Source organism: Cornus florida, unplaced genomic scaffold (assembly GCF_030987335.1).
Source record: "Cornus florida cultivar Cherokee Brave unplaced genomic scaffold, ASM3098733v1 CherokeeBrave_3.0.0_Hap2_Chr05, whole genome shotgun sequence".
Classification (NCBI taxonomy): domain Eukaryota; kingdom Viridiplantae; phylum Streptophyta; class Magnoliopsida; order Cornales; family Cornaceae; genus Cornus; species Cornus florida.
Genome location: NW_026775575.1, coordinates 78351472 through 78423560, shown reverse-complemented (window position 1 = coordinate 78423560; position 72089 = coordinate 78351472). Strand labels below are relative to the sequence as shown.

The 72089-nt window shown below is 35.5% G+C and overlaps 5 protein-coding genes and 1 pseudogene across 6 annotated transcripts; 4 read left to right on the top strand and 2 right to left on the bottom strand.

The window, feature by feature from the left end:
• Positions 1-20674: 20674 nt before the first annotated feature.
• LOC132306994 (E3 ubiquitin-protein ligase RSL1-like) lies at positions 20675-26645 on the top strand. The gene is made up of 3 exons (XM_059804630.1): positions 20675-21724; positions 24272-25041; positions 26286-26645. The coding sequence occupies exons 1-3, from the start codon at positions 21005-21007 to the stop codon at positions 26386-26388; spliced, it is 1593 nt and encodes a 530-aa protein (XP_059660613.1). The 5' UTR covers positions 20675-21004; the 3' UTR covers positions 26389-26645.
• Positions 26646-29549: 2904 nt separating this feature from the next.
• Positions 29550-36131, top strand: LOC132306993 (ATP synthase subunit d, mitochondrial). Its single transcript, XM_059804629.1, has 5 exons — positions 29550-29839; positions 32022-32103; positions 34223-34287; positions 35356-35442; positions 35517-36131. Exons 1-5 carry the CDS (start codon positions 29669-29671, stop codon positions 35616-35618), a joined length of 507 nt encoding a protein of 168 aa, XP_059660612.1. The 5' UTR covers positions 29550-29668; the 3' UTR covers positions 35619-36131.
• Positions 36132-36675: 544 nt separating this feature from the next.
• LOC132306992 (exonuclease V, chloroplastic-like) lies at positions 36676-42808 on the bottom strand. Of its 2 annotated transcripts, none has more exons than XM_059804628.1 (7): positions 42301-42808; positions 40161-40265; positions 39742-39850; positions 38874-38958; positions 38607-38760; positions 37764-37840; positions 36676-37248 (listed from the first exon to the last, which is right to left on the bottom strand). In XM_059804628.1, exons 1-7 carry the CDS (start codon positions 42682-42684, stop codon positions 37035-37037), a joined length of 1128 nt encoding a protein of 375 aa, XP_059660611.1. In that variant the 5' UTR covers positions 42685-42808; the 3' UTR covers positions 36676-37034. The 2 variants fall into 2 exon arrangements, with proteins under 2 accessions (XP_059660611.1, XP_059660610.1); XM_059804627.1 differs by having other exon boundaries at positions 38874-39023; positions 39729-39850; positions 42301-42806.
• A 1044-nt stretch (positions 42809-43852) lies between these two features.
• LOC132309522 (exonuclease V, chloroplastic-like) lies at positions 43853-53534 on the bottom strand (annotated as a pseudogene).
• A 531-nt stretch (positions 53535-54065) lies between these two features.
• LOC132310244 (vicilin-like seed storage protein At2g28490) lies at positions 54066-57267 on the top strand. The gene is made up of 5 exons (XM_059808440.1): positions 54066-54665; positions 55209-55390; positions 55530-55610; positions 55916-56314; positions 56632-57267. The coding sequence occupies exons 1-5, from the start codon at positions 54332-54334 to the stop codon at positions 57130-57132; spliced, it is 1497 nt and encodes a 498-aa protein (XP_059664423.1). The 5' UTR covers positions 54066-54331; the 3' UTR covers positions 57133-57267.
• A 3129-nt stretch (positions 57268-60396) lies between these two features.
• LOC132310243 (vicilin-like seed storage protein At2g28490) lies at positions 60397-63954 on the top strand. The gene is made up of 6 exons (XM_059808439.1): positions 60397-61184; positions 61600-61781; positions 61893-61973; positions 62350-62748; positions 63035-63151; positions 63203-63954. The coding sequence occupies exons 1-6, from the start codon at positions 60866-60868 to the stop codon at positions 63536-63538; spliced, it is 1434 nt and encodes a 477-aa protein (XP_059664422.1). The 5' UTR covers positions 60397-60865; the 3' UTR covers positions 63539-63954.
• Positions 63955-72089: the final 8135 nt, after the last annotated feature.

The following is a 72089-nucleotide window of genomic DNA, read 5'->3' as shown; positions in this document are numbered from 1 at the left end:
TAGCACATTGCATTAGGGAAAAGGTTGGACCTCGGCCCACTTCACTTTTGCATGTTTAATCATAATCTCTTAAAATTTACTACGTAAGACACAATCCCTCTAGTTGGGCCTACTTAGCATCATGTTATTCATGTTTTCTACTCCAATGTTGGCGCGTGCTTCCACTCCCATGAAAAACGCGAGATGGCACATTTGTCCCATGGTACCTATTTTTTTTTTTTTTACGAGGCAGGAAGGGTTTGAAGTTAGATTAGTAGGTGCAAAGAGTCGAAACCGGACACTCTAAAATTCACCGAAGACACTAAACACTGAGCTAGCGAGGCATCTGCTCCCGTGGTACCTATATGTTATCCAAAATCTATAGCTGTGGCATTACCAATCATAATAAAATTGGAGGAAAGAAAATAATTCCGTACTGGGTTTTCAACTATGTGGTGCCTTCATTCTCAATCTTGAATTCTTCCTTTGGTTTTGCAGCTCAAACACGGACAACCATTAGAGACACCTAAACTGTTTCGGCTTACCGGCTATGAACGCACTACGCCTCTGCATAGGCAAAACATTCCAACCACAATTATTCATGGCAGGACCAAGGCCATCAACACTTGACTTGTTCTTGGTGTCACTGCGCCAGCAGAATCCGGCGACATAACCGTCTTACTTCAGACTAGGTAGGTTGGTTCTCTTCACTTCCAATTCCATTATATTTCTATGATTCTCATATGCATGCTTTATTAGAAAGAATGATACAATAATATCAATATTACAATAATATCAATGTTTGACCAGCTTAACAGTGCAGTATTTCTCTTTGTGTACTGGATTGCCAACTTTGTGGTGCCGGATATCATCTCCAAGGATCTCCAGTTCGACAAGACCATCGAAGACCAGAGAGCTAATGTTGATAATCTTACAGAGGATAAGAAATGAAGCGTCCAGGTATGGAGGCCTCCAAACAGCACCAAGAGGCAGCTCAGAATCTTCTTCCGCTCTGTATACGCATTGTTGTTGTCGTTGTCATCTTTGTCCAAATTTCTTAAAAACTATATTGAAATTTAAGAACGATGTCACCACCTTAATGAAAGGTATTTGTGTGACATGCAATTTCACTGGATTAATGAATTCAGCAATTAGAATGCAATTCATGGAGATCAAAAAAGGCCTTTCCATTTCTTCATTCTTTTGTAATCAAACGAGATACAATTCCAAACTAGGCAGTTCCTTTAGCTGGTTATTCAAAATAATCTACAATTGCCTGTGAAATCAATTAAATTTTGGGACAACTGTCCAATCATATTCAACCGGACAGCTAGGTTTTTCTATTGGGGATGCAACGTCGGGTTTGGGAGGCTTTTTTTGAAAAAATCGATGAGAATGATGGGCGTATCGAGTTTTCTTCTGAGTTGTTTTGGTTTCTTGATGCTTGTTTTCCTGAGTAACCATGTATGATGTTGCATCCCCAATAAAAGTGGGGTATAATTAAGCAAGGTTAATTTCAAAGAAAAAAAGGAAGAAAAAATCAATCAAAAGTGGAGTGTAATTAAGCAAGGTTAATTTTTGTTGTAACAAGTTGCTCCATTACGATGTGAAGTTACGGATTTGAAATTGAGACAATCACATTATACAAAAATGTATATCTGATTCTGAAAAATAGTCACTCTATGCGAAGATATGCAAAAACAAAACTACGTATATCTAATTCTCTCCAAACCCTACAATGCAATGGATTTAAAATTGCAATAGTCAGTTCATACGAAGATAAGAGTGCATGTATCTAATTTTCTCCAAACCTTACAATATTGCTACGGGTTTAAAATTCAAACATATATCTCAACCACTCCAAACCCTACAATGACAGACTATGGACTAATCTTTAATGATTATTGACAGAAGGGTACACTAGTGGTAAATTGTTGAGATTCTCTGCACTAACACAACAGTCTATCTAGTCAATGATTTATGAGCATCAAATCTATAGCAAAGAAAGTGAAAATTAGTGGATCACTTTTTCTCTCTCTCTCTCTATCATAATAATAATAGATGGGCTGAGAAAAAGTAGTTTTGGGGCAAAGTGGGAGGGCTTCCTCACTTTTCTATGAAAAAAAAACGAGATGGATAGCTGCCAAATGAGAATGACAGAATCCAAGTCTTTTATATTATTGCACTTCATATATATATGTGTGTGCGCGCGCGCGCGCGCCAGATTTTCCATGAAAATGATGTGAGTAACCTTTGTTGCTTTTCCATAAAGTGCCGTTTGGTCAATTACTTTCATAAAAGGAAAAAATAATTACATTAGAATATAAGAGATCATTGTAACTGTTGGCTTGGATTTATTTACCTTTTTCTTGGTTCGAATAAGAAATAAGAATTTATTGGGTGATTGTTGTGGTATGATCTTGAAGATGGTGATCTTTTTCCAATTTTTTTATGGATATCATGTATTCATTAGTATTTGGAGAGGAAAACCATTATAAATCAAATATACACAAAGTAAAATGTTTCTGATTGCCGTTACTGTTATTTATACCAATATCTAAACAAGGCCTTATGTTTGCATTGTTGTTGCAGATGTGGAAATGAATTCTGCTATACTTGTGGAGCAGATCGAGTGGAAGAAGAAGAAAGCAACTTGTAATTGTCCAATCTGGGATGAGCGCAACATTATACGCAATTGACGAGCGTGATCGGGCTAGGTGTGCATAGAAGATTAGAAGGTGATGATGAACACCGTGAAGGTTCAGATTAACATGTTTTGCTGGTATATAGGACATTAACTCCATATGCCCCCACCCCTTCTCCCTTTTTTATCTTCTCTAGAACAATGTTTATATATGCTGGAAGGATCAAATTAATCAGATGCTTATTGAGGGTGACAGTAGCCTTTTTCTGTCATTTTAAATGTGTGCTGGCTTTATTTTCCACTCCCACCTCTATTTTTGGTTAATTTTCTGGTTGTTGAGGAATGCTAAAAGGATTATTTATTTATTTATTGTTGAAGAACTCTATTTTATAATTCCCTATTATTATTCTTCTTCTTATTATTTTATTATTATTATTATTGTAGTATTATTATTTTTTTCAAACGTGAGGAGAGGCTAATGTCACAGTCTCTCTTCCTTTCTTCTTTTTCTCATTTAACCAATGTTAGGGTGACAGTTGTCATGAATTCTCTTTTATTTCTATTTTTTTTTAGTAATTATACAAACTTTTATAGCAGTTCTGTACTTCTGTGTCTTTTGACTTCATTGACCAAATCAAATTATCATTTTGATTGTTTTGTAAAATTTTATTTATATTATTTTTAGCTGATTTTTTTCTTTTCTTTTCACAGTTTACATGACAATGTAATATGTGCATTATTTATTTATTTATTTATTGCCCAAAATGTACTATAATTAGGAAAATGATATTTATTTGATTCCATAAAATAGGTCAATTTTTCTTTTCTTATCTTTTCAGTTTTAGTTTTTCATAACACCTTTCCTTATCTTTTCAATTTTACATAACTGTATTATCTTCTTTTTTTTCTTTTCACAATATCGTATTCAAATATAAGAATTTGATTGGTACAAAATGTAGAACAAAAATTGCAATATTATTCAATTTTTCAATGCTTTTGCAATTTTTTTTAAAAATATCTCTCTTTGTTTTTGTTTTTGGAGTCACATAGATTATTATAGGATGAACATATGTCTATCTAATTATATAGAAGAGATATAATCTTTAAATATCTATGTGTCAGAGAGATGCAATGTGATGTATAAAACACATATACAATTTGATGTACATAGTGATTGAAACTTTAATTCTCAAAAAAAATATTATATTAAGATTAAACCTAGAAAATGGACACGACTTTCTAAATAGTTAATTAAAGAAAATTTTGAGAGGTATTTTCTTACTTTTGTCCGCCTCACTTTATTGAATATTCGGTATATGGTTCCTATTCTTGGTTGGTGACACACATAAAATGGAAATCACTTTATATTGAAAATTGACACATTTATATCAAAGTTGTTACATACTTCGTAATCTCCATGTAATAAATCTGGAAACTTCGATTGTGCGAATACTAAGGTGGTGTTTGGGTAAGCTTTTTAACATCAAAAGTCCTTCGATGAATAAGGACTTTTATAAGGAATTTTGCTAAAAGGAATTTATAAGAAAAAAGTTGTTTGGTTAGTGCATTTTTTAAAAGCCGTTTAACTATTAAATTATATTTTATATGACAATAGTACCCATATCTTTGTACCGCATTTTCATTTAAACCCATCTTCTATGACCACCCTTTCCATAAAACTTTTGACTCATTTGTTACTGTTTACAACATGAAAATTAGAATGAAGTAAATAAAAACTACAGCAACAAAGAACATCATTCAATGGCCTATTGCTGACAGAAAATTTTCAATTTTTCATCCACATTTCAATTCTTGACATAATTTTTCTTCCTAGTTAGTTGACAGAAATTTATAGACCCATTTTCAATTTTTCATCCACATTTCAATTCTAAAAGGACCATCAATATTAGTTGTATCCTCAATTTTATCACTAAAATCTCTGCAAATACATCCACATGTCTCTTTAAAAATTTATGAAAATTCAACTTTGAAGCCTCTTTCCTCTCTCTCCTCTTTCCATTTTCAATCAATTAGAGAATAGATCACTACATACATGGTGGCTGTTTTGAGGACCTTGGAGATAAATGACTACAAATGGCCTGTTACTGATGAGTTGGATCTCTGTTTGGGGGTGGGGAAGTGCAGGGCCGGCCCTGAGATTGACAAATTCTTAAGAGACCCTAGGCGAACTTAAATTTGAGGCCTTTTAATTACTGAAATACACATTAACATAAAGTAGTAAAGGGCCATATTCAATTTCGAATTTAATCACCAAGTTTTTAAAGGCTCTAATTTTAAATGGGCTGTGAATTTGTTTAATCGAAGGGCCTAAAGTTTTTATTTTTTTTTATTTTTTTATTTGGCCCTATCACTCATGGAAAGGGGGCTTAAGTTTTTTCTTTTTATTTGGGCCAATCACTCATGGTAAGGGGCCTAAATTTTATTTTATTTATTTATTTTTTTTTTTATTTTTTTTTATTTATTTATTTTTTAACCTATCACTAATGGGCCCAAAATTTTGAGGCCCTCTAAATGTTGAGGCCCTAGGCGACTGCCTTGGTCTCCTTGGGCCAGGGCCGGCCCTGTGGAAGTGGCGACGCTAGCGACGAGGCGGCAAAGGAAGAGTGGTAGCAATGGATGCGAAATTAATGGTGGTACACGGCAGTATAAAAGGAGGAAGGTGGGTTGCTTGTGGATAGTTTGTTACAGCTGTCATTGGTCGAAGCCATGGTGGAGTCGTATAGGAGATAAATCTGGGGAGACAAACAGTTAAAAAGAGAAAAATTGATATGAGAAAAAGAAGGCTAAGATGGTATTTTACAATAACAATGCCTGACGTTGCGGAACGTGGATTTTAAAAGCAACTAATAGTTGCTTTTGCAAAACGGACTTCCAACCCGTCGAGTTTTTATCAAAGCCCGTTTGAAATTTTTACCAAACAATTACACTTTTGGTGAAACGGGCTGTGTGGGTTTAAAAGCCCGTTTTGGGGCTGTAGGAAGCCCAACCAAACAGGGAAGTGGGAAACAACTTCTTAAAGTGTTCATACCGTATTGGTAGATCAAAAATTATTAAACTTAAGCAACCTTCCAATTCTGCATTTGATTTCGATATGGTAACTTGAGAACAGGATTTCAAGGACTTCAAAATTCTCGCATGTTCTTTATATTGACTTGCCTTATTCTTCATAATATATTCAAGATTTTTAAGCAGTCTTTATTTCTTTCGTCTTCCTCAATTGGACAGCTTTTCCTTCCTTCTTTGCTTGTCCTCTCACTCCATATATTGGACTTAGAAGCGCATCTATCCGAATCGACCAAGAAGCATCACAATCAAGAATTGTCTAATTCTCCTGATTAGTACAATACATTTTTGTCCTCTTTCTCATCCGGTACTCTCCATATCTTTCTTGAAGATCGAGCCTTGAAACACAACAATGTCGGATGAAACCGGAGTTTTCAGAATTCGAGGCGATCCGCATTATGTCTGTCGACAATGCAGAGCACTAGTTGCCTCACGAACTAGCATGACGTCAATATGCAAAGTAATATGTTTTTTTCTATCTCTAGATTTTTTTTTTTTTTACAAGGCAAGTGTTAGAAGTTAGATTAATGGATGTAAATAGTCGAAGTCTGGCACTCCAAAGACTGGGATACGTTGTTTGGTTTTCAGGGACCAAACCAATCTTACTAAATTGGCTGCCCATTGTCATTGCCCTGTATACCGCAGTTAGCCCAAGAGGTGCTGAAGTAGCACGAACTCAATTACGTACAAAGGCCTCAAATTCCTACTATAGGGGTTATGTCTTATCATGGCTCAGGCGTTGTCTTCTCCCCCTATAATGATTGTTGGAGACAAATGCAAAAGATCTATGTCACTGAACTCTTAAGTGCTAAACGCGTGCAGTCATTCAAGAGAAAAAGTAATGGTGGCAGTGGATGCAAAATTAATGGTGGTACACGGCAGTATAAAAGGAGGAAGGTGGGTTGCTTGTGGGTAGTTTGTTCCAGCTATCATTGGTGGAAGCCACAATGGATTCATATAGGAGATAAATTTGGAAAGACACATAGTTAAAAAGAGAAAAACTGATATGAGAAAAAAAAAAAAAAAAAAAAGGCTAAGATGGTATTTTACAATAACAATGCCTGACGTTGCGGAACGTGGATTTTAAAAGCAACTAATAGTTACTTTTGCAAAACAGACTTCCAACCTGTCGAGTTTTTATCAAAGCCCGTTTGAAATTTTTACCAAACAATTACACTTTTGGTGAAACAGGCTTTGTGGGTTTAAAAGCCCGTTTTGGGGCTGTAAGAAGCCCAGCCAAACAAGGAAGTGGGAAACAACTGCCTAAAGTGTTCATACCTTATTAATAGATCAAAAATTATTAAACTTAAGCAACCTTCCAATTCTTCATTCGATCTTGATATGGTAACTTGAGAACAGGATTTCAAGGACTTCAAAATTCTCGCATGTTCTTTATATTGACTTGCCTGATTCTTCTAAATATATTCAAGATTTTTAAGCAGTCTTTATTTCTTTCGTCTTCCTCAATTGGACAGCTTTTCCTTCCTTCTCTGCTTATCATCTCACTCCATATATTGGACTTAGAAGCGCATCTATCTGAATCGACCAAGAAGCATCACAATCAAGAATTGTCTAATTCTCCTGATTAGTACAATACATTCTTGTCCTCTCTCTCATTCGGTACTCTCCATATCTTTCTTGAAAATCGAGCCTTGAAACACAATAATGTCGGATGAAACCAGAATTTTCAGAGTTCGAGGCGATCCGCATTATGTCTGTCGACAATGCAGAATACCAGTTGCCTTACAAACTAGCATGACGTCAATACGCAAAGTAATATGTTTTTTTTTCTATCTTTAGGTTTTTTTGTTACAAGGCAAGTGTTGGAAGTTAGATTAGTAGATGCAAATAGTCGAAGTCTGGCACTCCAAAGACTGGGATACGTTGTTTGGTTTTTAGGGACCAAACCAATCTTACTAAATTGGCTGCCCATTGTCATTACCCTGCATACCGCAGTTAGCCCAAGAGGTGCTGAAGCAACACGAACTCAACTACGCACAAAGGCCTCAAATTCCTACTATAGGGGTTATGTCTTATCATGGCTCAGGCGTTGTTTTCTCCCCTTATAATGATTACTGGAGACAAATGCGAAAGATCTGTGTCACTGAACTTTTAAGTGTTAAATGCGTGCAGTCATTCAAATCCATTAGAGAAGAAGTACAGAATCTTGCTGACACACTATTTTGATGGGTTGATCTCTTTTAATAAGAAATCTCAACAATCTTGGGCCAAAAACAGTAAGGAAGGGAAAGTAGCAAAATAGCTATCATCATCATCCTTTACCATCTTACGTAGAATTTCGATTTTAACAACCTTGATATAGATGTATTTATTGTTGTGGTTTTGTAATTAGGTAATTGGTTTTTAGAAAGATTTAATTATATGGAAACTTCAAGAGTACTGAATTTTAGGGAAAATTCAATTTCCTGATCTGCTTTAGCTTCCTTATTGGTTTAGGGAAAGTTCAGTTTCCTGATATACTTTAACTTCCACTACAAGAAAAGTGGGGTTTTACGACATTTTACTTACGGGGTTTCTTTATTTTGCCTCATGGAAACTATTTTTGACGGGGATTATGAGAGGATCCTCGTGATTGTTACATAAAGGGATATGTTTTCACGGGGATTTAGCAAGATCCTCGTTGACATTTTTTTTTTTACGGCGTTTTAAAGTCCTCGTGGATATTTAAATATATTAAAGGCATTCTTGTTCAACTATAACGGGAGAAATAACCCTTGTGTTAAAATTTGACATTTAAGGGACATTTTTTGTCCCTTAAATGAGTAAAAAGAGTTTTCTCCTTTTTTTTAACCCTCCCACTAAATTGGGCACAATAAAAATTACACTAAAATTTTTTTTACGGCATTTTAAAGTCCTCATGGATATTTAAATATATTTAAGGGATATTTTTTGTCCCGTGAATAAGTAAAAAGACTTCCCTCCAAATTTTATTGGTTTATGGAAAATTCAATTTCCTGATCTGATTTAACTTCCTTATTAGTTTTAGATTCTACAAAAGGTAAATTCTTATAGGACAAGTTTGGGACTCTATAAATATCAACTCTAATAAGATTTTAGAGTGTGTGAAAATTAGAGAAAAATTTGTGTCAATACAAGAGAGAGCTGTTAATCTTGAATCTAAGGCTTTTGATGATCATAATTCATTAATGATGTTCTATGTTCACTAATGTCTTCTTGAGTGAAATTACAGATCAAAGCTTTCATCAAACAAGACATTACAATAGAAGAGCAAAACTGAAGATGCAACCCAAGGCATGAGAAAAGGACTAAGGAATCAAGAGTCAAAGACAAGTCTTCAACATCTCATCAAAATGGGGTTAGCTAGGATGGTGAGCGTTTTAGGAAACCTTGTTGAAGTACATATGAACATCTTGAAGCTCAAATTTTCCAAAATCATGCATATCAATTCATTCACAGTGTCCAAGGAATAAAGGACCAAAGTGTAAAACATCATCTAAACATGTTCCTGAAAATGAAGGTCCATCTCGGTCTACCGAAATGAAAGGGCTTAATGAATTGGTCTACCAAAACAAAGATACTGAGAATGATGACCAATCTCAAAACCATTTCGGTCGACCGGAATAACTGTGAGTTTTACTTCGTTCTACTGAAACAAAGATACTGAGAATGATGAAACCATTTCGGTCGACCGAAACAGAAAAGGGTTTTACTTCGGTTTACCGAACAAAGAGTACTGAGGATGATGACCAATCTTAAAACCATTTCGGACGACCAAAACACAAGTGTGTTTCATTTCGGTCGACCGAAACTGCGTATTTCAAAATTCAAATGGGCATTTTTTTTTTAAGTGCGTGTCCAACAACTATAACTCTTATCAGACATGTCTGGAAGTCTATATAAAGACTTATGAACTTTATTAAATAATAAGCATTCATTAAGATATACATCTCTGCAATCATATAACATTTATTCATCATCATACACATACTATATATCATCAAAGAGTATTGAGCTTCAAGTTATTTATATATACTCTTGAGTGAACTGAATCTTGTACTTTAGATCTAAGAGAGATCATTTTGTACTTCATCAATCTTGTTCAAATCTTGTAAGGGCTGGTGTGGCCCAAGAAAGTCTAAGAGAATGTGTTTCTCTTAGCACTCAGAAACAAGGAAGAGCTTCTTGTAAAATGTTTGTTCTCCACCCGCAAGGAGAAGCTATAGTGAATTGGAAAGTCTCAAGAGGGGTCTTGAGCCGAGGAGTAGGAGTTTCCGAACCTCGCTAAAATCGCTGAGTACACGTTTGCAACTTCTATCTCTATCTCTTATATTTATTGCTTCATGTATGTCTTGATATGCCTCTTCATAAATGTTGACAATTAAAACTTAAAATTCAGATTGCATCATTCAATATTTGTCAAAGAAGTTGAGTTTAACTCTAGTTGGTAAATCAATACGAAAAATTGACCTTAGTTTGCTTAAACTCTATTCACCCCCCTCTAGAGTCTATACTTGGGCAACAAGAGCAATTGAGAGAGATTGAGAGAGAATTCTCTTTGTAATTTTTCATCCTTTTCATAGTGAATTAGTTCGGTGTGCTCCATGGACGTAACCCTAAGATTTAGGTGAACCATATATATCTTATGTTCTTGTGTGTGATTTTTTTTCCTTTGTGATTGCTTGATTATTCCTTGAATAGTGTTGTTTATTTTGCGTTTTCGCCACAACAACTGGAATCAAATTCAGTTGATTGTGCAGTGCAACTCCAACAACTGGTATCAGACCCTTTGGTTGAGAACCTAGGGCACAGAAGGTGTTTGACGAAATTTCGAAAGTCTTTCGATCAGATCTGTCCGTTCGAATGGGAGTAATGGCATCAGAAGATAAGACATCCACATCTATGATGGAGAAGTTCGATGGCACAAACTTCAGTTTCTAGAAGATGCAAATTGAAGACCTCTTGTTTCAGAAAAATCTGTATCAACCTTTGAGAGATAAGCCAGAGGATACAAAAGATGCAGATTGGGAATTACTTGATAAGAAGGCTTTTGGCACCGTCAGATTGACGTTATCAAAGTCAGTCGCCTTCAATATCAAGAATGAGAAGACGACGAAATCTCTCATGGTAACCCTTTCTAGTATGCATGAACAGCCTTTTGCAGCGAACAAGGTGCACTTGATCAAAAAGTTGTTCAACATGAAGATGGTCAAAGGTGGTAAGTTCAACGACCATCTAAATGCGTTCAACAAGATAGTTGGGCAATTAAAGTCTGTTGATATCGACTTCAAAGGCAAGGTCCGGGCACTACTAATTCCAAGGCAGTTACCTGAGAGTTGGAGTGGCACAGTTATAGCGATCAATAGCTCTGCAGGGAAGACCAAGTAAAAATTTGATGAAGTTGTAAGCATGATTCTGACTGAAGAAATCAGAAGGCAAACAGCAGGGGTTTCCACCAGTGGTTCGGCATTGAATGTTGAAAGTAGAGGCAATGGTTCAAACAAGAAGAAGGACAACAGTAATAGAAACATAGGCAGATCCAAGTCAAGGAATGGAAGGACACAGTCTCAAAATTTCAGGAATTCCACAGATCTCAGTGATGTTGAGTGTTAGAATTATGGAAAGAAGGGAACCGAAAGAAAAACTGAAGCAAACATTGTCTCAGAAGAATTAGATGATGCATTGATATTGTAACGACCCTGACCCGGAGGCCCGGATCGCTACACGGGTCCTTACTTGAACATGAGGTTACCTAGGTCCATCACAACATTTCTATGGTCAACACACCATTACAACGCTTGAATTACACTTAGAGACGATCCCATGAACACTGATATGCTCGAAGTGACAAAAACCGGGAAGAGAAAAAAAGCTTGGCTAACCAGCCTCATTTCGGTCGACCGAAGTGGAGCTTCGGTCGTCCGAAATGAGCTCCAAAGCTTCGGTCATCCGAAGCTCTGTTTCGGACGTCCGAAAAGAAAATGCTGAGAGTGTAAGAGGGGTTCGGTCGACCGAACCTCATTTCGGTCGACCGAAATGAAGATCCCGAGAGCACCCTCAACTGTTTCGGTCGACCGATGCACCATTTCGGTGATCCCGAGAGCACCCTCAACTGTTTCGGTCGACCGATGCACCATTTCGGTCGACCGAAATGGAGATCCCAAGCCTGCAAACCTGTATCCCAGGAGCTGCACTTGAAAAAGAATAAGGAAGCTTAAATGGAACTTCAACATGGCTACACTTGGTAAAAACACTGCGAAAATACATCATACATTAATCATGGACGAAACACCAACTCTTGATCCCATAAACCCACATTTAATTACAATTCGTTTACAAGGAGATATACATCATAGTTACATAACAAAAAATCTATGAATGTACAAGAGAATGTCCAATTACAAAGGTAACAAAAGTAGTCTTCTAACAACTTTCAAGCTTGAGGTGGATTGTCGTCCACCGAATCTTTTCCAAAACCTGAAAAAATAATAATATAAGTAGTAGGTGAGCATAAAGCTCAGCAAGTGACACTTAAGACGCACATCTTGTGTCCTTGTGAATCCAATCAAAGCATAGGCCAATGGGAAATGGGGATCATGCAACATAGGGGATCAATACAACATACAAGTTAAATCCAAGTATAATCAATGCGATGTAGTGAAATGCAACGCATGCAAATGTTACTCCCCATTTTCATCATTCAAAACCATCACTTTCAAATTGTTAATACAGCCCGCCCTTTGGTAACCCCGCCGCGACACGAGAGGAGGATTGGCTAGTGTCCCTGACCCCTGGTAGCCCCGCGGTGTCATTATAGGGCCCAGCTAGCTCAAATTAACCACGCTAAGGCGACTCCCTAGTCCCCTCTAGGCTATATTAACCTCCGGCCCGTTAGTAACCCCGCAGCGACCGGGTTTGCGTAAAATCATTTCATCAAAATACTTCCCTGAAATTCCCCATTTTCATGTTTCAAGAACAAACTTCTCCCGTTTCATGCAACCCAATGACACATGCATGTATATATGTTCTATGTTTCCAACATTATGGCATTTAAAGAATTACAAAATACAATCAAGCATATATCATGTTCAACATTTCTAGATAGGTCATCAACATATTAAACACAACAAAATACATCTAAGCATGCTTTTCACATAAAACAACTCATGTACACAAACATATATTTCTCTAGACAACATCTTATATGATCATTAATACAATTAATTCTCAAATAAAGCATGTTAGCACATAAGAGAGATGTAATTCACAATGGGGCAAGAAAGAAGTGGATTAAGAGCCCCTACCTCAAAAGTGAGCAAAACCCTTGAAAATGGGTCCTCAAATTCGAAATCCAAAGGGTGCCCAAAGTCTGAAATTACTAGTACTAGTGCGTAGAACTCGTTGTGCTCTTCGTTTTGCCTCAAACAACACCTTGATTCGATAAGAAATGAGAGAGAGATCTTGTCTCAAAGATTGGCTTGAAAAAGAAAAGAAAATGGAATGAAGAATTGAGAAAGAGAAAGTAATACGGGGGAGAGAATAGAAAGACCAAAAAATGGTCTCTAACCACACATTTACATTAGTGGTGGGTCCCACCACCACTTTATTTTCTTTTCACTTTTTCTTTATTCCACACCACACACATAATTGTCACATAATTCACATAAATTAAAATGTGAAAAATGCAACAGAACCCAACCACAATTCCGTACGCAACATATGAAAAGACGAAAATACCCACGCGTAAACGAAATTCCGGAAAAATGAAAAAGGCTGAAAATTGGAAACGTTACAGATATGCTCTTTAGAGAGCAAGACGAAGTTATGGGTTTTAGATTCCGGCGCATCATTTCATGGCACCTCAAGCAAAGAGTTATTTAATAGCTATGAACCGAGTAATCTTGGCAAGGTGTATCTTGGTGATGATCAACCTTGCAGTGTCGTTGGCAAGGGTGAAGTGCAAATCAAGTTGAATGGGTCAGCTTGGAAGTTAAAGGATGTGAGACACATCCCTGACTTGAAGAAGAATTTGATTTCGATGGGACAATTGTCAGATGAAGGTTTTGTTACAACTTTCAATGGAGACTCATGGAAAGTTTCCAGAGGCGCTATGACCATTGTTCATGGTAAGAAATATGGCACTCTCTACACAACTACCAGTGCTTGTAGGTCTATAGCAGTTACAGAAAATAGAGAAGATCACAACCTTTGGCACCAGAGACTAGGTTACATGAGTGAAAGGGGGCTCAAAATTATGCACTCAAAGGGGAAACTACCAAGCATACGGGCAATTGATATTGACTTATATGAGAGTTGTGTGATGGGCAAGCAGAAGAGGGTCAGTTTCAAGAAGAGTGGCAGAGATCTCAGAAAATAAAAACTTGAGCTAGTTCACACAGACGTTTGGGGGCCAACCACTATCTCATCCATTGGTGAAAAATCCTACTTCGTGACTTTCATTGATGATCACACGAGGAATGTATGGGTTTATTTTTTGAAGCACAAATCTGAGGTATTTGATGTGTTCAAGAAGTGGAAGGCTATGGCGGAGAATGAGACAGGTTTGAAGATCAAGAGGTTGAGAACAAACAATGGTGGTGAGTATGAAGTCACTGGGTTCAAGAAGTTCTGTTTTGAAAATGGGATCAGATTACAGAAAACTGTGCAAGGAACCCCACAGCAGAATGGGGTGGCAGAACGAATGAACCGAACATTTACAGAAAGAGCCAGAAGCATGCACATACATTCGGGTCTACCCAATCAGTTTTGGACATAAGGGGTCAATACAGCATCCTACCTAATAAATCGTGGACCATCGGTGCCTTTGGAGTATCGAATACCAGAAGAGGTATGGAGTGGTAAAGAGGTAAATCCTTCATGGTTGAAAGTTTTTGGTTGTATTGCATATGCGCATATTAATGACCATGCTAGGGGAAATCTCGACCCCAAGTCACTAAAATGCATCTTCGTTGGGTACGGCGAAGATGAGTTTGGTTATCGACTCTGGGATAATCAGAATAAAAAAATCATTAGAAGTAGAGATGTGATTTTCAATGAGAAGGTGATGTACAAGGATAGAGATGCAACACAGTTAACTAGTCCTATACAAAGTAAGCCTGAGTTTGTTGAGTTGGATGATGATCCAGAGAGCACTAACGTGGAGCAGACAGATGAGGGCTCTTGGCTAGAACTCACAAAGCATAGTTCACCGCAGATTCCAACTCCTATGCCTGCACCTAAAAGGTCTACGCGACCTCATGTATTGAATCGAAAATATTTGGATTATATATTGCTCACAGATGATGGTGAGCCTGAATGCTATGATAAGGCATGTCAAGTTGAAGATGCTAACAAGTGGGAGCTTACAATGGAAGATGAGATGAAGTCCCTTATCTCTAACAAAATATGGGAACTATCCAAGTTGCCCATGGGGAAGAAAGCTCTTCACAACAAATGGGTATACAAGGTGAAAGAGGAACATGATAGTTCCAAGATATACAAGGTGAGAATGGTGGTCAAAGGCTTTCAGCAAAAGCAAGGTATTGATTACACAGACATTTTTTCCCCGGTTGTGAAACTGAGTACCATTCGCTCAGTTCTTAGCATTGTTGCGGCAGAGGGGTTGCACCTTGAACAATTAGATGTCAAAACTGCTTTCCTCCATGGTGACCTTGAAGAGGAGATTTACATGCAACAACCAGAGGGTTTCGCAGTTCAAGGGAAAGAGAAACTAGTGTGCAAGTTGAAGAAAAACTTATATGGTTTGAAACAAGCCCCGAAGCAGTGGTACACGAAGTTTGATGGTTTTATGAAGCAGCATGGCTACAATAAGTGCAATGCTAACCATTGCTGCTACTTCAAAAGGTTTAAGTGAAGTTTCATTATCCTTCTACTTTATGTTGATGACATGTTAGTGGCAGGTTCTGATTTTGAAGAAATCAGCAAATTGAAGGAGCAGTTGTCTAGTGAATTCAAGATGAAGAATCTTGGTGCAGCGAAGCAGATTCTTAGGACGAGGATTAGCAGAGACAAACAGAAAGGTACTTTGCAGTTGTCTTAGACTGAGTACGTTAAACGGGTTCTGAAGAGGTTCAACATGAAGAATGCTAAGGCAGTGAGTACTCCCTTAGCTAATCATTTCTGCTTATCCCAAGTTCAGTGTCCGAAGACAGAAGATGAGAAAAACTTCATGGCTAAAATTCCATATGCCTCAGCCATTGGAAGTTTGATATATGTCATGGTGTGCACAAGACCAGACATTGCATATACAGTAGGAGTAGTAAGCAAGTTCATGAAAGATCCAGGCAAACTACACTGGGAAGCAGTGAAGTGGATATTGAGACATCTACGGGGTACCACAGACAGATGCCTTCAGAAGGGGTGAAGTGAAACTACATGGTTATGTAGATTCAGACTTTGCTGGTGAGGTGGACCATAGAAGAAGTACTACCGGGTATGTGTTCATGGTGGGTACAACTGCAGTTAGTTGGGTTTCGCAAATACAGAGGATTGTAACGTTATCTACTACAGAGGCAGAATATGTGGCGATGACAGAAGCCAGCAAGGAGATGATTTGGTTACAAGGTTTATTGACAGAGTTGGGATTCGAATAGGTGAATAATGTTTTGCACAGTGATAGTCAAAGTGCGATACATCTAGAAAAGAATTCAGCATTTCATTCAAGGACCAAGCATATAGGACTTCGATATCACTTTATCAGATCTTTGTTAGAAGATAGGGTGTTGACACTTGAGAAAATACTTTACACTAAGAATCCGACTGATATGTTGACCAAGATAGTGATCATGGAGAAACTGAAGTTGTGCGTAACTTCAGTCGGTCTTCTAGCTTGAAGAGAAAGAGAAGCACACCGACATGCATGAGAAGAAGATGGAATGGGTTTACAAGTGCTCCAGCCTCCAAGTGGGAGATTGTTGTGGTTTTATGGAGTCTAATTAGGTAATTGGTTTTTAAGAAGATTTAATTATATGGAAACTTCAAGAGTACTGAATTTTAGAGAAAATTCAGTTTCCTGATCTGGTTTAGCTTCCTTATTGGTTTAGGGAAAATTCAGTTTCCTAATCTGCTTTAACTTTCTTATTGGTTTATGAAAAATTCAGTTTCCACGATTTAACTTCCTTATTGGTTTTAGATTCTACAAAAAGGCAAGTTCTTGTAGAACAAGTTTGGAACTCTATAAATATCAACTCTAATCAGATTTTAGAGTATATGAAAATTAGAGAAAAATTTGTGCCAATACAAGAGAGAGAATTCTCCTTGTAATTTTTCATCTTTTTCACAGTGAATTTGTTCGGTGTGCTCCATGGACATAGCCCTAAGATTTGGGTGAGTCATGTATATCTTGTATTCTTGTGTGTGATATTTTTTTCTTTGTGATTGTTTGATTATTCCTTGAACAGTGCTGTTTATTTTGCATTTCAGCTACAACAACTGGAATCAAATTCGGTTGATTGTGCAGTGCAACTCCAACATTTATGATGTACATAGCTATCATCATCCTTCACCATCTTTCACTTTCTATCTATTCTGCATTTTCACATTTTTTTTTATTTTATTTTTATGAAGGGTACCCCAGGAGTTGAATTAGCCCACTTCAGTGAAATGTAAGATCTCGATCATTAAGTTATAATTTTATTTTTATTTAACTCAGACAAACCTTCAAAATTAAATGAAATTTGTATATGGTACTGATTCCATGCCTAATTCAAATTTGTGTATGGTTTTGCACATGATATACAGGTGAAATGTGTTATCACGAATCTCTAAAAACCATACAATTAATTGTCTTCACTGTAACAAATGCAATAACCTGTTAGGTTATGAAAACGTAAGATTCTCAGAACTTTTTGAAATTCAAGAGCTCTCTCATATATATTACTCTAAAATTAACTTGGTCTTTTGTATATGTGTACGTTGTTTTGCGTCAGATGATACTGCTTTCTACTTGAGAATTTTGATTGTTCAGATCTATTATCTTTCTTAGAAAAGGATTGTTTGTTCTCCACGCCATGGAATCCTGATACTACTAGCAATGATGGCGGACATAGACAGTATATGAGTTTCTAAGATGGATCCTTTTTTTGACCGTGATCGATCGAGGTAAATAGTCATCTTTGCATGCACAATCACTCATTTATTCTCTACTCGCTTTGATCAAATTCCTCAAGGAGCCTAGTAAATCTAAAATTTTGGTCTAAAAACGAAAAGGATACATTTCCAACAATAAAAAATAAATAAAAAAGATTAAACCTTACTATTTGGGTGTGATTTGGTGTCCTTGCAGATCATTGAGATGGGTGTGAACTAACACAAATAATGAATTTAAATTTAACTTTCTTTACTGTCATATGTATAATTTTTTTGGTTGTCGAGAAAAAATTATTATTATTTTTATTCATACTTATTAAATATTAGCCTCTGATACCATGTTAAAAGCTTCAGCTGTTAGTAACGGTGTAATTTAAATATTTAAATTCTCTTAACAATTTACGACTGCCACATTATTAAGTTTTGCATCATTTGGAGAGTCAATAAACATAACTTATTGTGTAAAAGATTAGGTCATTAACAAAATCCAAAGTAAGATGTTATAATACTTATATGATAAAATTTTAAACTTAATGGTTGGTTCTGTCATCTTCTTCCTAAACATTATTTACTGTAATAAATACTTTGTGTCTTTTGTATGGTTCTCAAGCTTTGTTATATTATTGAATGTCTTCTAATTGCATTCTATGTTATATGTGTTCAGATTGGAGGCAGGGCCGGCCCTGGCCCAAGGCGACCAAAGCGGTCGCCTGGGGCCTCAACATTTAGAGGGCCTCAAAATTTTTGGGCCCATTAGTAATAGGTTATAAAAAAAAAATAATAATAATAAAAAAATTTAGGCCCCTTACCATGAGTGATTGACTCAAATAAAAAGAAAAAATTTAAGCCCCCTTTCCATGAGTGATAGGGCCGAATAAAAAATAAAATAAAAATAAAAATAAAACTTTAGGCCCTTTGATTAAACAAATTCACGGCCCATTCAAAATTAGAGCCTTTAAAAACTTAGTGATTAAATTCGAAATTGAATATGGTCTTTTACTACTTTATGTTAGTGTGTATTTCAGTAATTAAAGGACCTCAAATTTAAGTTCGCCTAGGGCCTCTTAAAATTTTGTCAATCTCAAGGCCGGCCCTGATTGGAGGAGTCAAAGAAAATGGAGGAAAGATTCAGTGAAGGAGAGGAACTACAAGGAGGCTACTATTTGGAAATTAAACTTTACATGCATATATATTTATATTGATATATCATGAACTTTGTTTGTTTTGCTAAGACTACATATGATGTTTTGTTGTTTTAAGCATGGGTGAATCCCCAAGTTCAAAACATTATGGGTTGTGAACATGGGGCAGTATTTATATATTTTTGTTTTTAAAAAATCTTAATATATTTATTTTGTATATGTGCAATTTTTTTAGTAATTAGAAACATGCGCCTTCTCAAAATTGATAATAATAAAAAAAAAATTATTTTGGTCATAATTTTTTACTTGTGTTTATGTTCTTAATTTATCTTATTGAACTTTAGATAAATTGTGTTTTTAAAGTGTATATGATGATCGAACATTCAAACTCTCATTTCAAAATTTTTAAAATATACTAATCAACATCTACAGTCAAAATCTCACGTGGGAGACCTCGTAGTTGCATTACTCGGAAGAAAAAAAGAAAGAAACGTATGAGTAATATATAAGATAAACTAGGCATCTTTTTTTCTATATTTTTTTTTTCACTTCTGTTCAAACTTTTTTTTGCCTCTCTTGCTTTGGAAGTATTAATAAGGGTATCCAATTGCCTCAAATATGTATAGCTATATATATATACACACACACATATAGTTGTAAATTTATAAAGTATTTAGGGATAATTTAGTCTTTTAATATAATTCTTGAGGTTAAAGAGCTTTTTGACAAATTCAAAGAATATTTCAATCATTTTACAAGAAGAAAAATATTTTAAACTTCAAATTTAGTTTCATTTTTCATAACCATTTCATAACCATTCTGTCAATTTCAAGCAATATAAATCTCATTTTAAAATAGTAATCCCATTATAACATGTCAATTGTTAGTAATTATTATTAGTTCTGTCCTTATTTTTTCATAATAAATGAATTGTCAGTTTGCCCTTATCAATTGTTTAAAAAAAAAATGTATTTTTCTTCTTTTGTTGACAAAAAACACCACTATTGATTTATTTATTTATTCATTCATTTTTAATTATTCAAAAAGAAATTAAAGTAATTTTTTGAATGACTTTAAAATGTACTGCACATCTTACTTTAAAGAATAATTGTATCATTTTATTAATTAGAATTTTGAGTGGAATGTGATTATGACTTATCCCCACATAAAAGCAAAAGGTTGATACAATCCTTTTATTTTTGCTTTACAATATTTTCGTCTTTTTCCTGACCCTATACATATATATACACACAGACATATATATTCTCCTCGTGTGGGACTCTGGGCATAAAAAAAACCTCTTTAGGGCCCAGTTGGGGTGGATAGGAATGAAAAGAAAGAAAATGAAAGGATATAATTTTTTAAATTTGGTATAAAATTTTAAAAGACAGAAAAAAAAAAAAAAATAGAAGGATATGGAGAAATGCATTAAAACTTGATCAATTTATTTTGTTATTCTTTCAAATATAAAAGTAAGAAAATAAAAAGTATTTTTAATAAAATTTTATTAATATTAAATTTATAATTATTTTTATAAAAATATATATAGAAAATAATATTGTGATAAATGAAATAAAATAATTATTTTTTATCCAGATTCAATGTATGACAAGCTCCCTCACCCGAATTCACAACGTTTTCGTTACAGTCAGGACCACCTTGCCTACCCGAATGACATACCCCGATGACTTCGTAACACCGGATCAATGATTAAGTGTAGTTCTTATAACAAATGAACTCTTACCATTTATCCAAGACAAAAAAAAAAAAAAAAAAACTTAAACTATTATGTGCTGCTTACATATCTACCCATTTAGTCATCCCAATTACACCTATCCTCTCTTCTCTTTTCTTTTCTTCTCTCTCCCCCCTCCTCTAATGTCATATTTTCTTTCTAAGAAGACCTGGTCGTCGTTTTATCTTCTATTTCTTCAACATTAAGAATAGAGAATATCAACAGTCCTCAGTCCTTACTCCTCTCCTTACCCAGCCCATAACCAAGAGAGAGAGTGAGAAATAGTTTTGCAGCTTTTGCTTTTGCTTTTGCTTTTCCTTATTTGGCGCGAAAATGGAAACTGACGAACTGCAGAGCATGCTCTCAGAGCAACGGCGTGAAATTATGGCGGTCAAAGCCATAGACTCCGACCTCGACATAGCCTTCAAGCTTCAAATGCAAGAGGCCATGAACGCCTCTCTCTCTCTTCAACCCTCCTCTTCCTCGTCGTCGTCGTTGTCGTCGCAGCCTCCGCAAGTTCACCTCCCAGAAGACGACGACGACGACGTTACAGGCTCCGTCCTCGCTCACTTCCTCGCCGAAGAGATCGATCGCTTCGAGCAAGAACGCAGCGATCGAGAGCAGGTCGAAGCCGAGATGAGGCGAATGCGCGACGATATCGACCGTCAAATGCACGATCAGATATTCGCTCGCGACCTGCTCGGTGTGCCCGAGGAGGAGTGGATCAATACCGGCGATCATTTCCACAGACCGTACGGCGAGGGTACCTCGGCGGCGGGAGAGGCCAATGCCGAGACTTTTAGGTTGTATTTCAAGGGTTTGGTTAGCGAAGAGACGGTTGGGGGTGAGAAGAAGGTGTTGGCTTCGATTGGGGTTGCGATTTGCGGTTTGAGAAATGATCCGATTTTTGAGTTTCGGAAGCCTTTGGGTGGCTGCGAGACGAGCGGCGAATCGGCGGAGGTGGAAGCGTTGATCGAAGGCCTCAATGCGGCTGTCACTCTGGGTTTAAAGAGGGTCACCATTTACTGTGATGACAATACGCTCTTCCAATATGTGAGACACCCTTCCCTGTTAATACATGGACGCAAATATATTGTTTGTATTTATGTTTTTGTGTGGGTGGGTAATGGGTTGAGGCAAATTATTGAATTTGAACTATTAAGAAACATGTATGTTTGTTTGTGTGCTTGTATTGTCTGAAACATGTATGTTGCTATTCTAGTTTGATATATTTAAGCAGTTTGATACCACCAAAGTCCCTGACAGAAACATGTAAGGTAGTTCCATGGGTTGGAATCAGGCAAACAGCCTCTCCCGGTGCCGAGGTAAGGCTGCTTAAGTCTAACCCTCTCCGCACCCTGTAATGGGGGTTGGATATGTACCCAGTCCATTAGCACATTGGATTAGAAAACCTCAGATAGCTAATTGGAACGAATGAATCTGGAGGTTGGATATGTACCAAGTTCATTAGCACATTGCATTATGAAGACATATACTAGGTAGAGGATCTTGAGTTTGGTTTGAATTTTTAAAACTAACATGGAGATGGATTTTCTTTCGGACAATTTTCTGATTGGCTTTTTAGTCCATGGTGGCAAACTTAACCATCGTTGTTTAATTGAAATAGCAAATTAGTTTGACAAGTTTATGAAAGTAACTCAAAATCCAAAAGAATGTGTGGTCCTTGACATTGTTTTTTGTAATAGGAGCCTCTAAATAAGTTTAAATTTAAAAGAGTTGATCTGCAAACTCTTGGATTTATGGAGGTGGTCTAGTATGCCATGTAACCTTATTATCACATCTGTTGGAAAGAACTTGTAACTTTATCAAAAAAGAAAATTTATTAGACCATTGATGACAGCATTGGGAGAACTAAGATGCATATATTTCCCAAGAAATTATTATTATTTTTTATTCTTAATTTTTTTAATTAAAGTATCTTTTGATTTTAAAAGTTCTCTTTGGTGATTAATTTTGCATTGACTACTTGATAGCAAATGCGTGAGGCTTTGGATTTTAAATGACATCCACAAAAAACGAGTTTTGCACTTCAGTCATCTAGAATTAAAACCCGACTAGTATGTATCTTTTTTGAATATGTGCATGCCTTTTCTTCGAAGAACTAACATATGGCAACAGCAAAGGGGCCAACATTTTAGCAAAGCTTCCCTTTTTGCTATTTTATGTACAGCTACTTGGAAGAACCTAGTCTGCCTTTTCTCCAGCCCTGTTCACAAATAGAGTCTCAAATGAGTTGCAAAGAGCCGTAAATAAGATGTAATGAAATTGCTAAAACCTCTCAAATTTTTTTTAAAAAGGAGATTTCTTCATTGTTTTTACTTGAATAAATTATTTGCATTTCTCTTTTTTGGTTGTGGAAACAGTAGGAAATAGGAAAATTTTAGGAAAACACTTATAAAGTAGTCCTTATAGCTTAAAAATAGTCTCTTTAGTGTTGGGTTGATTTGTAAAAATCAATACTAAAGGAAAGAAATTACTAACTTTTTCATTATTTCATAATTTCGTCTACCTTCCTTACACAATAGAGTCTCAAATGAGTTGCAAAGAGCCGTAAATAAGATGTAATGAAATTGCTAAGACCTCTCAAATAAAAAATAAAAAAAGGAGATTTCTTCTTTGTTTTTACTTAAATAAATTATTTGCATTTCTCTTTTTTGGTTGTGGAAACAATAGGAAATAGGAAAAATTTAGGAGAAAACTTATAAAGCAGTCCTTATAGCTTAAAAATAGTCTGTTGGGTAGATTTGTAAAAATCAAAACAAAACGAAAGAAATTACTAACTTTTTCATTATTTCATAATTTCGTCTACCTTCCAGTATTTCATAATTTTTTCCACTTTCATTTTTTCACAATAAATAGAAGTAATTTTTCTTTTAAATTTCTCTACCCTTCCCTGCCTTTTTCTCACCATTATTATCTCATCACTTTCCCGAAATTTTCTTGAACAATATGTATCCTTAAGAACTAAAAGAGGAGAAAATTACAGCCCCAGGCTAACCATTTGGCAGTGAAACAAGCAATTCATATGCAATTCTTATGCCATTTTCTAGACTTCTTTTCTGAAATTTCTTGATATGATTAAGCTGCATGGTAGAAACAACTGGAAAGCATATCTCCAGTTGCCTTTTCGGTGTTTGCCTAATCTGCATCATGTCGTCTGAATTGTTGACCGATAAGATTAATTTGTTAAATTATTATGTCAAATTAGGAATTTTCATGTTGTCACTGTGTTGAAATTTCTGCTGCAATGTATCTTAATAAATTCCTTGTTTTTAATTTTTAATAATGAATGTGCATCCTTTTTCATTCAAAGGATTTAAATATCCTTTTGGGCAAGCTAGGTGTTGATGATGGATGTGCATTCTTTTACATTTGAAGGATTCAAAAATCCTTTTGGGCAAGATAGGTATTAATTATACAATCGTTATAATTATGTTTGTTTGTCAATTTAGTAATGTTTGCAGTGTCTAGGAAACTCGTTTTTAAGGCCATTACTGTTGCACTTTAGCAACTAATAGCGTTGATAAGTCATAGAAAACCTGAATATATAAGTCTTTGATGTTGTATTTTGCTATCCAGCTCACCGGTCAAGGGCGCCCAAGACAATGCAACATTGCTGCCTTAGTTGAACAGGTGACTCTTCTCCGTAGAAAATTTACATGTTGCAATTCATCTCTCGTGGCACAAAACGATATCAAGTTTGCATTTGAACTTGCAAGGGATGCAATAGTTTCTCAGATCACCCGGCCAGCAGAAAATAGCCACGGCAAGAATTTGATTGAGATTTGTGTAATATGTACGGAAGATACTGATGTTACTCAGATGTTTTGGATTGATTATTGCCTGCACCGGTACTGCTTTTCTTGTATGAAACAGCATGTTGAAGTTAAGCTGCATCAAGGGATGCTACCTAAATGCCCTCATGAAGGATGCAAGTCTCTGCTGAAAATTGAGAGCTGCAGGAAGTTCTTGACATCTGAATTATATGATATTATGAGCCAGCACATAAAGGAAGCTTCCATTCCTGCAACAGATAAAGTCTATTGCCCAAATCCTAGGTGCTCGGCATTAATGTCAAAAATTGAGATGATAGGGAGTGCCATTAATGTATTTGCAGGTGCTCAAGTTGGAGCCAGAAAATGTGCAAAATGTGGTGGCTTTTTCTGTGTGAATTGCAAGGTTGCTTGGCATAATAACATGACCTGCTATGATTACAAAAGGTTAAATCCTTATCCATGTGAAGAAGATGCAAAACTGAAGTCTGTTGCAAGAAGGAACGCCTGGCGGCAGTGTGTGAAATGCAACCATATGGTTGAACTTGCAGAAGGTTGCTACCACATTTATTGCAGGTATTTTGTTCCACCCCCCGCCAGTCTGATATGTTGTATTAGACACGTTTCAAAATGGAAGATATTAGTAGAAGATGAACAAAGTGTCATTTCCAGAAGTTAACAACCAATATACAGTAATCAACTGTGTTGAAACTACTTCCGGGGATGGAAGTGTGCTCTGATCTTCATGAGCATTCCTCCCCTAGCCAGAGTTATGCTCTGAAACGATGCTGTCCTTCTTAAAAATATAATTATAATTCTGATTATTTCTCCATCTTAAGAATGTCACATAAATTGCTTCAATATCAAGGACAACTATCAAATAATAGATTCAATATTGGTGGTGTTGGCGGAGTGGCAATGGCTTTCAATTTGCCTCACCCAAGCCTTGTACCATCTATTTGGGTTCAGCATATTGTTAAGAGAGGGAGAGGGATAGAAGAAAAAAATCAGATAGCAATCATAGCAGTCTCGGACAAATTACACCTCCTTATCTCTTTCCAATGACTTACTCTCTTTTTGACCTTTTTCTTTTAACCAGATGCACAGCATATCAACTGTGTGATGCATTCCTCTTATAATCCATAAAATATCGATTACTAAGCATCAAATGTTAATTTTAGACAACATCATGATGGACATTACCTTTCTGAAGTCTATACTCTATTGTACTCTTCCATTTGAAACCTAAATCATAATGTAATGTGAATTGCAAACAAGCTGAAATAGTTTTCTTGATTATTTGGCCTTTTTGATAAAAACAATGACGACTGCAACAGCAAGTAGCATCTACCCTTTTGTGTGTGTGTGTATAATAGCTACTTGGTTTAAGCTGAAAGGCACTACAATGACACTAGGAAAGTTGAGAGAGCGCGCAAATAAAGGTACTATAATGTCTTGTTCTTGTCTTGTCGGTTTTAATTTATATTTCTTGCATCCAGTTTAAAGAAGTTTAGGAGATTTAGAATATATGAGATCATTGTAACTGTTGGCTTGGATTTATTTACCTTTTTCTTGGTTAGAATAAGAAATAAGAATTTATTGGGTGATTGTTGTGGTATGATCTTGAAGATGAATGACCTTGTATGATTTTGTCCGTCCATCTTTTTCCAATTTTTTTTTGGATATCATGTATTCATTAGTATTTGGAGAGGAAAACCATTTATAAATCAAATATACACAAAGTAAAATGTTTCTGATTGCCGTTTCTGTTATTTATACCAATATCTAAACAATGCCTTATGCTTGCATTGTTGTTGCAGATGTGGATATGAATTCTGCTATACTTGTGGAGCAGAGTGGAAGAACAAGAAAGCAACTTGTAATTGTCCAATCTGGGATGAGCGCAACATTATACACAATTGACGAACGTGATAGGGCTAGGTAGCATAGAAAGATTAGAAGGTGATGATTAACACTGAAGGTTCAGATTAACATATTTTGCTGGTATATAGGCTATATAGCCCATCGACTCCAACTGCCTCCACCCCTTCTCCCTTTTTTATCTTCTCTAGAACAATGTTTATATATGCTGGAAGGATCAAAATAATCAGATGCTTATTGAGGATTTGCTGACAGTGGCCTTTTTCTGTCATTTTAAATGTGTGCAGGCTTGATTTTTCCACTCCCACCTCTATTTTTGGTTAATTTTCTGGTTGTTGAGGAATGGTAAAGGATTATTTATTTATTTATTGCTGAAGAACTTTATTTTATAATTCCCTATCTACTTTTGGATTGAGAAGGTTGGAGGGAAAGCAGACCATTATCTTGTATTTGTTTAGTAGAAGGTCAAGGTTTCGAGTCCCCGTAGCGCTAAATGAGTGGGTGATGTTTCTTGCGAAGGTAAAAATGAATGTATTTGAATGGGTTTAGGAGGAGGAGGAGGAGAAGAGGAGGGTAACCCCTTGAATAGTGTTTTGAGTTCATTGTTTTGTTCTTATCTTGTCGGTTTTAAAAAGAAAAAATGATTTTATTTTCCACTAATCATTTTCAAATACACTAATGTTATGTTTGGGAGCACCATAGTTGTTAAAGGCGCGCTAGGCTCCAAAAAAGTCCAAGCTCGTCAAGGCTCAGATAACACCTCAACCTACGACGGGCCAGGCCCTTTCAATCAGGCTCACGTAAAGCCTAAACGATCACACTTTTTAGTAGGTTCCAGGCTAAAAAAAAAAGGGTACTCCTTGTATTTTTTAATCATTTATTTATATCATTTTCTTTTGTACTTGATGACTAGTAAATTAAAAAGGTTTTATATCATCTATCTTTTTGTTTAACCTTCTGAAATATTTGACAAAGATCATGAATTTATGGTTCAATACTTACATTAACTGCAATTACCGCTTGATTATGAATATATATAATAATATATGTTTAAATATGCATTATTATATACACGCGCCTTACTTTGATCAGGCTCGCGCCTTCTACTGCGCCTTGCGCTTAGGCTCCAGAAGGCATTTGGCGCCTTAGTGTGCCTTGAGCCTTTAACAATTATAGGGAGTACCGAATCGGCAATTTGGATTTAGGATTTGAAGAAATTTAGTTAAAATTTTGAACTAAATTTTTTCCAATTCCAAATCGAAAACACCGATTCAGTACTCCCAAATAAAACATAAAACTATTATGTTTGAAAGTACCAGATGTGTGCTTTTAAAATGGAATTGGAGGAGATCTAAATTGTTTTCAGGCTTGGATTCAGTGATCCCAAATGCCAGTGAGTGTTCATCTTTTTATCATTATTGGTTATCCAAACCAGAGGATGGTGAAACATGGACAGTCGATAATTTTAACTGAGTTAATTTCATGTTTGTTCATTAACACAAAAGATCAAAGTCAAAAGTTTAAGCACTTCTAATAAAAAATTAAAAAAATGTATTAAAATAAATTTTTTTTTTTTTAAAATGACAAAAGTGAGTAGCTAGCAAAAACCTCCGAGGTTTTGAGGTAAAGTCCAGTTATCATTGTCCAGCAACATTGTTGAAACTGTGCTTGTCACAGGGTAGGAGCTAGATTAAAAAAAGGGATTGAGAAAACCACCCCTAATGTTGGGTACTGTTTGGTTACAAAATGCAGGTGACATTTTTAAGATATAAAATTTTAAAAATATTATTTTTTCTTCTAAAAATGTAATTATATATAAGTAGAAGAAAAAAAGAAAAAAGAAAAAAGAAAAAAAGAGGGACACTTTAGTCATCCCATATTTAATTATTTTTTTATCCTTTATTTATTCAGTTATAGAGAGACACTCTAATCTTTTTATATTAAAGCCATATTTGCTCAAAAATTGAATGTTAAGAATTTTTTAGAACGTATAGAAAATTATACACCCTATGTGCCATAGTAGAGTTTTTCGCTCACGACCTTTTAAAAAAGAAAAGGAAAAATTGAATAAATTCAAAAGGTAATTTATAAAGAAGAATATTAGAGTATCTCCAAAGGTTGTATATATATATATTTTTTGTAAATCTGGTGTGTAATAGTAGATTTATACAAAAATTTTGAACTACTCATTTTTAGTTCCAGCCATTATTTTATACATTTTGTGTAAAAATATATCTGCACGTGTCATGTCAAAACCCCACATAACTATTAAAAACATACTTAATATATGGTAAATATGGTGATGTCGTGTAAAAGGGCAGTATAAAATACACAATAATTTTACACATTGATGACGTGTCACTATATTTTTAAAAATTGCTAGAGATAAAAAAAATATTACACATTATATATGGCTGTGAAATTAAAAAAAAATTGATTGTCATGCCTATTTTACATGCTTGAATTGCCGTCCATTCTTTTTCTTTGCTCACTACATTCAAAGGAGAAAGCATTCATTTATTCTTTAGAATAATAATAAATCAAAACAAAATATATAAAAAGATCTATTACTTGCCTACAGTAAATTGATAACCAATGGACATGCACAGTTATAACCACAACTTACATGACAAAGTAATTAACTGTCATATTAACATAAAATAGTCACTAATTCATTATGTATTATATTTTTTAATTAAAGTCATTGCCATGTCATAAATTTTTGTTAATAATTCTATTTCTATAAAAAATATGATATAAAAACTGACTCAACTATTTAAATAAGTACTCAGAGAGAGTCTATTCTGATTATTATTAAAGTGTACCAAATAAAATGTACTCCTTTTTATTTAAATTTTTTCAAAAAGAAAAATCAAGAAATTCACAATTTATTTATCTCCACTTGCACTCTACTTAATAATAGAAATAGAAAGACATAATTGCCCTCAAAACATACTACGGATTACTTACATTACAATTATTTTTAAAAATATATTGTAACTGTAATTTTGTTATTTCCTCCCCCTCTCATAAAATATGTCACTTTGGTAACTGTGAAATTGTTATTTTATTTGTTTTTAAATTAAAGTAGAAAATAAGTGAAAAAATGAGGTGTGAACAGTGTGATTATCATTTCTCAAAGTAAAATAAAAAATCTGAAAAAATAAAAAATAAAAAATAATTGCATCGTTTCGTTTCCCTAGCGCTGGTCATACATTTTAAGGGTCCGAGTTGTGGCGTTGGAGATTTGAGAGGCATTTTGAGCTCACCGTCTTCCATTGTAGAGAGAGAAAGTGTGTATCTGTAGAGAGAGAGAGAAAAAATGAGTGGAACGGGGAAGAAAATCGCAGACGTAACTTTTAAGGCGTCGAAGAGTATCGATTGGGATGGTATGGCAAAGATGCTCGTCTCAGCTGAGGCTCGCAAGGAGTTCGCTAACCTCCGCCGTGTCTTTGACGAAGTGAACACCACTCTTCAAACCAAGTTCAGTCTGGTACAACACCTCCCTCCCCCTCTCTCTCTCTAAATTTATGTATTTAGGTTTTTCTTTTTCTTTTTTAATTATTGTGGTACAGATCTACATTCTTCAGCTGGTTAGATGTTCTTGTTGGATGTACTAAAATGATTATTCGATCTGAAATGGATTAGCTGATTCAAAGTTTCTTATAATTAGGTTTTGTATGTATCTGAAATGGATTAATTGATTCAAAGGTTCTGTAATTGGGTTTTGTATGTGCGTGTGCGTGTGCGTGTGTCTATGTGCCGAGCTGTGAAATTGTCGAACTCAATCTCTCGCTGTTAATAAATTGCATTAGGGCATGTTTAGACGGAGATTGGATGTGATGATGGCTCTAATTATTGTATTTATTTTTTACCCTTGGATCATTTGAAATATGTATGAGGTCAGATGGATAGTTCTATGCACATCAATTCTGTTGGCAACAAAAGGTATAAACAAGGAGTTTTAATTTATATATTTAATTTGTGATTGGACTTAATGAGCAACACCCTCGTTAATACCGAAGGTTGGGGAAAACCTGTGTGTCACTGGTTCTTTTGTCAAGGATTTTTTGGATGAGAGCTAGCTTAATAAGACATACAATGTAAGGGGTATTCCCAATAATTGGTTCGACTCTTTTAGGGGTGCTACCGTAGAGGCACTGTCCTATTTGCAATGCTCATGTGTATATGGATTTATGTTAGTGGTTGTGAGCATTTTTTTCCACTTGTTTGTTAAAATATCCACATACTACTAGTAGTTAGAAAGTTCATATTGAGGTCTTGTTTTTCATTGATTTCCTAGAGCCTGTTTTCTTTTTTGTTACCATGGAGTCATGGACTGAAACACAGGTTTATAAAAGAGACTGCATGTAATCTTTCGCTTGTTTGTTACATAATTTCTACTTGCTACTAGGACTCAAAAGTGCTTGTCAAGGTCATTTTTATATTGACTAACTTGAGTTATCTTTTTGTTTACCAAGGAGCTAAAATTAAGGTCTTCTTGGCTCAGTTTTCAAGAAATTTGAAAACTAAAAACATTTTTGAGCTTAAAAATAAACAGTTTTTTGAAATAGAGATTTGTTTATTTTATTTTATCTATTTTGAAAAAGTAGTTTGCAGAAAAGTGTCATTCAAACAAAATTTTGAACTGTTATATTTTTTTTCTTTTCTTAGTTCTCTAAGAGCAACAAACTTTCATCACAAAACTAAACCAATCAGATCTTTAGCTTTACTTTTTCCTTGTTGGAGAGCTTAAAGTGTTTTTTTTCTCTCCTTCCAACCTTTTCTATTTCTTCCTTTTTTCTTTGATCAAGGCCTAGCTCAAAATTTAATTTTGAAGACTTTTTTGTTTTATGGAAGTTCTACTACCATCTTGTATATTATATTTAATGGGCTGTTTAATTTCAAAAAAATATCATTTCCAACAAATTGTCTGAGTTTGGAGTTGATGTACTGTGATCTATTTTTGAATATCCTTCCAACATGTTTCTTGTACAAGGAAAAGATTATATTTCTCTAAACATTTATATCTTTTGAAATTTTGTGCTTGCCATGTGAAGTTTTTCTCAAAATTATAACTGATAATGATTGTGTTGAGTCTACCCATCAAAAGCATGTAATTTTTGGTGAACTAGAACTGAGCTACATCAAGGCTGTGATTTGACTATTTTAAGCTCCTGATATTCTGATTTTCTTGACGTATATTGTATATTGATGCTTGTGGACAATTGTTTTTTTCAACAAAAAATATGCTTATGTTTCATACATTCCTGAGAGGTTTTCAAGTTAAGTTACCATAGTATTAAATTTTGTTAGTTATACCTCATGATATGTTTTGGTGTTTCTGAAAGCTATGGAGTCACTCTGGTCAATTGAAATTAGCAAAACGGTGAGCTTTTTGTAAGATATTACTGGCGTATTCACACAATTTGAAGTATAATTGCCACACTCTGAGGCTTTTCGTGAGTGGTTGCATTCTTTGCACAGTAATCTAATATCCCGTTTTGGTTATTAGTCCTTGCCTTTCTCTACCAGTATTTGTTTCTACTTCAAAATCTACTTGGATTTTTAATTGATTATGATAGAGCGATTTTATGCTGCAGATTGTTGATTTGATTTATTTTGCTAATCTTCCAATATCAATCATTACTGATTTTACTTTTTAAATTATGCAGGAACCAGAACCCGTAGATTGGGAATATTACAGGAAAGGAATTGGCTCTCGGGTGGTTGATATGTACAAAGAAGCATATGATAGTATGCCCTTTAAATTCCTTTTTTTTTTTTTTTTTTTTGTTATGCTCTTTAAGTTCCTAATATACATCCTTTTGCTTCTTTTTATATATATATATATATACTGTGTTCTATGGCTGCTTTCTACATGGAAATAGAGATTCTTTTGGGTGTGAAATTTCCTTAAATCGGGTTCTTTTCTAACTAGGGCTGGGGGTGTTGATTCAGTTTGTTGGTATTGTCTTCTTAAACTGATTCTCTGCCTTATTTTTCTTTAGCACAGTATTATGCATTCAAGAAGGCAAAGAATTGTAAGAAATGAAGGTTTAGAATGATACTCTGGTATATTTTAATGATTTTTAACATGTTATTGTATTTGCAATTGATAATAAGTTAATAACAAAACTAACTTATTTAACTAATGACTGAATATATTATACTGTCTTACACATATTTTTACTTTATTTCTATATTTGTGTTATCTGTATCCTTGTCCATGCTTCTTAGATCATATGCTGACTTCTGACTTGAACCGAACACCTGACATTGGGCCTAAAAGAAACAACTCTAGCGAGGCCTTCAATACGTGATCCCAATTTTAACACTCTCAAGCTCTTATATATTATTACATTTTGAGAGGGTGGGCCTTGGTGCAACAGTAAAGTTGCTCCATTGCGACTGACGGGTTCAAAACTAGAAATAGCCTCTCCATCCGGAGGTAAGGCTACGTATATCTGACCCTCCCCAAGTCCAGCAATGGCAGGAGTGTTGTCCACTAGGACAGTCCTTACATTTTGTGGCCAACCCCCCCACCCAACGCAAAAAAAAAAAAAAAAAAAAAAAACATTTTGTGCCCAACCACAACCCCCCCTCCTAAACGCCAAAAAAAAAAAGTCAGCAGTAGGGGTGCACAATAGAACTGTGAGAACCAGAACCAAAATTCCGGTTCTCACGGTTCCAGTTCCTAAAATGAGGAACCGTTGAGATTCAGTTCGGTTCCAGTTCCAGTCTCACGGTTCAGTTCGAACCATAATATATATATATATATATATATATATATATATATATATTATATTTGATTATATTATTAATATTAATAACTCTAATTTATAAACCTTTAAAACAAAATATTTTTAGGGAAATCATTTCAGCCTCCCCAAGCGCCTCCATCTCTATTCTTGTTCTCTCTCTGTCAGTCTCTCTCTCTCTCTCTCTGTCCGTCTCTCTCTGCAACTGCAAACTACAAAATCTACAATAATAAGAAGTTCAAAACCCATATATTTCAGATCTACAAAATCTACAAGAATCAGAAGTTCAAAACCCATATATTTCAGATCTGTCTGCAAGAATCAAAAGTTCAAAACCCATATCGGCATATCATTTCAAGATTGTTCAAAAAATCAAAACCCATATCTTTCAGTTTCCATCGCCCGCTGTTCCAGTTCGGGTTCGCCGTTCGCAAGCTTCAGCCGCTGTTTCTCAACTCTCACGCTTGCCCCCCTCTTTGTGCAACTGCTAACTTGTATGTATGCGTTTTTGTTTAATTTTTTTTCTAAATCAAGGTCTGTAATTCTTGTTTTGCAAACCAAAATCAAGTGTAATCTTTTTTTTTTGTGTATGCATATATATATATATATATATATAAAGGTCTGTAATTCTTGTTTTGTAATCAAAACCCATATATTTCTGTTTTTTTTTTTGCGAATGATGTTTCTTTCATATCAAGCCTTGGAAAGGAAGAGGGGTGGACTGTGGCCGGAGATTTGCGAAGCACTTGTTGAGGATTTAGCCGATGTCTCGGCGAAAGTCTTCTCAGATCTGGTCTCAGTTTGGTCAACGGTTCCATGGAACCGAAACGTGAAAACGGTTTGGTTCTGGTTCGGTTCCGCTGCTCATGGTTCCGGTTCCATTTTTTAGGAACCGTTCAGACCGGTTCCGGTTCCGGTTCCAGCAGGAACCATACCGAACCGAACCGTGTGCACCCCTAGTCAGCAGACGGTTATACTAATTAAGGAGATCATATTTGGTAGTATACCATTGGAACAAACTAGCGTCTGCACCTGATTTAATGCCTACTTTGTCTGCTAACTTTATTTTGTGTTGACATTGCTTTATTGTATTTGAACTATTCATTGTTCCGCAGATATTAAAATCCCGACGTATGAGGATAAGGTCACTCCTGAGTACAAACCCAAGTTTGATGCACTGGTGAGAACTGAAAGTGATTTTTACTTGATAGTAGTTATTATTGAACTCTTTATAAAAATAAAAAAAAATAAAGAACTCATTACTCCTTCCTAGGATGGCAAAATACCCCGCCCCGTTTAGAACGGTTATGGGGGTGGTTAAATAATTTTGGGGTGCGGATGGGGGTTAGGATTGAAAACCCACGTGATTATGGGGCTGGGATGGGGAAATTTAACCTGTCCCACCCCATTTATAGTGATAAATTATAATTTTGTCCTTAATACTTTATTTTATATTCAATAATATTAGGCATATATTAAGCAAATCCTAGTTTATTTTATTCCAATCAGTAATTATTATTTTTGAATTATTCTTATTTGAGAACTTCTATTATTATTTTGATGTTTCAACAATAATTTTAGTCTTAAGTTTCAATTGAGAAGTTTAATCTTGTTTTTATCCACATAAGAGAAAAAAAATTATTATCATAGTTGAAAATTTGTTTTATTATTTACTTTTGTTAGATTCGTATTACAATTACGAAAATACTCTACAAAACCCGCCCGCCCCGTTTAGTAAACGGTTTTGGGGCGGGGATAGGGGTAGCTATTCTAAATGGGGATGGGGATGGCATTCTCTACCCCAAACAGCCCCATTGCCATCCTTCCTCCTAATTTTTCATACTAAACACTTCTAAAGATGAAGCTTTTGTTATATCTCAATTGATTTATCTTTTTCTACTGCAGAACTCTAAAAACAGCTGTTATTTTACTAGTGAGAAAAGATAAATTGAATTGCGACATCCTGGATGTCTTAAGACCCCAGGAAAAGAAAATGAACTTGGCAGTAAGTCAGATGCACACATTTCTTGAGAAACTGAAACAAGAACAGAAAATTATATTAACATCAAATGAAAGGTCAAATCGTTATGAGTAGTTCATATTTATGTTTGCAAGTTTAGCAAAACTTTTAGATAAATATATTTTAAATGGTGCATAACATTGCATGTGAAAAGGAGGATTTAGTTGAATTGAGCATGATCTTTAAAATATGGAGAACCATCTAACAAAAGTGTGCTGTGAGTTACAGTTGGTGGAACTGAAAGAAGCAGAACAGAAATCCTTGAAGGAGTCTGAAAGATTGGAAAAAGAAATTGCAGAAGTCCAAGAGCTGAAGGTGATGTAAAGATGGTTTCCGTTCCTTTTTTTTTTTTTTGGTAGTAATCTCATGCAATTGTTCGAATGTAACAGAAAAATCTTAGCACCATGACTGCAGAAGATTACTTTCAGAAGCATCCCGGGCTAAAGGAGAAGTTTGATGATGAAATCCGAAATGATTATTGGGGCTATTAAATTCAGATCAGCTTGTCGGTTCTTGGACCATGGACCACCACCTTTGATAGCTGAAGTATTTCATGTTCATCCCTGTTTTGTCCTCGTTCTTAAGAATAAAAGAAGGACGAACTAAATCGTTTATGTTCTTGTGTCTTGGGTATTTTGAAGAATTTGAATTACAATATACTTGTCTTTGAGTTCCTCTTTTAGCCTCTCCAATAGAGAGAGAGAGAGAGAGAGAGAGGAGAAAGAATCATTGAATGTTAAACGAGTCTTTTAGAAGCAAGCATTTTGTTCTTTCAAACTCTACTACATTCATTGAATGATTCAAAGCATTTATGTTCAAATGCAAGAGTTGATGACGGTAACTCAAAAATCTCAGGATCCGAAAACATACTGTGCTACCTCAAAACCTAGTAGTCTCCCAATCTGTTGTCTTCTGCAATTGGTTTGTTATCAAACCAAAAGGTGGGGTTGGGATCTTTGGCATGGAATAATAGTTTGTGGATTGATGTCCTTGTTGTAGCTTTACATATTAGCTGCCTTTATTTTTATCTTCAACTCTTTTGCCTTCTTTTTGGTATATTTATTCATTTTCTGATGGTGAATGGGGACCTAAATATTCTTTAGGTTGCACTGGGATTGATTAATGTGAAGGGATTTTATTTTTGTTCCATTTAATCCAAATTCTAATTCTTTCCCTTCACGCGAATGCAGCACCTTTGTAATTTACTCGTTTCTAAATACAATTACAATTCGAATTGAACTAAGGTTGAAAAGCCCCAACACAAAATTTGGTTAGTGTCACCCACCCAAAACATATCCCAGATTGAGCAATCCAAGTTTAACTCGAATCCTAACCCTACCCTACTTCATATGCGTATATTTACAAATATTTATAATGATGGACCTTTTTTTCAATTTCCCAATTTTTATTTTATTATTATTATTTATCAAAGTTGATTTCTTGTATGAAGTCAGTGGAAGGATCCTCCCTCTTATTGACTAAGCCATGTTTAGAACAGCAAGGCATCATAGCCTACTGAGTCTTGGAAATAAAATAAAATTTAGGTACTTACAGCTAACAATTGCATTTTTCACCAGAATGAACCGTCAGAGCCTCGTGAACATAATAATTTAAAAATTAATGATTAATTTGAATTTCTACAACAATGAATCATCACAGGCCACGGAAGAGGCTTGTAAAAAAATATTACATGATCATCAGCATTAGCCACATGACCTGCCACGCATGCTTCTAGTCTGAGAGCATGTAACGAAGAAACAAGGGTGCTGTAGCGAAACTGATTGCAAAAGTGGGGAAATCGGCCACATTAAAATTACCTTTTGGGGAGGCCCATTTGATATTCAAAACTGCTCAGCAACAACCGGACAAGTGGAAAATGTTGGGGTGAAGCCTGCTTGCATCTTACACTAGCTTTGTGTACCTTCACTGTTGGTGTTTGCTGGACACGTGGAAGCAAATTTACAAAATCTGCACTTCCAACGCTCCTCCATTGGTGTGCAATTCGCTTCTCGCTTTCCCAGCCAAAACTCGACACAACACTGGATTTGACCCTTAAGCCACTCGGGATCATAAGTAAATTTATCTTCAGCAAGCAATGAATGATCTTTCTGGAGTTCATATCTGGCCATAAACCAAAAAATACTCTTACAAATAAGTGAGTGGTCTACAAACAAAGCCAAATATCGTTTCAAATGCATGGACTGCAGATTCCGAGCATATGAGATCACCTAAAAAAGCAATTTAATGTCATAGAATTTAATCTCAACTGGGCAGTTGGGCAAGGCTTCTCAACGGCATGAGAGGGAGGGATGGGAAGGGAGAGGAGGGAGTATATTGGCCCAACTGAGAGAGAGGTACTCGTAGGCTTTTCAGGAATCATTTAAAGGAAGAATTATAACTGATATGTTGAAACTTTGAATTAATATAACTTAAAACCAGAGAATTGAAATGCCGAAAACTACTCAAAAAAAAGAAAAGAAAAGAAAAAAGGCCTTTATATATCGGAAAGGTGGATTCCAAGTTATTTGCATAATAAATTTGTATGCCCTGAAAGCATTCCAGTGATGTAAAATCCCCAGAAAGTCTCTCGCCGATGGGGAAGAATTATAAGAATTAACTCTGGTCTTTGTACTCACCTCAACAGTAGCTGGTCATGAGCAGGAGACAGCATGGAACACGTATTTCTGAAGTACCTCAATAAATCATAGAGGGTCTGCACATGCAAAAATAACATTACTTGATGAGATAAACTGACATACATATGTCATATCTTGGAAGTGCCAACAAACAAAGATGGCCAATTCTTCGACATTGGACTTTTTGTTTTGGTTTTGGTGATGGTTTTAATTAATTAATTTATTTATCTTCTTTTGAAGGAAAGGGGGAGGGGAAGAGGAGGGGTTAGAGGCATGGAGAAACCAAACCTATCTAAATCTCAGTCTCTTCCACAGCCTCTTCATCTTTGGTCAAATTAAAAGCCCTTCAAAATATTTTTAGCCATTACATAAGTATGCACTAATACATGCCAATCTAATTCTAATGTCAATAACCTTTTGGATGAACAAACAATTGCATGAAGTGATAACAAAGGGAACCTCCTCCACGTTGATAAAAACTGAAAAGGAAGGAATATGCTATAATATTACTGGTTATAATTTCCAATAAGTGACAGAAGGAATCCTCATTATTGTGAGATGGTGATCGTCGTAGTTCTTAGTAAATGAACTAGCTGGAAAGGAACTCATTCTCATAGCCAACTCATAATTTGCATATATCTGGTATGCTATTTAAATATTAGTGATGATATGATAGAGTCATAGGAAATCAGGAGGTGCCCCTAAAAATAGAATGATGGAGATTGAAATATCAAACAAAAATTGTAAATTATCAGCCAACATGCACTAGAACATCACTTTTTTTTTTTTGAAGTAACATAAACCATAAACTAGATACTTTAAATGAGGAGAGATGATCTTTACCTCAGAAGGAAAACCTGAATTAGCAGTAGTCTCTCTGATTTCTTCACATAAAATAGAATGGGGATCCAAAGAAAAGAAATCAAAAAATTGTCTGGAGGGGAAGTTATCAGCAGCCAAATTGTCCCACAAATATTTGTAGCACATTAATTGAAGCCTGCCAAATAAATGTTCACTTCCATGAATTATCATTCTCTGAAAATAAATTATATTAAAGGTCCTGAGGTGTTACTAACAGCATCAAAACATAAACCATGAGAACGTGCATACCTTCCATTCCTTCGTTGTGGTTCAGCAGGAATTGTCGCTCGCACACGAGTTTTTGTGTCTACTAATGTCACATTTCTTTCGGTTTCTGTAGTCAGCATCAGGAGTTCATCAATCACTCCCCCCATCCATATACCTTCAACAAATCCTATTCTGGTGGCATAACCGATAATTCCAATAGAGTAGGGTAAAACAAACATTATGAACAAGACCAAGACCCATATCCGATAAGTGGAGAGTAAAAAAATTAAAAACAAAGCAAGCAAAAAAGAAATTGAAAAGAATAAAGAACCATCAACTACACCAAAATAGATTTTATCTCTTTATAATATTTTATATAAAGGAAAGATTACTACACCAACATCGATTATCTCTTTATAATATTTCATATAGGTGAAAGATTAATAACACAGTAAAACATGATTCCAAAAACAAAAATAGAAACCAAAATCCAGGCCCAGTTATAACCTAAAGTAAACTTGTGTCCAAGTTATGGTCAATCTAAGATTCTAAGGGTCTGATCTAGAAGCCTATTCATTGTTCATAGAATTCAGAACCATATAGACAGTCATCCAATCAGGGTACAGAAGCCGATAAAAGTTGGATCACAACAATTCCAAGGAAATTGCCAAAAACAATTACATTACTACCTTATTAACCAACTCAATTTTCAAATATATCCCACGCCAAGGACAAAGTACCTCATCCTTCCTACATGACTAATGCCTTTTCGTGGCTTAATATGAGCAATAACTTATCCATGCAGAATATTATTAGCATGCTGTAACGAAAAAAACTTCTAAAGAAAGAGAATCTAAGGATGGATATTGATTAAGAAATCCCAAGTAACCAACTTACAGTGGTAACTCACGTGTTAATCCATCAAATAATAATTGATTGGCACCAAGTATAAAATTTATAAATTTTATAGCCCATGCATCTTCCTCTGACTCGCCACGAATTGTTACTCTTTTTATAACCTGCCAATCAGGGACAAATAATATTATAACAGATACAAATGATGAACAGATACAAGGGATGACACATAGAAAACAGTATCTTTTTTATAGGCTGCCCCGAAAATGCACAGAAATCTTTAAAATAAGAAGAAAGACTTTTTAACTTTTTTAACTTCAGGAAGATGATGAAAAGTTCATAAAATGAGTTACGATATCAGGAAGTAAATGAACCATGCCCAGCAGCTATATGCAAGAAACTCAAAGGTAGTGGAAGTAGAAAGCATACACACATGGAAAGAAGTTTAATGGTATCAAGATTTTAAAAATATACCTCTTCTTCAAGCATTGCATGACGCGCACTACCAGCTTTCATTGCACTAGTGGTTTTTGGCTTACCAAGGAGTAGAGTGAACTCCATTTGTTTCTCACACCACTCCTAATGTTAATGAACAAGAACAAATATTATATAAACTTGATCAAGTTCCTTGCTCTAAAATAAAATTAAAAAAGACAAGTATTCACTGCAGGGGAATACCAAAAATTTCAAATAGTACCAAGTAGAGATAATATTAAAGAAATCAATTAACACTACTTAGCATTGCATAGTGAAGACCAATAATTGCATCAATGAGAAAAAAAATGATATGGTCCATATTGAGAGGAGTGATAGGAGAAGAGGAAAACCACTGGGGAAAAAAAAAAGAAAAAAAAAGAAGAAAAAAACAGATTTGTGTAATCAACATCTAAATGATTGGGAAAAAGGATTTTTTGAGTTGAGTTGAATTAAGAAGATTATCAATAATTTAACATTAAAAAATACCAAATGCAAGACGCTAAGACCTTCCAAGCCAAAAGAATAATGAGATGAAGATCAACATATTTAAAGAATTAAGGATGTGTTGCAAGACATGAAGAAAGAAAAATGTAAAGGGAAGGAAGACATTATTTATGAGAGAAAAAACAGAAAGGAAAGAATAGTATTAACCTTACATTTGTTTGGATATCTAGAGAAGCGGAGCAGGAAAAGGAAAGAAATAAAAGCAAAGGATAGTTGTGACCTAAATAGCATTATTCGCCACCTGGGTGGACGGGTCAGCTCCCAACTCAGAGACTGATGAATTGAAAGCGAATTTGGAGACAGTTGCTATTTCAACTATAAAAAATTTTCAAATTCTAGATGGACATTCTCAGATTATTGACAGTTTTCATGTCATCAAATGGAAGATAGACAAGTGTAGCATTCAAGTACTGTAAAGCATATAACACACACTAATCTAGATACAAATAAAAGTGAGAGCTGGGCAGGTGACCTAAAGAGAAGGTCAAAAGCTCTTTATTGCAACTACTAGTTGCTCTTTTTTATTTTCCCGTCATTGTATTTATTTCAAGTTGCAAGACCCATTCAACCAGACTCTATAAGAAAATATGCCACACAAAAGTATTATGAATACATTTTTATATTTGTAAGAAATGTAAAAACCCTTGTTAGTTTTATAGTATTTACAGAAGATGCTTCTTTTTTTCTTTTTGTTTTGTTTTTTTGGATTTTCTTACATTCATGAACAAAATTTGAAATAATCCCCACAAGAAAATCTTTGATATTCATTTATAACTCAATCCAACGAAGCTTTTTCCTATGAAGCCTAGTGATGTGTCCTATCCTTTCAAAGTGAAAGGTAGAGGGTTTGAGTCTCCCCAAGCGCGTTGTGGGAGTTCTTTGCTAGGGAAAAAAAAAAAAAAAGCTTTTTTCTAACTACTTGAATCCTAGTTTTCCATTATCCATACTTGAAACCATTGATTTCTGAGATATTCTCTTGTGAGTGTGACTAGGCCTACGATCATAGATGGAAAAAAAAAAATCCAACTTGTTAAAGCTTTTTTTTTTTAATCAAATTCTGAAACAAAAGAAATGGGCTAGCAGCTAGGGAATAGATAAAAGCTTCTCTATGATAGCAGTCACTGGATTTGCCAACAGCAGTGAAGTAAATCGACAGTTGCAGTTTAGATCCAATCAACAGCAGTGAAGTGAATTAATTACATGAATAGATTGCCCTTATGGATTGACTACTCTAATTGCCAAAAACCAGTGAAATAATGTATTCACATTAAACAACAGAAATTCGGAAAAACAGAAGAAACTTGTACAAAGACATGTAAGTGTAATATCAAAACCAAAATGTAATGCATCACCTAGACCTACTCCACTCTGAATATTCCATCAAAAACAAAATGTATCTTTTGGGTAAAACAATCTACATTAAAAATCTACCATTGAAATTCTTGCAACAACTACTGCAAATCATTTATCTACAAATGGTTCAAATTCAAACAGAATTTATACTCCAAAATTTAGGCCAAAAAAAAAAAAAATCAAACCATAAAGCGAAAAAACATCAAATCTAGCAAAAACAGAAGAATCCCATTTCCTAAAACCCAAAACAGAACGAAACACAAAAACAAAAAAATCATACCGTCGCGGTAATATCAGTGACAAATAACCCTCTTTTCCTTCGAAACCGATGGAAAAACGATTCAGAGACTTCATTCGTCTTCTGGGTACTCTCTGTACAATTACCCAAGTCCTCTATGTCACCCACCGAACTGGTCTCCGCACAATCCGACAACCTCCTTTTTTTGGTGAGCAGAGTAAGGGACGAAATCGACCTCGCATTTCGCATAAACAGAGTCGAAGAGAGAGGAGAGAAGAGAGAGGATGAAGATGACGAGAGTGCCGAGGCTAAGGCGGCTTCAATGAGGGCCATCTCTTCTTCGCTCACGATCTCTGTTGGGATGTGAGGAGTAGTTGTTTGGTCGTTGTTTGTGTTGGGAGAAGACTGAGTCGGTGACTGGGTCATTTGAGCGATTCAGCAACGGAGTTTATAACCCACCGTTGTCATCGCCATGGATACAGGTGCTACTGGTCTGGGCAGTGTCATTTTGAAAATTTAGGTTTTAAAAATATTTTAAATTAGAGCATATTTAAATAATTAAGAATCATTGATTTTCTCTAAATTATGCATTCTGAAAAATAATAATAATAAATAATAATTTGTATTGATACACAATTATGTTATGTACTAGTTGAATCACAAAATAATTGTTTGGTTTTGACCTAAAATATTTTTTTATTTATTTGTAGAAATTCTCTCTATGTATTAGGAGAGGGTAATCTAAATGCACTATAGAATACAAGTGTACTGACGCACTATAGACTACAAGTGTATTGAGGAGGATGTTGATTCTATTGTGCATAAAGGTAATTAAAATCGATACACGACATTTGTTTTTACACAACTTTGTTATTTATTTATCAGTAGAACAACAAAAAAATTGTACAGAGTTAAAATCGACTTCTATTTTATAGCGTATTAGAGAAAAATAAGATCAATTCAACAATAGGTCTTACTGGTTGTTGGGTTATTCTTAGCAATCTAAAAAATATCCTTAATACAAGTGTCCTAAAGAGAATGTTGATTCTATTATACACAACTAGTATTCATAGTGACCAAAAAATAAAGTTACGCAAGTCTAAATTTTATATTGACAATTCCTGAGGTTTAATGTTTTGTAACAATCCATCCCCTACACGTGCGTGAAAAAAGAAGCGAAGGGGCTCTGTACTTGCATTATTAAAATTAAATTTCGAAATGGATTTGCCTTTACATTTTTACTTTAATTATACTTCCATCTAAAGAAATTTATAGTAATTAATTTCAGACAAACCGATAACCGTTCAAAAATTAGCATTGGTTCTCTTTAAAAACACGGACAGGAAGAAGAACCTCTCCACGTGAAGGTAAGGCTGCATACATTTGATCCCCTTCAAACCTGAGGCTCGTGCACTCGGTTAGTCCTTTTTATAAAAAAAAAAACTCAAACTGAATGGAGCAACCTCTTAATGGTTTCAACTACTACCTAACCTAATTCAAATGGTCTGGTTTCAAGAATCGTAGGGGACTATCAATAAGAACAGTCAGAGCCTGCAACAGAGGCCTATACATACAAGGCATGAGATAGAAAAGGTGACACAACAAACAATTACTTGAACATTATAATTTAAAATTAATTGTTAATTTGAATTTCTTCAACAATAAATCATCACAGCCTATGGAAGAGGCTTATAAAAAATGGTTACATGATAAGCACAGCCACATTGCCTGCCACACATACGCTGCAAGTCAAGAAGCCATCAGGCCGTCTTAAAATTGTCGATTCTTCTCAGGAAATTGCCACTGATCAAGGAAACTGAATCCAACATGAGAGAATAATGTAGGTACTCTAGTTTTCTGTACCTTCGCTGTTGGTGTTTGCTGGACATGTTTTAGCAAAACGACAAAACCTGCACTTCCAACGCTCCTCCATCGGTGTGTAATTCGCTTCTCGTCCTCCCATCCAAAACACAGGGGAACACTGGATTTGACCCTTAAGCCACTCAGGATCATATGCGAATTCATCTTCAGTAATTAATGAGTTATTTTTCTGGAGTTCATATCTGGACGAAAACCAAAGAATACTCTTGTTAACAAGTGGTGTACAAACAGAGCCAAATATCATCAAATGCATGGACTGTGGATTCCAGGCATGTGAAGATCACCTAAAAAACCATCTAATGTTATAGAATTTAATCTCAACTGGCACGAGTCATGACGGGGATGTAACTGGCCTCTAACTGAGAGGTACTCATGGGCCTTTCAGGAATCATCTAAAGGAAGAGTTATAACTGCTACAGTTGAAACGTCAGAGTTAATATACCTTGAAACCTGAGAATTGAAATTGCCCAAACCGCTGAAAAAAAAGGGCTTTACAAATAGGAAAGGTGGATTCCAAATTATTTGCATAAAAAAATTGCATGCCATAAAAGCATTCCAATGATGTAAAAATCCCCAGAAACTCTCTTGCCAATGGGGAAGAATTATAAAAACTAACTCCAGCCTTGGTACTCACCTCAGCAGTAGCTTGTCATGAGCAGGAGACTGCATGCAACACGTATTTCTGAAGCACCTCAATAAATCATAGAGGGTCTGCGCAGGCAAAAATAACAAGTAATAAACATTACTTGATGAGATAAACTGACTGTATGTCATATCTTGGAAGTCCCAACAAACAAAGAAGGCCAATTCTTCCACATTGGGAGTTTTTTGTTTTGGCTTTGGTGATGGTATTAATTTTTTGGGTTAAGTGCAAGAAACACCCTCCTTAGATACAAAAGGTGCAAAAAACCCCTTACTATTTTTTTGTGTGCAAATAACCACCTACTGTATTTTTTGGTGCAAATTACCCCCTAATCAGTCATTTTGACCAATTCCTTTTTGTAAAATCCCAAAATGCCCTCCTTGTCCGGTGAAAGCCCATCTCCGGCGAACACAATTTCCAGCAAGCACCATTAAAGAGTCAGTCAACTTCCTGTTCTTAGTTTTTCTTGACATTCTATCTAATTCAATATTTCTGTACCCATACTGGCAGGATTATGTTTCCTAAAGTTCCTCTTGGTTTAAAGACCTTTGGTATGATTGGCTTGGCATGAAAACATTTTGAACATTCCAGCCACCAAAAGACTTTTAAATTATTTAATTCACATCATGATACATTTAATTCTAGCTCTAGCTCCACCAAGACAACATATCTAGGTGGTTTTGAACAGCTTGGTCATCAAAGACGACGTGGTGCGAGGAATGAGACTTCGCCAGACAGGTGCGTTGCTTGGAGCTTCACCATATTGAAGCTGGGTTGATGGAGCTCGCTGTTGAAGCTGGGTTAATGAAGGCCACGAGACTCGCCGAACTCGAAGCTTGGTCTTTCTGTTTTGGCCAAGCTTGCCGTTCTTTGGTCTTTCTGATGGGTTTTTAATGGATTGAGGCTCGCCGGAGTTGGGACACTTGTCACCGGAAAATGGTGTTGGCCGGAAATGGTGTTCGCCGGGCGATGGATTTCACTGGATTAGGAGGGCATTTTGGGATTTTGTTAAACATGAAATGGTCAAAATGGTTGATTAGGGGGTAATTTGCACTGAAAAATCTAGTAGGGAGTTATTTGCACTAAAAAAATAGTAGGGAGTTTTTTGCACCTTTTGTATCTAAGGAAGGTGTTTTTTGCACTTAACCCTAATTTTTTTATTATTTATTTGTGGTGGTGGTGTGTGTGTGTCACAGGGGCGGGGGGTTTAGAGGCATGGAGAAACCAGACCTTTTTTTTTATCAATAACCTTTTGGATGAGCAAACAATGCTCGATGTGATACAACAAAGGGAAGCTCCTGCACATTGGTAAAAACTAAAAAGGAAGGAATACGCTAGAATATAACTTGTTTTAATGTCCAGTAAGTGACTGAAAGAATCATCAATATTGTGGGATGGTGCTTGTAGTAGTTCTTAGTAAATGAACTCATAATTTGCATTTTTTTAAAATATGGTATGCTATTCAAATATTAGTGATGATATGGTCAGACACTCAGGATTTGATCATTTCCTAAATCAGGAGGTGCCCCTCAAAGTAGAATGGAGATTGAAACGTCAAATAAAATTTGTGAATTATCAGCCAACATGCACTAAAACATCTCTACTTTTTTAAACAACATAAAACTTAAACTAGATACTTTCAATGAGAAGAGATCTGTTACCTCAGCAGGAAAACCTGACTTAGTAGTAGTCTCTCTGATTTTTTCACATAAAATATAATGGGGATCCAAAGAAAAGAATTCAAAAAATTGTCAGGAGGGGAAGTTATCAGCAACCAAATTGTCCCACAAATATTTGTAGCACATTAATTGAAGCCTGCAAAATAAATGTTCAATTCCATGAAAATATCATTTTGAGCCTGAAAACAAAATATACCTAAAAAAGGCACAACGCTAAAATGCTTTTACTAAAGGTCCTGAGGTGTTACTAACAGCATCATAACAAAACCCATGAGAACATGTATACCTTGCATTCCGTAGTTGTGGTTCAGAAGGAATTGTCGTTTGCGAACGAGTTTTCGTTTCTACTAATGTCACATTTCTTTCGGTTTCTGTAGTTGGCATCAGGATCTCATCAAGCACTCCTACCAACCATATACCTTCAACAAAGCCTATTCTGTGGCATAACAAATATTTCCAATACAACTGGGTAAAGCAAAAATTATGAACAAGAACCAAGACCCATATCCGATATCAGTGGAAAGTAAAAAAGACTAAAACTAAAGCAAGTTAAAAAATAAAAATAAAAAAAAAATAAAAAAGAAAGAACCACCAACTACACAAACATAGATTATCTCTTTACAATATTTTATTGAAAGGAAAGATTAATAGCACAGTAAAGCATGATTCCAGAAACATAAGTGATATCCAATCCAGGCCCATTTATAACCTACAGTAAACTTGTGTTCAAAAAATGGTCAATATAAGGGTTTAACATGGTCTTTTAAAATAAGAGTTTGATCTAGAAGCCAATTCATTGTTCATAGAATTCTCTCACAATTCAGAACCATAAACACAGTCAATCAGGGTACAGGAGCTGATAAAAGTTGGATCACAACAATTCCTAGGAAATTTCCAAAACAACTACATTACTACTGTATTATCCAACTCATTTGAAATATATCCTACACTAAGGACAAAGTAATTCATACTTCCCACATGACTAATCCTTCTCATGGCTTAATATGATCAAAAACTTATCCATGCAAAACACAACTAGCATAACAAAAACCTTTCCTAAGAAAGAGGATCTAAGGATGGAAATTATTTCAAGGAACCAACTTACAGTGGTAATTCGCGTATTAATCCATCAAATAATAATTTATTGGCACCAAGTATAAAATCCATAAATTTCAGAGCCCATGCATCTTATTTTCTCTTGACCTCAATTCTCTTTCTTTTTTTAACCTGCCAATCAGAGACAAGTAATATTATAACAGAGTCAAATGACGGACAGATACAAGAATGATATATAAAATAAATATCTTTTTGTTAGGTTGCCCCAACAATGCACAGAGATCTTCCAAATAAGAAGAAAGACCTTTTATTTTTTAACTTCAGGAAGATGATAAAATGTTCATAAAATGAGTTACGGCATTCAGAAGCAAAGGAACCACCCCAACTAGGGATGGCCTCGGAGACGGTTTTGGGCGGGGGTACCCTCCCCCACCCCCGCCCCGTCCCCGTCCCCACCCCAAACCGCTTAAACGGGGTACTCTCCCACCCCATCCCCGCCCCTGTTTAAGTTTCCCCACCCTGCGGGAACCCACCCCGCCCCATTTACACTGCCAATTTTTTTCCACAAACCATGCATTTTAATCATAATCAAACACAAATAGTACATGATGGAACCCTTAAATCATAATCAAACACAAATCAACCAAGGTGGAGAATATATAATGGAACCAAGCAATAGATGAAAACAGAATTAGCAGAACTAATTAAAGTAACATAGACTCAGACACACTGATTAGCAGATTCTGATGTGTAAACAAAACCCACGAATGAGCAAAAATAGATCAAAAATAACCGCTGAAGAAGTGAAATATAGCAATCTAGAGAAAGAGTGTGCTTTAAATAGTAGAGACTCACTGAGATAAAGAGAGAACTGACCATGAGGTTGATGGAAGCTGGCGACGAAGTGGTCGGTGCGACGGTGACAAGTAGTGAGGGAATGATGGTCTTGGCCATTTGGTCCTCTTGGAAACTTGGACTCTTGGGTCTCTCTAGATTAGAACTGAACGGCTGAAGAGAGAATAAGATGGATTTAGGGTTCCATTGTAGTGTATTAATAGTATTATATATATAAGGGTAAAGTGGAACATTATCAACCTAAACAGGGCGGGGCGACCTACCCCGAACCCACGCGACTTTTTTCCCCTCAACCCCATCCCTGCCCAAATCCCATAAACAGTCTCCCAAAACCAGTTTAAACAGGGCAGGGTAAATTACCATCCCTACTCGCAACAACTATATGCAAGATATTCAAAGTTAATGGAGTAGAAAGCATAAACATATTAAAAAAGTTTAATAGTATTCAGAGTTTAGAAGTACACCAAGAAGAAGAAGAGGAGGAGAGATACACTGAGATAGAGAGAGAACTGACTGTGAGGTTGATGGAAGCCGGCAACGAAGTGGTCGGAGAGACGGTGGTCATTGCGACGGTGGTTGGTGAGATGGTGGTCGGTGAGACGGTGGCAAGCGGTGAGGGACTGAGGGTATTGGTCAGTTGGTCCTCCTGGAGACTTGGACTCTTGGGTCTTTCTAGAATAGAACTGAACGACTGAAGAGATAATAAGATGGATTTACGGTTCCATTGTAGTATATTAATAGTATAATATATAAGGGTAAAATAGAACATTAGTAACCTAAACAGGACAGGGCAATCTTCCCCGTTCCCGCCCCGAACCTGGGCTTGTTTTTCCCCCTCAACCCGAACCCCACTCAAATCCCATAAACGGTCCCCCAAAACCAGTTTAAACGGGGCAGGGCAGGGTGGGTACTGTACCCGTCGGGGCAGGGTAAATTTCCATCCATACTCCCAACAGCTATATGCAAGAAATTCAAAGTCAATGGAGGTTGAAAGCATACACATATTGAAAGAAGTTTAATAGTATTCAAAGTTTATAAAAGTATACCTCTTTTTCAAGCGCTGCACGACACGCCTTACCTGCACGACGTGCCTTACCTGCTTCCATCGCTTTACTACTGAAATCTGGCTTACGAAAGAGTAGAAAGAACTCCACTTGTTTCACACACCACTCCTAATGTCATTGAAGAAGGACAAACATTAGATGGATTTGATCAAGTTCCTTGCTCTAAAATAATAAAGACAAGTATGCACGGCAATATAATGCCAAAAATTTCAAATAATACCAAGCGCAGATAAAATTAAGGAAAATTTACGGAGACATGAACTTCAGGGCTCCATTTTACGGTCACATCAAGTAAAAGTCTTGAATTTTCAAAAAGATAATTCTTTAAAAATGCTAATGTGCATTAAAAGACACAATGCATTTTTCTCAAGTGCCCAATCTGTCCTTTTCACTTTTTTGTTCGATCACAGGTCCTGCAATAAAAGTGGTACCTGTGTGCACAAAAAGTGATACTTGAGTGCACAAAATATGGTACGCATGTGCACAAAACCGGTACTTATACAGAAACAAATTTTAAACCTCTTTTCTAAATTAAACATGGTACCAAACATTTGTAAGACCTTAGGGTGTCGTTCTTGTTCAAAACTTAGCTCACAAATTCACCACAATCCTACAGAAAAAGTGGTATCTGGGTGCAGAAGAATTGGTACCTAAGTGCACAAAAGTGGTACGTAGGTGCACAAAAGTGGTACGTGGGTAATATCGCAACATCATAAAAAGGGCATCTTGAGCACTTGAAAAAAAATGCACAACGTTTTTTCACGTCCACATCAACATTTTTAAAGAATTCATATTTTTGAAAATCGAAGACTTCGACTTCATGTGACCATTAAATAGACTCCCTAAGTTCATGTATCCGTAAGTTTTCCTAATATTAAAGAAAATCAGGTAACATTGTTCAGCCTTGCCAGTGAAGACCAAGAATTGCATCAATGAGAAAAGATGCGGTCCACATTGAGAGTAGTGAGATAGTAAAGAAAGATATGAGAGTAGTGAGATAGTAAAGAAAGATATGGTAGCAAATGGTTCACTTGATATTAGAACCCTAGACAAAGCAAAATTGTGAGATACGATTCATGTATTCAACATCAACATAATTGGGAAAAAAGCTTTGTTGAGTTAAGTTGAATTAAGAAGAATACCAATAATTTAACATTAAAAAATACCAACGCAAGACACTAAGACCTAAGACAAAAGTATCATGAGATATCAACATATTTAAGGAATTTAAGGATGTGTTGCAAGCCTTTCAAATGAAGGAAGAAAAATATTAATAGTGTGTTTGGATAAGAATGAAAAGGGAAGGATGACATTATTTATGAGAGAAAAAAAAAATAGAAAGGAAACAATAGTGTTAACCTTGCTTTTGTTTGGATATATAGAGAAATAGGGGTGGGAAAAAGAAAGAAAGAAAAGCAAAGGTAGTGGTGACCTAATAACATTATTCACAACCTGGGTGGACGTGTCAGCTCCCAACTCAGGGACTGGTGAATTGAAAGCGACGTTGGAGACAATTTCCATTTCAACTATTAAGATTTGAGAATTCTTGATGGACATCCTCGGATATTGACAGTTTTCATGTCAACAAATGGAAGATAGCCATGTGTAGCATTCATGTATTGTAGAGCATATAACATACATCAATATATATAAAAATAAAAGCGAGAACTGGGAAGGTGACCTAAACAGAAGGTTAAATTTGTTACACTTGTTGCTCTTTTTTGTTTCCCGTCATTGTTTTATTTCAAGTTTCAAGACCCATTCAACCAGACTCTTTAAGAAAATACTACACCCAAAAGTATAATGAATACATTTATATATTTGTAAGAAATGTAAAAATCCTTGTTGGTTTTATAGTGTCTACAGAAGATGATTATTTTTTTGGATTTTCTTATATTCATGTACAAAATTTGAAATAATATCACCTAAAGAAATCATTTGTTATTCATTTATAACTCAATTCAACAAAGCTTTATCCTAACTACTTGGGGGTAAGCCACATGAATCCTAGTTTTCGATTATCCACTAATTGAAACCATTGATTCTGAGATACTCTCTTGTGAGTGTCAGTAGGCCTACGACCATAAATGGAAATTTGCCTCCATTATCCACTAATTGAAACCATTGATTCTGAGATACTCTCTTGTGAGTGTCAGTAGGCCTACGACCATAAATGGAATTTTTTTTAAAAAAAAAATTCCAACTTGTTAAAGCTTTGTTATACCAAATTCTGAAACAAAACAAATGGGCTAGCAGCTAGAGAATAGATAAAAGCTTCACTTTGATAGCAGTCACAGGATTGGCCAACAACAGTGATTTAAATTGATTACATGAATCGATTGCCCTTATGGCTTGACTACTCTAACTGCCAAAACCAGTGATATAATGTATCTACACTAAACAACATAAATGTAGAAAAACAATAGAAACTTATACAAGGACATGTAAGAGTAATATCAAAATGATGTAGGACAGTTTTATTGACTTTTTCTCAGTTCAGGTCGGTCACAACATTTCAACCAGAGGAGACCCATTCTCGATCAGAAGCGACCCAATAAACAAAACCCACTAGCTATTAGCTTTAGGTAGTGGCCCATGTCGTTTCGGCCAAAAATCTTCGTTTGGGACTCCAAAATCACGTTTTTTAGTTAAAAAATAATGATTTATACAAAATTTTCAAATCAATCAATCAAAGAGAAGCTCTGTAGTATATTTCTGCTTTTTGTTGACAGCTTTCAGCCCCTGCCAAGGAAGACTAGTGCAAAGATTTGTATGCAACAAATTAGGACACACAAAACAATAAGAATAATGATTGTTGAATATTTTGGGATTTTTGTTGGAGGTCAAAACGAAGTGTAGTTTTTAGTGATTAAGTTTCTTATTCTATTTTTTCGTTATTTTTGGAGAAAGTTAGATTTTTAGGCTTATTTTTAGTGTTAGTTTATTTTGATATTCAGTTTCATTATGTTATAAGGTTTCCTGATGCTTCCTTATGGTTTAGAGTTTTTTTCATTATAAATACATGCACAGAGCAGAATCACACATTCAATAATAAATAAAATATTAGATTTCTCTGCAAATTTTCTCTTAACTTTGTGGATTCAAAGTTGGTCCTTGTTCAGTTGTAGACGTTTTATAGTTTCCGCTTCGTCACGAAACCAAAATGTAAATGTATCACCTATTCCACTCAATATTCCATCAAAACAAAAAGCATGTTTGGGTAAACCCTAAATCTACATAAATAAACCCTAAATATACATAAATAATCTACAATTGAAATTCTAGCAACAACTATTGCAGCTCATTTCCATTGCAAAAACACAAATTTGTAAACCAATCTACATAAATAATCTACAACTTGTTCAAATTCAAACAGAATTTATACTTGAAAATTTAACCACCAAATTAATAAAACTACAAATTCTAGCAAAAACCAAAGAATCCCATTCCTTAAAACCCAAAACAGAACGAAACACAACATGAAGAAAATCATACCGTAGCAGTAATATCAGTGACATATAACCCTTTCCTTCTTTTCCTTCGAAGCCGACGGAAAAGCGATTTAGACACTTTATTCGTCTTCTTCTGGGTACTCTCTTTACAATTATCCAAGTCCTCTATGTCACCCACCGAACTGGCCTCCGCACAATTCGACAAGCTCCTTTTGGGGAATAGAGTAATGGACCGAATCGACCTCGCATTTCGCAGAAACTGAGTCGAAGAGAGAGGATAAAGAAGACGAGAGTGACGAGGATAAGGCCGCTTCAATGAGGGCCATCTCTTCCTCGCTCACGACCTCTATTGGGATCATGTAAGGGTAGGTTGTTTGGTCGTTGTTTGTGTTGAGAGAGAGCTGACTGAGTCGGTGACTAGGTCATTTGAGCGATTCAACGACTGAGTTTTTAACTCGCCGTTGTGAATTGTGATCGCCATGGATACCGGAACTCATGAGCTGGGCAAAACTATTTGGCAAATTATTAGGGTTTTAGAAATTCAGATTTGAGGACCGTTGATGGATTTATAGTGTATATAACAATCAGACCAGATACATTTGTGTCAAGGCTTTACAAGAGGGCTTGTGGCAGAAAAAAATGGTATGGTGGGTAACCAGTCTAATATTTCCTAATGTTTTAGTGATATTCTCACAATGTGTGTATGTAATTAAAAAAAAAAATTAATTAATTAATTTAATTTCTTAGTGTGACATGCTTTATAAGATCTTTGCAAATACATTAGCAAAGCTCCAATAATTGCTATATCATTTGATTTCAGAGTTTCAAAATGTTTTATTTATTTATTTTGGTGTCAAAGCTAAAATAAAAAGTTCCTTTATCTTTTTTATTTTTATTTTTATGAAAACTCGAATTTTGACTTTTTACTTAAGGGTACCAACAAAATTATTTAAGAAAAAATTAACAAGTATACCCAAATTATTATTTTTTTTCCTGAAATTAATACCCAAATTATATTACAAAATAATGATATGAAGATGATTATGACATAAGGAAGGCATGTTTTTGCATTTAATAAAAAAAGTTCTCATATTCCAAATTATATTATATTGTAAATATAGTTCCCTTATCATATCACACAGAATGGAGTATTGAAAGTTCTCTTTGGAGTAATACCTCCAACCACACACACACACACACACAAGGTCACAATTCTTTTTCTGTAACAAAACTGCAAAGACCTCTCTCAAAATTACGGAATACTTCTAACAAAATCACAACGGTGCTTAGAGCTTGCAAAGGCGCAAAAACAGCAAGACTGACACTTGTCACCTCACAGCCTCTCCCTCTTTCTCTATATAAACTCCTCACTCCCTCAACACTTTTCCCAAGTCACAATTAAGTGGTAGTTTCTGAACCAAAAAAAGAGTTCAATTAGAAGAGATGGGAAAGAGAAGTGCTTTGTTGCTAGTAGTGTTAGTGATGTGCCATGCAGTGGCCACAGTTGGTGGCTACTTTGAGGATCCTGAAGGCAGGAGAGAGAGAGAAGAGGGGAGGAGAGAGAGAGAAGAGGGGAAGAGAGAGAGAGAAGGGCTGTTCTTGTTGAGGGACTCAAAGCATGTGGTGAGGACTGATGCTGGGGACATGAGGTTGGTGAGGGGCTATGGAGGGAGGATTATGGAAAGGCCTATGCATATTGGGTTCATCAACATGGAACCCAATAGCCTCTTTATCCCTCAGTACATTGATTGCAGTTTAATCCTCTTCATTCGCAGAGGTATATCATATTATATATATACAAACACACACACACACACATATATTCATCATCATTTGCTCTCTGTGTGTTTGTTCATATGTTTGTGTTGCATATTAGAACTTGGGTTCATGGAATTTGTATGAAATTGATGCCAAATGTGTTTAAAGAAAATGGGTGATCTCTTATTCATGTGTTTGCAAATTAGCACTTGGGTTTGTGGAATTTATATGAAATTGACGCCAAATGCGTTGAAGAAAATGGGTGATAAAAGAGATTTACATAGGAACTTTTTCCTCATGTTTAGGAATCTCGTTCACAAACATGGAGACATATAATTAGTAATACATATACTAAAAAGTGGATAATTAAGAATCAAAATATGGACCAAAGGGGCAAATATTAGCTCAGATGGTATGATTTTTCCTGATGTTGAGTGTCCGGGCCTTGTTAGGGGCAATATCGTAGGTATGTGTGTTTACTTGAACTTTGAAGAAGAAAAAAATCGAAATATTGGGTATATTTAACTTATAATGGAGCATACATATATATGATTTGATACAGGGGAAGCGAGGGTTGGATCGATATACAAAGATGATCTGGTGGAGAAGCGATTGACGGCCGGAGATTTGTATAGAATTCCAGCAGGATCAGCGTTCTATTTGGTTAACCCACAGGATAGGCAGAAGCTTCATGTCATTTGCAGCGTTGATACATCTGAGAGCTTGAATTTGGGCAATGTACAGGTATAATATTGCACATCTCATCATATATATACTACCTTCGTTGTGTGTGTGTGTGTGTGTGTGTGTAAATAGGACAATTGGTGAAAAATGTTTGAACTTCATAAATTTACTGAAAATTTGTTGTTTTCAATATTTGCAGTCTTTCTTCATTGGTGGAGGATCATCTCCCACATCTATTCTTGCTGGTTTCGACCCTCAAACGCTTGCAGCTGCACTTAATGTGAGTCATATAACTTCATTTGAGCTATCACCATACACAAAAATGAAAACACACTCACATACATACATGTACTAAATATGGTATGTATCAAGATCTTCTCCTGGATTTCTTGATACCCAATTGGATGATTCAAGTCACTCCACATAATTGATTGAATTTTATCTTAATTTTTCCAAAACAAGGTAAGACTCCATTTTGTTGAAAATTCATCACTTCGACTCCATGTGACTGTAAAATGGAGCCAATAACTCCGTCTATGTATTGACTTCATTGTTGAGCAGAGACTTACCAATGTCTATTCACAGATCTCAGCAGCAGAAGTGAGGGAGCTAACCACCAGGCAACAATCCGGACCGATCATCCGCTTGTCAAATTCGCACCCACCAAGCCTATGGACACAATTCCTTCACCTAGAGGAGCATGAAAGACTGGCACACCTAAAGAGGATGGTGTACTTGGAAGAAGAAGCTAATGAAGATGAGGTTCCAACATGGTCATTCAGGAAACTCTTGACTTCTGTTTTCGGAGAGAAAAATAAGGACGAAGACATCAAGAGATCTAGGACGTCCCCGGACTCCTGCAACCTCTACAACAGACAGCCCGACTACAAGAACCGCTATGGCTGGTGCACCTCCCTCGACGAGTCTGATTACTCCCCTCTTAGCAACTCCGGCAACGGCATTTATTTAGTTAATCTCACCGCGGTAATCAATTCCTTCCATTCGAGCTATTTCTATTAGAACCAAGAGTAGTGCATCATAAAATATTTGCATTGACACATCAAGAAATTCTTATGTTAAGGTCCCATTAAATTTTATTTCATTTCATCAAGTGGGATATTTTTAAATTGGAAGGGAACTTTTTAATATCAAATTTGTTTGGTTCAATTTTATCTTTCAATTCAACTTCATTGATTTAGTAGTCGTATTTTATCATCTAGTAGGCATTATTTCAATCAAGTGATCCAAATGGTAAGTTGATCTTTGAGCTTAACCATTACCTTATTTGTTGTTTAACTCAGGGCTCAATGATGGCACCACATGTTAATCCAACAGCAACTGAGTATGGCGTTGTGTTGAGAGGAAGTGGAACAATTCAGATAGTGTTTCCTAATGGAACCTCAGCAATGAACGCAAGAGTAAAAGAAGGCGACGTGTTTTGGGTGCCGAGGTACTTCCCATTCTGTCAGATTGCATCTCGAAATGGTCCCTTTGAGTTCTTCGGTTTCACTACCTCAGAGCCATCACAGCGCGGATCAGAGCGCAGGAACCGGCCACAGTTCCTGGTGGGAAAGAATTCAGTTCTGAATAACCTGAGAAACCATGAGTCTGCTGCAGCTTTCGGTGTGAGCAGGAAGAGGCTCCGGCATATCCTTAATGCTCAGCGTGAGGCTGTGATTCTGCCTGCGTCAAACGTGGCACCACCTGAGACAATGCAGGAAGAGGAGGACAAGATGAAGAACAATGTGATACCAGAGGTGATCAGGAACTTTGGCAATGACATGGTTATGGGCTTTGATTAAAGGCTAGCTAGATGAGGAGTAGAGATGAAAGCGGCTTTGGAAGCATTTTTATGAGTTTTTGGTTTTGTTTGTTTTTTTCTTTCCTTTTGTTTTGCTGAGTTTTGAGAGATGTCAATAAGATGGTATTTGTTTCTAGTTTTCTACTCCATAATGCAATTCTGTTTAATTTTGTGAAGAGAGTTTCTTTTGTGGTTGATTCTATTGCACTTGTGCTTGATTATGTGAAGTGGTCTTATCAAGAGGTTCCTCTATTCACAGTATTCATCTTGCCATGAATTCTCGACCTAGCAAAAGTTGAGCTTGAGCTTGCTCCTCGCCATTTTGAAAAGCTCGGGCTCAACTTAGCTTTATTCGTTTAATAAAACAAATCGAATTAAATTTCATTTGAGGCTCGATATGAACTCTTGTTCATAAATTTACCAGTGAAATTTCCAATTAGTTTCAAGCTTACCTACCTATCAATCTCATCAATATCTTTCGTGAAACTAACACAAAATAATAATCTCACAAGATAAGTCTTGAAAAATCACATGGAATATAAATGAGCTTACACAAACTTATGAGCCCTTCTTTGTTTGTCACAACCTGCCCCTCTATTTATGAGCTTACATGATCTTATCCACCCATACTAGTTGTTGGAAATGAAGATTATATAACGGGCATACTTTGGACTAAAATTCAAGTGCATCCGGTTCAGCATTTTACATGGGTTTATAATCGATCATGTTTCTCTTCAAAAGTAGATGGTCTTGGTATATTTATTTTCTCAAATCCTGTGTCAAGTGAATGAAAAATTAACTATAAAGTAAAGTATTTAATAAATTTAAAAAAACAAAAAAAAATGGGTGTAATTAAATAGTCCAAAGTCAAAATCTCAAGAGAATGTGTTTATATCTGTATGGGAAGGTGTGTAAATAAAAGGTCACAACTATAGCATGGGCTGATGGGCCAAGTCTATAGAATTAAAATCATCTTTTGCGACACAATGTATACGTCTCATACAAAACACATGTACGAGTGAGAGCAAAAATACATGCGGAACGTGAGAGTGTAAATTTAAAAGAATTGTAGACTTAAGCTCTATGAAAGAGTATAATTGCGGAGAAGGTTGGAAGGAGATGAAGATTGTTCAATCTAAAAGCAGGACAAAATTTATCTTAACGATAAAGTATTTAATACTAACCTTGGTCCTCAAGTAGTTTCTTTTTACATTGCTTTATTTTATTATAAAATATTATATCATATAAAATGTTTAGTATATAATTTAAATACTAGCTTTGTAGTCATAATATGTTTGTATATTATTAAAGGGCAAAGTAAGAATAACACCCTTAAGGTTTAAATTTTGGACAAATATCACTCTTTAAGGTTTTTTTTTTTTTTTTTTTTTTGGTATATAAGTACATTTAAGTTTGAAAATTTGATCAAAGAAGGACTTGAGGTCCCTGTTTAGTTACAAATTTAGTAGACATTTTTAAGATATAAAATTCCAAAAATACCCCTTTTTTCTTCTAATAATGCCCTTATATATAAAATAAATAAATAAATAAAAAGGGGGGACACTTTAGTCATTTCACATTTAATTATTTTTTATTATTTTCTATTCAGTTATAAAGGGACACTTTAGCCTTTTCAACATTCAGGCCTTTATTTGTTCAAAAATTAGATGTTAAGGATTTTTCAGAACGTATACACACTATATGCATACCATATGAGTAATTTTTGCTTGCCAATTATTATTAAATGATAACATCATAGTGAATTAATTTACATTAAATTTAGCATGCTTCAAAATGTAAATTAATAACATATATGAGATGAATTTTTCCATCGTAAGTGCCAACAACCTCTGCTATCAAGCAATACAATCACCGCACCACTTCACCCTCATGCGCTTTTTAACTTCTTGGTGCAATTCTTCATCTTGGTGTTCATAATAATGTGTTTTTTTCTTGCATTCTTGTAAGGACATCAGAAGCATTTTAGTAATAATATGTAAACAAGATGACATTCAACTGCAAAAAGAAAGTCTCATTTTATCAGGTAACCACGGGAATTGAGATAAATCAGGGCAGGGATGTCACACTTTTTATATTATTTAAATTATTAATTATTTAATTTATTTTCTCACATGCCGTGTTGGTAGAGTGATTGAATTGTTCTCTATATTTCAGAATTTGTGTTCAAGTCTTACATCTAACATTCTTGCCATGAAGGAAAAAAAAAAAAAAAAAAAAAAAAAAATCAAAACAATGATAATTATAAGTTTATCCATAAAAGAGACTCCCCTCTCATATTTTAGCCTCAGCCAGATGCCCGACCAGAAATGGCCCAAATGGGGTGTATAAGAAATGGACTATCACAGTTACCATCTCTCGTATCTCTTTTTAGTTTTTGCTATTGATCTTTGTAATTAGAGAAGTGATAGATCTTCCAACTTCAATTGTCGACTACTCCTCCAAATATAACGTGGTTAGAAATGAGTCGATGAGAAAAATATGACTCCCCTCTCATATTTTAGCCTCAGCCAGATGCCCGACCAGAAATGGCCCAAATGGGGTGTATAAGAAATGGACTATCATAGTTACCATCTCTCGTATCTCTTTTTAGTTTTTGCTATTGATCTTTGTAATTAGAGAAGTGATAGATCTTCCGACTTCAATTGTCGACTACTCCTCCAAATATAACGTGGTTAGAAATAAGTCGACGAGAAAAAGATGTTTACTGAATTTTTTTTAAGAGTTTCAATGGGATCTAACTAAGTTGTATTCGAAAGATGAGTCGACAATTAACGTCGGAAGATTTATCATTTTTCTTGTAATTAATAATAAAAGATCTTATAAATGAGAAAAATAATTGAACAAAGTAATTGATCTTGTTAGCACCAAAAGTATTGAAAAACTATCAAAACTCCCTGAGTCATTCAACTTTTTCAATGCTAACAGTGATTTTTTAATATTTTTCTTTCTTCTTCAAGTTTAATTTTTTATTTTTTTTCTATAATTTTTAAAAATTAACTTACAATGTCTTTGAATTTTAAAATTTACTTTGTTGATGATAAAATAGAGCTACTCATGTCTTGAGTAAGAGAAATTTGAACATACAATAGCATCATTTTATTATTATTTTGTCTTGCTTCTCTTTCGTAATAATATTGTTGGGTAAAGTCGTGAAGTCTGAAAATTTATGTACTCCCCTATTGTGTTGCATCTTAAACCCTTTTAAACCTTGTAACAATTTATTTTATTTTTGATACATGTGCTTGTGCTTTATAAATTATCTCTTTTACCAGAACAAAAATAGAAAAAATAAAAATAAAAATTACTAGAGGAAGCATGGAAGATGAAAAATATAAAATTTTGTAATAAAAATAATAGTTATGTTATTATAAATTTAGGAACATTTTTTTTATAAGAAAAATAAAAGTTGTGTAATAAAAAAACAAAATAGAGTGGGAGTGAAAATACTAGTGGAGTATGAGAGTTTCTGAAAAGATTTCCTTTTACTAAGTACTCCGTAGTCCGTAGTTTGTTTCCTCGAAATCACAACGGTTCATAGACTTTGCATTGCAAAGGCGCAAAAACAGCAAGACTGACACTTGTCATCTCACAGCCTCTCCCTCTTTCTCTATATAAACTCCTCTCTCCCTCACCACTTCTCAACAAGTCACAATTAAGTGGTGGTTTCAGAACCCAAAAAAACAGAGTGTCAATTAGAGAGTGCATTACAAGAGATGGGAAAGAGAAGTGGTTTGTTGCTAGTAGTGTTAGTGATGTGCTATGCAGTGGCCACAGTTGGTGGCTACTTTGAGGATCCTGAAGGGAGGGGAGAGAGAGAGAGAGAAGAGGGGAAGAGAGAGAGAGAAGGGCTGTTCTTGTTGAGGGACTCAAAGCATGTGGTGAGGACTGATGCTGGGGACATGAGGTTGGTGAGGGGTTATGGAGGGAGGATTGTGGAAAGGCCTATGCATATTGGGTTCATCAACATGGAACCCAAAAGTCTCTTCATCCCTCAGTACCTTGATTGCAGTTTAATTCTCTTCATTCGCAGAGGTATATCATATATATATATATATATATATATATATATATATATTCATCATCATTTGCTCTCTTTGTGTTTGTTTATGTGTGTGTGACAGCGTGTTGCAAATTAGAACTTGGGTTCTTGGAATTTATTGAAATTGATGCAAAATATGTTTCAAGTAAATGGGTGATAAAAGAGATTTACATTGTAACTTTTTTGTTATGTCATATAATTAGTGTTACATATAGTAAAAAGTGGATGATTAAGAATCAAAATATTGACCAAATGGCCAATATTAGCCCAGATGACATGATCTCTCCTTGGAGCCCTTTTGGGACAATATTGTGAGTGTTTGCTTGAACTTCCAAAGAAATTTTTTTCAAAATATTGGGTTTGTGAGCATATGTATATATGTATGTATATATATATGATTTGATACAGGGGAAGCAAGGGTTGGATCGATATACAAAGATGATCTGGCGGAGAAGCAATTGAGGGCAGGAGATTTGTATAGAATTCCAGCAGGATCCGCATTCTATTTGGTTAACCAACATGATAGGCAGAGGCTTCAAGTCATATGCAGCATTGATACATCTGAGAGCTTGAATTTGGGAAATGTACAGGTCTGATATTGCACATCTGATCATATATATATATATATATATATATATATATATATATACCACCTTCTTTGTAAGATTTACTGAAAATTTTGTTGTTTTCAATCTTTGCAGTCTTTCTTCATTGGTGGTGGATCATCTCCCACATCTATTCTTGCTGGTTTCGACCCCCAAACGCTGGCAGCTGCATTTAATGTGAGTCGTATAACTTTATTGGAGCTAGCCACCACACACACACACACACACACACACACATATATATGAAAACACACACATACATACATGTACTAAATATTGTACGTATCAAAAAAAAATTCCTGCATTTCCTGATACCCAATTGGATGATTCAAAAAAATCCGCATTAACTGAGTCTTAATTTGTCCAAAAAAAAGGTGAGATTCCATTTTTGCTGAAAACTCACGACTTTAATTCCATTTGACTTGAAATAGAGCCAATAACCCCATTTTTTTGTAATTTTCCCATCTATATATACATATATATATATGCCACCTTTCTTTGTTCTTGTGGTGACTACATTATTGAGCAGAGACTCACCAATGTCTATTCATAGGTCTCAATAGCAGAAGTGAGGGAGCTAACCACCAGGCAACAATCCGGACCGATCATCCGCTTGTCAAATTCGCATCCACCAAGCCTATGGACACAATTCCTACACCTAGAAGAGCATGAAAGACTAGCACACCTAAAGAGAATGGTGTACTTGGAAGAAGAATCTAATGAAGATGAGGTCCCAACATGGTCATTCAGGAAACTCTTTACTTCTGTTTTCGGAGAGAAAATCAAGGACGAAGACATCAAGAGATCTAGGACGTCCCCGGACTCCTGCAACCTCTACAACAGACAGCCCGACTACAAGAACCGCTATGGCTGGTGCACCTCCCTCGACGAGTCTGATTACTCCCCTCTTAGCAACTCCGGCAACAGCATTTATTTAGTTAATCTCACTGCGGTAATCAACTCCTTCCATTCCAGCTATTCCTATTAGAATCAAGAGTAGTGCTAGACATCATAAAAAAATTCCATGACACATCAAGAAATTCTCAATATACACCTAAAAGTGACTCTTTACCATTAATGAATTTCAATCTTAAACTGTAAAATTTTATCTTTGAATTCAACTTCAATGCAAGTGGTCCTTGTGCTAAGGAAAAAAAAAACACAATGATTATCAATTTTCATTATTGCTATGGTTGATGTTTGAGCTTAACCATTACCTTGTTTGTTGTTCAACTCAGGGCTCAATGATGGCACCACATGTTAATCCAAGAGCAACAGAGTATGGCATTGTGTTGAGAGGAAGTGGAACAATTCAGATAGTGTTTCCAAATGGAACCTCAGCAATGAACGCAAGAGTAAAAGAAGGCGACGTGTTTTGGGTGCCGAGGTACTTCCCATTCTGTCAGATAGCATCTCGAGATGGCCCCTTTGAGTTCTTCGGATTCACTACCTCAGAGCCATCGCAGCGCGCATCAGAGCAAAGGAACCGGCCGCAGTTCCTGGTGGGAAGGAATTCGGTTCTGAATAACCTGAGAAACCACGAGTCCGCTGCTGCTTTCGGCGTGAGCAGGAAGAGGCTCAGGCACATCCTTAATGCTCAGCGCGAGGCTGTGATTCTGCCCGCGTCAAACGTGGCACCACCTGAGGAGACAAAGAAGGAAGAGGAGCACACGATGAAGAACAATGTGTTACCGGAGGTGATCAGGAACTTTGGCAATGACATGATTATGGGCTTTGATTGAAAAGGCTAGGTAGGTGATGGAGATTAAGATGAGGGGTAGATAAAAGCGGCTTTGGAAGTGTTTTTTTGTGTTCTTGGTTTTGTTTATTTTGTTCTTTGCTTTGCTGAGTTTTGAGAGATGTCAATAAGCTGGCATTTGTTTTTGGTTTTCTATTCCATAATGCAATTCTGCTTAAATTATGTGAACAGAGTTTCGTCTGTGCTTGATTCTATTGCATTTTTTTTTCTTTTTAGTTTGATTCTATTGCAATTCTGCTTAATTATGTGAAGTGGTCATATTAAGAGGTTGCTCTATTTTTTATTTTTCTTTTCTGCTAGGCAAAGATGAGAGATTGAGACAATTTATTCATGAATCTTAATAGTCTTCCTCAGTTTAGAGCTAGCTTAGAGGATTTCATGATAATTTGGTCCCCCTTAAATAAACAGAATCAAGTCTCTTGGCTCGGGATCATAACGAGCTCAAGAAGTTGAGTTCAAACTTTGGCTCGTCACAATTTTGAAAAGTTTGAACACGACTCTTCGTGTTTTGGCCCATTTGAGCTCTTTTTCATAAATTTATGAATGAAATCTCCAACTAATTTTAAGCATACCTTTCAATCTCCCTTTCCATGAAACTTTATACTGAACCTAGTGCTGGGTATGCAGCCCTAGACTGGTTAGTGTTGCGTACCCACTCATTTGTACTAATTATTTTTCATTCAAATTCAATGTGGGATACACTAACCTTCCACAACTCCATAATGCTTTCCTAAGCAAAGAAATTCGGAAACATTTTTTCATTATTCGCGCTCACATTTTCTACTTTTGCTCTCCAATTTTAAAAGAAATTACACTTTTAACTCTAATTTTGCAAGTACTCAATCAAATATGGAATAATCTTTTGCTCTCCAATTTTAAAAGAAATGACATTTTTTAACTCTAATTTCACAAGTAATCATTCAAATATGGAATGATTTTTTCGTTTCCCTCTCTCCAATGTTGAATAATACTCATTCAAAAATGAAATAATTTATTCAACATAACTAATTTTATTTATGTTAAATAAATTATTTCTTTTGATAATACCAAAAAAAACCAACTATCTCTATTGAATAAATTATTTCTTTTGACGACACCCAAAAGAAAAAATAAGAAACCAAAAAACAAAAGAATTATCACTATTGAATAAATTATCTCTTTAAACATAACCCCAAAAAAAAAAAAAAAAAAGTAAGAAGAAGAAGAAGACCCAAAAGATAAGATATCTAATCCCTATTGAATAAATTATCTCTTTTGACACGATCAAAAATAAAAATAAATAAATAAGTAAAGAGCGTTATAAAAAAAAAAAAAAAAAAAAAAGGAGTTTATGATTGTAGAGTGGTGCTACACGACCCGACTACTATTCACCCGACACTCACCCACTGTCATACGTGGCTTCCGACGTGTCATTTTTTTTTTTTTTTTTTTTTTGAACCGATGTCCCTTCTCTCTCCCTATTCTCTCTCTCTCTCTCTAACAATCGGCAACGAACCCATTTTTCCGGCGAAAAACCGTGACCATCATCTTCTCCGTTAAACATGCCGCTGCCACCTCCCCTACCACCATGAACACTACTTATCCACTGCCCAGTTCCATCACCCACCACCCACTTCCCAGCTCCACCTTAGTTCACAAACCCCACACCACCAAAGTCTACATCACTTAAATCTAACCAAACCACCACAAAACCCACTAACCCAACACCACTCACAGACCCAAAATCATAGCCACAGACCACCATCCAAACGACTCCTAACTGCTGCCACTCATCACTGCCTATACAAATTACAACCAAGTTCACCATATTTATTGAACAACCCCACAATCAATTTTTCCAAGCTAAAAGCACAAAAGACAAACCCCAATTTCAGTTCTAAAACACCAACCTAAACCATCAATTTAATGTTTCACCGCAAATAATTCAAGCAAATAAAGAATGTTTTTCTCAAGTCAGAAATTCATGGGATGAAAGCTGATGAGCTGAATGGGAATCTTGGCTAGCTAGACTTACCAACAAATCTAAAAAAGTGCAAGAAGATAAAGCTTATTGTACTGTTGATGATAAAGTTAGGTGGTGTTGTCCCATAATTTTTTCTCACTGTTAATCCGGATTTACTCATGCAATTACTTAACCATGTGCATTGGGCAAGCCAACTGGGCTTGTTTTGATCGCCGGTCGCAAATCATCCACACTGGCGCAGCGAGGAGGGACTCTCGGCGTTGATGATGTCCACTGCGATGATAAGGACGGTGTCCTTGCAGCGTGGCACCAGCGACCAAACCTTCACAGCCGCCGACCCCTGTTGCCTGCTCCTGATAAGGACGGTTGTGGCCTACTCCTCGCCGACGCATTGTTCTTTGGCCAGATAAGAACAGCGGCGACGAAAGCTTCACAGCCACCAACCACCGGCCATCAACGAACTGGGGTGGAGCTGGACGGTGGGAGATGAGAGGATTGAAAGAGATAGATGAGAGAGTAAAGCTGAGACGAAGAAAGGGGAACCACCTGTGCACCAGTTGGACCAATCCAGTATTGACATGTAAGGTTGGTTTTTGTCGAGTGAATAGTAGTCGTGTTTTTTTAGCATTTCTCATGATTGTAATAGTATTATAAAATGAAGGAATAACGAGTTTATTGGTCTTTTTGTCATTTTAGAAGAAAATGAAGTATAGTGCAATAGTAGAAAATGGAAATGCAAATATCACTACCAAAAAAGACTTTGGTGGTGTTCGATAAAATTAAAAATCAAGCATGATAATCGCTGAAAAGTGCGCAATTAAACCCCTTAAGCTTAGGTATTTTAGGACATTTATCTATCTTATTTTCCGTCTTAGACTAATTTCATATTATTGCCCTTTTTAGGTACTTATCCCAAAAATAAGTTAATTTAGCCAAATAAGAGTTTAAAAGAAGCAATCCCAAGCTGAATGGAAGAAAGGAGCAAAGTGGAAGCAAAATAAAGCAAAGTGTGGAAATCAGCATGTTCGATCGATCTCAACATTCCTTCGATCAATCAGAGCAACATCGATCTGGACACTTCAAGATGGATCAAAACCTTTGTCCTTATCCAAAAGATTCCACCATATTCGATCAATCCAACTTATCTTTGATCGATTGAAAATATTCGATCTTATCTACACCTACCACCCCACCTACCACTCTTATCTCTTTCCCAAAATATTCCAAAATATCTCAGAGATTTGTCTTTATTCAAAAAGGCACCGCTAAAGATGATCGATCTCTGCAGCATTCGATGGATCTCACCAATGTTCGATCGATCTCAACATAGTTCGATCGATCGAACCCTCTCAAGTGCGAATTAAATCAAATTCCAGCTCATTAAAAGTTGTCTCATGGTACAATCATTGGAGGAGCCCTCGTGCACGAGTCCAGACCATTGGGTGTGACACTTGAGCTACCTATATAAAGTTTGAGTTACTTTTTACACATATACTTAGAAACATTCTTAGAGAGAAAGAAAGGAGAGGAGGAGAGGCTACAGACACATTCACCACTTCAATGAGTGGCTAAATATCTTTTTAGGGCTAGAGTTAGCCCTAAGCATGCCTTCTAGACTCTAATGCTTTGTATTTTGAGGGGATTTGTGTTGTAATCTTGTCTTGACACTTATTTTATATATGAATCTTGTTTATTCAATGATTTGTGTGGTTTAATACTTCCAATTGATCATTTCATTCTATCCATATGTCTATGTATGCTAGAATAGATGTTCATGTGTTTATCTCTAGTTTTTGTGTTACTATTGCATGTTTATGTGTGTTGATGTTATGGATCTAGAGATTGTCAAGGTATAGTACTTAATAGAATACTATTGTGATTTATTTGATGGTTCATACTCATGTCTTGATGGATTGTGCATCTCCCTTAGTTTATTTAGTTTGATTTTCATGCTCTTAGCTTAGTTATAGTGTAGTTGTCTTAGTTGTTAAATGGGAGGACAATCCATACTTATTTGTTTGATGTTCCATGCTTATAAATGCAAGTAGTATTATTCTCTAACCATATGATATGTTTGGATTGTGAGCTTAAAGGAATGATTAATGGCATAGTTTGATGTATTGTGCTATTCACTAGGTTACTTAGATAATATATGCTTAATTGGTCATCCATGCTTGTTGAAATAATCAATCGCACGCTCTCAAATTACAACACACGTTTCCCCTCATTAATTATACATTGAATGTCTAGAATGGTAATGTTTAGTGATGACCTCTAGACCCCAAGACCTCACTCTCTTGTTTTCTCTGAATTTCATTTAAATTGCTTATTTTACATTGAACTTGTTTAGTTCAGTTTGCAGTCTAATCAACCAAACACACCACCTTTTGATCACTCTACCTACTAACCCTATACATCATTTCCATTGCAAGCACGCCTATAATCCCTTAGAACGATCCCTATTCATCCTAATTATATTTTTAGTTAGAGGTAGTAGTGACTTTTATAAATTTAAAACCTGGCCACATTGCACACTCACACTCTCTTAGTGTATCTTTAGTCGTTGGTGCGGCGACACACCAAAGTATTAAAAATTTTAATTACTGAATTTTAAGTGGTAAATGTATTAATCTAAAAACCTATTTAATGATATCTTAATTTTAAGTGTTGAATTCATTAAGATTATTTGTTAATTCAAAAGCTGTAAATGAAAATTATTAATATTACATTTTTGCCCTTAATATCTTATAATTGTAACATTCTTTACATCCATAATATAAGAACATTTATAAAAACAACCAATTTCACTCAATGAAATATATTAATTTAACAATGAATATTAATGTCAAAAGTGATTATAATAATTATTAATTCAAACTTAAATAATGTGCATTTTTAAAAAATTAAATGTCTCAAAACTGTTAAATTAAGCTAAACATAAAAAAATATTAAGTTCGAAAACTAAATAAATCATTTGCAAATTGGTAAAGTTAACCGGTTAAAGGAAAGTTGAGAAATTAACCTACAGATGTTTGAGTGTACGAAGGAGGAGTAATAAAATTTAATACACTTTTCTAAAATGAGAAATTTTGACAAAATATCTAAAAGACTTGCAAGAATCTATTCTAAATTCTTCCAGATATTATTATAAAATATCTAGAGATGAAAAAATAATAAATAATTTTAGATTTCTCTAAAAATAAAGAATAAAAGATGAAAATAAGCTATAAATAGGTTGCCCAAACCTAAACTAGCAACCTAACAAGAAAGCATAAAATTACACATAAGCAATGTAACGGTGAAGTTGAAAGTAAGTTACTATTTTTGATGGTGTTCTCTTTTACCGTATATCACAATTGTGCTTGTCTTATTATTGTGATACAAATGCATCGAGTGTAATGATACACTTGAAATAATTATGGAAATTATTAGGTATCTTGTGTAACTATCTACCATAAAGGTATTGAGAATTTGGAGGGTGAGGGAGGATGAGGACGACCTTAATATGTAGTCGTTTTGTCTTGTTCATATTCTCTGCCATGTCTTTTAAGAATTTTTTTTTTTTTTTTTTTGGTAACATTCTCCAATATAAATATCTTTGTTTTAACTCTCAATCCTATATAATTTTTTAAAATGGTAACCATATTCTATATAAATATCGAAGAAAAAAGAATAAAATAAATTCAAAAATTTTATTTGAAACTGTGGCTGATGTTGAGTTTTTTTTTTTATTTATTTAAACAAATCAAAGAGAAAAGTAAGGAAAGAAGTTGAAGACGACAGAAATTTTCAGGTCGTATAAAATTTTGATGCCTTTTAAGCAACGCATATTTATTTAAAGTGGCACTCTAAAAATACAAAACTTTTTTTAGTTCTAACTTCTAAGTGCTGAATTATCAAACAAACCCTTTCTAAATCTTTATAAAAATAGTTTTTGAAATATTTGTTCTTTATTATTTGAATTTGGAGTCAAAATTTTTCATAGTAGTTTTCTTCAATATAATTTTATCATAATTTCGGTAAAAAAAAAAAAATGACTTTTATCACTAAAAAATATTTTCAAAGACGAGTCTAAAAAGATTGTGTCCTTTCAAATTTTTATTTTTTCTTTCAACAGAGAATTTCATTTGCGAACACTATTAAACAAACATTTTTCCTCCCAACACAATATAAAAATATATATATGTATTGAGATTTTATCTCTTATAGTGCAGCTGTAGGATTGAATTATTTACTCTTTGATTTAGGGCTAATTGGTAGGTAATTTGTTACCTATTTTAGCTCATCTTTTTTATAAATTGAATGTAGTACTCATCAATGAATTATCGAATAGAGTTTTTTATTCTCATATTCTTTCTCTGAATTTAAAGATGGTATCAGAGCCATCCTTGAACCGTACCTTTGAATCTCTTTGAATTTATTTTTATTTTGTTTATTTTATTCATTGAACCATACACAGACCTATACACATACACATACAACAGACACATACCCATACATATACACATACCCATCGCCGGATCTGAATTTGCCGTGAACCGCTACACCGCTGCCTGCGGCGACTTTTCAAACGACGACAACATTGCCAAACCGAACCGCTGCTTGCTGGCAATGAACCACTACACCTCGACTACCAAATTGCCGGATCTTCTCCACATCACAAGCCGCTCTCTGCCACTGCCTCCTGCATCACGTCGTATCGTCGGATCTCCTTACCGCGCCGCGAGTCCAAGCTAGCCATAACCGGCGACGACGACAAGGGAGATGGCTAACTGAACCGGATCTGCTCTCTGAAGTCGCCGATCTGAACTGGATTTGAACTCGCAGCGCCGATCTCTTAACGACCCGCCACCGCCGCATCACCGGTCGCCTTCCTCGATCGGAGCTCACGGCCGAGCTCTACCGCTGGTTCGTCTTCTCCTAACCGAGTCCTGCGATCAACAAATCCTTCTGATTTGTTCTTCTTTTGTTCTTCTGATATATATATATATATATATATATATATATATATATATATATATATAATATTCCAAAAAAAAAAAAAAATCAAAACCCTCTGTTTGGCCACAAGTGTAATACTATTCCAGTTCTGGATTAGTTCAAAATTAAACCAGTTTTGTGACCTCGTTTGAAAACCGGTTCTATGATAAACCAGTTAAAAAAAATAAAAATAAAAAAATAAGTGAAAAAAATATTGAATCATATGAAGCAAACAAGTCTACCTACAAATGCACTCATTGCAACCAGTCTGATCATACCAAAAATCGTTGTTTCAAACTTGTAGGATATCCGGAATGATGGGATCATCGCCGTTGGAAGAAGAATTCAATAAAGACCTCCACTGCAGCAGTTGTTAAGACAACAGATACTGGTGGTAAGAATTTCAATATTTCTACATATGTTGGTAATAGTGCATGGATAATTGATTCTGGTGCCACAGATCATATGACATTTGATTATAAATAGGTCTCACCTCTTAATTCATCCTTACACAAATTTGTTTCTACTGCCAATGGGACTTCGACCCTAGTTATTGGGGAGGGATCTTTGACACTCACTGATAATCTGCATTTAGATTCTGTTTTAGTTGTTCCATCTTTAGATTCTAATCTTTTGTCAGTTTCCCAAATAACCACAACTTTATCTTGTGTTGTCATTTTTTGGCATGATTTTTATGTGTTTAAGGACATCCAAACAAAGCAGACGATTGGTTGTGGTATTAGACGAGGAAAACTGTATTACTTAGACTTGATGTCCAAAAGTTTCGACAAGCATTGACAATGGATGGTTCTGAAGGGGAGAGAAAAAAATCTGAAATCTGGCTGTGGCATTGACGTCTAGGGCATGCTTCCTTTGGTTATCTGAAAAAATTATTTCCTAGTTTGTTTGCAAAATGTGATGTTTCTAGTTTCCGCTGTGATGTTTGTGAATTAGCAAAGAGCCATCATGTTTCGTATCCATTATGTTTGCATAAAAATCCACTTCCTTTTATGATTATACATTCTGATGTTTGGGGTCCGTCCAAAGTCACTACTTTAGGTGAATCCCGTTGGTTTGTTACTTTTATTTATGATTGTACCAAAATGACTTGGTTGTGCTTGATGAAGTCCAAAGGTAAAGTAAACTAATTGTTTCAAAAGTTTCATAAAATGGTTGAAACTCAATACAATGCACATGTTCAGGTTCTCCATAGTGACAATGGTGGAAAATATAAGAGTTTTGACCTTCAACAGTATTTGGAAGCACATAGAACTATTTATTAAACCATTTGTTCTAATACACCCTAGCAGAACGGGGTTGCAGAGCGAAAAAATCGACACTTGTTCGAGGTTGTTTGTGCTTCATTGATAGAAGCGCATATGCCATTATCGTATTAGGGAGAAGTACTTACCTCTGCAGCATATCTCAACAATCAAGTACCTTCCGGCTCTACTGCCTTCCGGACATCATTGCAGGCTCTCACTGACGCAATTGTTGCCCCAACCGTCACAAATCTACCTCCTCATGTCTTTGGTTGTGTAGCATTTGTACACCTCCATAAGCATCAACACAACAAGCTAACTCCTCGCGC

Coding starts and splice junctions, on each gene's coding strand:
- LOC132306994 (XM_059804630.1), top strand. CDS start 21,005: ATGGAAACTGACGAACTGCAGAGCATGCTCTCAGAGCAACGGCGTGAA. Junction 21,725..24,271: donor ACAATACGCTCTTCCAATAT/GTGAGACACCCT, acceptor TTTGCTATCCAG/CTCACCGGTCAAGGGCGCCC. Junction 25,042..26,285: donor TGCTACCACATTTATTGCAG/GTATTTTGTTCC, acceptor TTGTTGTTGCAG/ATGTGGATATGAATTCTGCT.
- LOC132306993 (XM_059804629.1), top strand. CDS start 29,669: ATGAGTGGAACGGGGAAGAAAATCGCAGACGTAACTTTTAAGGCGTCG. Junction 34,288..35,355: donor AACCCAAGTTTGATGCACTG/GTGAGAACTGAA, acceptor TGTGAGTTACAG/TTGGTGGAACTGAAAGAAGC. Junction 35,443..35,516: donor CAGAAGTCCAAGAGCTGAAG/GTGATGTAAAGA, acceptor CGAATGTAACAG/AAAAATCTTAGCACCATGAC.
- LOC132306992 (XM_059804627.1), bottom strand. CDS start 42,684: ATGACCCAGTCACCGACTCAGTCTTCTCCCAACACAAACAACGACCAA. Junction 39,024..39,728: donor TTAACACGTGAGTTACCACT/GTAAGTTGGTTA, acceptor TTATGCCACCAG/AATAGGATTTGTTGAAGGTA. Junction 37,249..37,763: donor CATGACCAGCTACTGTTGAG/GTGAGTACAAAG, acceptor GTTTATGGCCAG/ATATGAACTCCAGAAAGATC.
- LOC132310244 (XM_059808440.1), top strand. CDS start 54,332: ATGGGAAAGAGAAGTGCTTTGTTGCTAGTAGTGTTAGTGATGTGCCAT. Junction 55,391..55,529: donor TGAATTTGGGCAATGTACAG/GTATAATATTGC, acceptor CAATATTTGCAG/TCTTTCTTCATTGGTGGAGG. Junction 56,315..56,631: donor ATTTAGTTAATCTCACCGCG/GTAATCAATTCC, acceptor TGTTTAACTCAG/GGCTCAATGATGGCACCACA.
- LOC132310243 (XM_059808439.1), top strand. CDS start 60,866: ATGGGAAAGAGAAGTGGTTTGTTGCTAGTAGTGTTAGTGATGTGCTAT. Junction 61,782..61,892: donor TGAATTTGGGAAATGTACAG/GTCTGATATTGC, acceptor CAATCTTTGCAG/TCTTTCTTCATTGGTGGTGG. Junction 62,749..63,034: donor ATTTAGTTAATCTCACTGCG/GTAATCAACTCC, acceptor TGTTCAACTCAG/GGCTCAATGATGGCACCACA.